This window comes from Coptis chinensis, chromosome 3 (genome assembly GCF_015680905.1).
Source record: "Coptis chinensis isolate HL-2020 chromosome 3, ASM1568090v1, whole genome shotgun sequence".
NCBI classification, from domain to species: Eukaryota; Viridiplantae; Streptophyta; class Magnoliopsida; order Ranunculales; family Ranunculaceae; genus Coptis; species Coptis chinensis.
The window spans coordinates 72,587,530-72,659,618 of record NC_141458.1 but is presented as its reverse complement, the minus strand read 5'-3'; the positions used below and the strand labels follow the sequence as shown (position 1 = coordinate 72,659,618).

Below are 72,089 nucleotides of genomic sequence, written 5' to 3'. Positions count from 1 at the left end.
TCCTCCGGTTAGCGTAAGATGAACCCGGTTTTTACGCCTTCGCCACGAATTTAACTTCAGCCGAAATGATCAAGGTGAATGTGGCCTATAGATCAGAAAGTAACCGATCTTGAATTGCCGCCGATTAGCCATCATCATTCTCTCGAATTGGCCTTGGCGATTTCTCATTTCTTGCCGAATTCATTCCGGGAAGTAATCATCTCTTCCCTGGCGCGAAGAAACATCCTACGATACTAGAATTCATGTTCCTCAAGGCATCCATAGGAGTATTGATTCGCGATGGTATCTTCATTAAAACAGTCCGTGGTGAAAGAGGAGGAGGAGGTAATGCTATCATGCTCAATGTCATCTCTAGCTACCGGGTCCCAATGGTCCAAAACACAAGTCTCAAAAATTCCAAAATTCTCGAAAGCCCTTTGTTTCAATGAAAGGCGAGCGCATCGAACCCTAAATTAAGCATAAGCCGAAAGTAACAAGTACGCCAAAGAGGAGCCGACCGCTTTGACGCTGGGTCGTAAGAATATGGCCCGTGAAATGGACCATACAGAAAGTGTGCTTCCTCTCCCCGTAGGATCCACAAAGCAGGTGCAAGAAAGTCTTGTTCACGCCGAGGTCTTTGAAGTTCCAATGACATTGGCGCCAACCATCGAGTGACGGGCTAATTGGTTACGCCCGAATTTTAATGCCGGTACACGCAGCTCGAGCCGCTGTTGTACTCTCCCTCGAGAAGCGTGTCAAACATCAAATCCCTCGGGTCGGATACTCGACAATAACAGTGGTCGGGCTATCCGAAAGTTAATCGAATCTAAGCGCTATTATTCAAAATCAACTCCAGCCAAGAGTTCACGCTCCATCCCATCCGCCGTAATCCAAAATTCACACCCCGAAACCTCCATTGTTATAAAATTTCAACACCAAATCTTCGAATATTGAGCTGATTCGATGCAAAAGATATTCCCACTCTCTACTTTCAATTTCCTCATCAAAAAATGGGTGAAACATCCCTAATTATATAGATTTTCAAATTTCTCTCGATCGTAATTCGCCTTCGCTGCCATAGCATAGCGGTTTAAATTGAATTTTGATAGTGCAAATAGTAAGAGGAGGTGGAGGAGGTGCTGCTGGAGGAAGGGGGTGGAGTTTGGTGGAGGTTGACCAGCGGCGCTGCGTCGATTTTCGATGGTGGGAAGGTCGCTACCAGGTGTATGTCAGGGGACCAAGATCCGGTTTTGTGGGAGAAGAAAATAGAGGGGGGAACGCTGGGGTGCCCCGCCAAGGGCTTTGTAAAATCGATCTTGGGTTTTGGTCGGGTCAAAATTTTGGCCCAAGTACAAATGAATTACAGAAATTCCTCTTATGTCCCGAAAAGTTCAAATTTCAAACGTGGAAATTCGATTCGCTTTCAACTCCGAATTTAACGGATGAGATATCAAACGATCAAGATTAAAATGTCATCCACTAGAATATGAAAAATCACATTCAAACATAAATTTTTTTTTTTTTTTTTTTTTTTTTTTTGGTTTTATTTATTTATCCTTTATATACAAATGTACAAGTCGAGAAGAACGCGGTCAACAACACCGAAATCCAAATAAAACAACACATCACAAACAAAACTTAACTCAGTAACTTTCATGTCGGCTCTGGTGAACCTAATCCAGCCGATGATCGGGCTTATCCTTTATGTTTTGGGGGCCTGGGTTTAGGATCGCACCATCCTTGACCAATGTGCAATGGTCTAATAATAATATTACCCTTAGTACATATGGTATAGCCTCAAACCGCCCAAAAACAATCACATAGAAAACTGAATCGGGTTGGCCTGGGGAATCCATTGCCCGCATTTAACTATGAAATGTCCGATGGTGCATATCACGACTCTCTTTGGGCACCATGCTGGGTGCTAATAAAACAAAACGTGTATATATACATGTTGAGTCTTTTAACGTCAGATCCTCAAGACGAATGTGAGTCTTTTAACGCCAGATCCTCAAGACGAATGTGAGTCTTTTAACGCCGATCCTCAAGACGAATGTGAGTCTTTTAACGCCGATCCTCAAGACGAATCCCAAACGCCGATCCTCAGCAATCCCAACGACGACAAAGTTTATCCCGGCTGAGCTGGTGTCGATAATAATATACCTTATACCGCTCATCTCGATAAAAGATCAAGACCTGACGAAGGAGTTTGATAGTTCATACACCACCCCATCCTTTTCGCCGCCGCTTTCGAGCAAAAGTACTACTGACCATTACCAATTCGAGATGGGTGAGATTTGGACCAAATGATGAGTTGGAGTTCGCGAGGAAGAGAATAGAAAAAAGGGAAGAGAAAGAAGGAGTTGAAATTTTGGTACCCATTGTTTTCCCCGAGGCACGCTTTGCTCGATTATCGTAAGACATTTATACTCACCAATTAGAGTTTTTGTGGACTAAGGTTCCGCGCTTTGCAACCACACACTCTATGGAATTTTAGAAAAGAAAATAGAAGAGGGCCCGGCTACCCTAATGGCATACTTTTCCTGTTTAAATACATGGAAAGAAGTACACCAAATAATCTATTAGTCCGTGTAGATCGGATCATTGAGAAGAGTCTCTTCGACATCCGGAGAGCGCAACTCATGATAATGTTTAAGGCGCTACCGCCATTTACTTGGAATTCGCTACCATCATTTACGCTTTTCACGAGATAGCCCCATAAGGGTGACAAAGAGAGACAGAAAAAGGACCGCACCATCGAAGTTTTTAATTTTCCCGAAAAATATGTAATCTTGAGTTGTACATCAAAACTTTTGACCGATTTTGAACTCTTTTCGCAATATGTGCTTGTCATGCACTCTTTTCATGTTGGCTTTATAGGATTTCGAGATCATAGGCATCAATTCTCGAATTTCCTCAAGCTCATTTAACTGCAATTTTTCTTTTCACCGCCACGCTAGTGTTATAATTGAGGCTTTTGATGGCCCATAGGCACGGTGCTCAAGTTCAACCGCAGATGACAAGGTTTTCCAAAAACGAGGCGATACGGAGACATCCCTATAGGTGTCTTAAAAGTCGCTCAGATGCCCACAAGGCATCGATAATCGTAGAGACCAGTCTTTCCTAGATGGATTGACAGCTTTTTCCAAAATGGATTTTATTTCTCGATTAGAGACTTCTACTTGACCAATCGGTTTTAAGGATGATACGGAGTTGCCACTTTGTCGCGACTCCATATTTCTTTACTAATGATTCAAAATTTTTATTGCGTAAATGTTTTCCCCATCACTAATTATAGCTTTTGGAACACCAAATCGAGAGAAAATATTTTCTTTTACAAACAAAACTACCGCTTTTATGATCGTTAGCACGACATGCCAATGCCTCAATCCATTTTGACACATAGTCAACTGCTACAAGTATGTATAGGAAGCCATGAGAATTTGAAATGGACCCATGAAGTCGATGCCCCATACATCAAAGATTTCCACAATTAGAATGGGATTTAAGGGCATCATATTGCGTTGAGTAATGCGACCTAATCTGCGGGCAACGATTGCATGCTTTGCAATGCTCATGTGCATCTCTAAACAGTGTTGGCCAATAAAACCACATTGTAGAACCTTGGCCGCAGTTTTCTTACCACTAAAATGACCACCACAAGATTGTTCATGGCGAAGGATAACACATCGCTGTGTTCCCACCGGGAATGCAACGGCGGATTAGTTGGTCCGAACAATACTTGAAGAGGTAGGGATCATCCCGTAAATAGAATTTCACAGTGATAAAAACTTTTTCCGGTCATTACGAGACCAAGATAAAGGAACTTCCTCGGTAACTAAGTAATTTACTATGTCCGCGTACCAAAGGGGACGAAAAAATAGAGTACAAGTGTTCATCCGAAAGGAATCACGATAGGATCGGTATCGATCAACATCACTTACAAGTCTTGATAAATGGTCCGCAACCACATTTTCGCTACCTTTTTATCTCTAATTTCGAGAGTAAACTCTTGCAAAAGGAGAATCCATCGGATCAACCTTTGTTTTGCATCTTTTTTCGCTAATAGATAACGGCGTGCGCATGGTCGGTGTAGACAATAGTTGGAGAACCCACTAGGTAAGGATCGAAACTTATCTAACGCTGTTATACAACAAATGAAACTCTTTCTCGGTGGTGGTATAGTTACGTTGAGCTTCATTAAGGGTTTTACTCGTATAGTAAATGACAACCGGCTTTATCTTCTCTACAGCTTCTAGTACATGTTCCAATAGCATAGTCGCCATGCGTCACACATTAATTCAAAAGGTTTAGACCAATCGTGGTTTGAATTATAGGAGCGTAGTTAATGTGGTTTTAATACCTCAAAGGCTTGTTTGCAACTGAAATTGAAATCAAAAGCGCATCTTTAAGCAGAGATTGGTTAAAGGTCTAGCAACCTTTGAGAAATCTTGAATAAATCTCCTATAGAAACCAAATGTCCTAAGAATGCGCCAATGTCTCGAACAGTTTTTGGTATAGGAAGTGAAGCAATTTTTTCTATCTTAGCTTTGTCTACTTCGATTCCGTCCTTTGAAACGATATGTCCTAAAACTATTCCTTTAGTAACCATGAAATGACATTTTTCCCAATTAAGAACAAGGTTTTTCTCTTCACAACGTAAAGACCTTTTCAAGATTTGATAGACAGCTATCGAAAAGATCTCCATAAATTGAGAAATCGTCCATGAATACTTCCATAAACCGCTCAACCATATCACTGAAAATATGAAGCATGCAAATTGGAAGTACTGTGCATTGCAAAGGCCGAAAGGCATTCGCCTATATGCAAATGTACCAAATGGACAGATGAACGTTGTTTTTCTTGATCGCCAGGATCTATGACTATCCGAAAATAACCTCAATAACCATCAAGAAAACAAGAATAGGCATGACCGCTAAACGCTCGAAAGCATCCGATCGATGAATGGAAGTGGAAAGTGATCCTTACGAGTGACGGCATTAAGTTTGGCGATAGTCAATGCATATTCGCCATTTTATCGATACGAGCGAAAAATGCATTCATCTTTATCATTTCTCACAACCGTAATGCCGATTTCTTTGAACTACGCGGTACAGACTCACCCAAACACTATCGAGAGATAGGGTAAATAATACCTGCATCTAGTAATTTTAACACTTCTTCTCGTACCACATCTTTCATGGTAGGGTTTAGGCGACGCTGTGGTTCACGCGACGTCTTAGCATTTTCTTCCAGGTGTATGCGATGGGTGCACACATTAGGTTCAATGCCTTTAATGTCATCGAGGGACCATCCAATAGCAGAACGATGTTGTTGAATGACATTAATTAAACGAGTTTCCTGATCGTCAGTTAATTTTGAAGAAATAATAACTAGGTGACGACCATCAAAGATCAAGTCAGACGTATTTTAATTCGAAGGAAGTGGTTTTAATTCAAAGGGGGCGGAGGGGTATTAAAGATTCTTGAGGAAGGTCATCATCCATGTAGTATACGAGGGATGATCATCCAAGTTACTAGACATCACCGCTTGTAGGGTCAATTAATGGTAATCGACTCTAATAACTCATTTACTTCGCTTGTATAATCATCGCCCTCAAACTCGAGTCGCTAAAGGAAAGAAATTGGTACACTTCATCCTCGTGAAAAGAGTTTGAGAAATACTCTTGAATGTGTCATTCAATCCCGCTGACTTCACCATCAATGTCGCTCGAATTTGTTTCATTAACTTGAACACATTCACCTCGACCGAAAGATTTCGAAGGACATGGTCATGGAACCATCTCGACAGCTTAATAAGAGCATTAGCAAAGTGGCAAGGAACGGACGTCCTAAGATGATAGGAATGGAATCACAAGCAACTTCAGATCCAAAATAACAAAGTCTACGTGGATAGAAGAAATCTTGGACTTTTACAAGGACGCTTTCCACAATTCCTTTTGGATACTTTATGGAACGATCCGCTAACCGTAGAGTCATGGTGGTAGGTTTGAGTTCATGAAGACCTAATTGTTTAAATAAATAATATGGAAGTAAGTTCACGCTAGCTCCTAGGTCTAATAATAAGCCAGAGAGCCGTGTATTTGTCACCTAAGGTGCATGGAACCGCTTGGTCGACCGTGGTCCTTGTATTTTACAATACCATTGTGTTCGGTGATGGAGGGAAACCGTTCTCAAATGAGGAACGCTTTGTTGAGGAACATTAGTTCTCCTTTTGTGGTGCACATATCTTTTAGAAATTTTGCATGTTTTGGTAGTAATTTTAAGGCATCGAGAAAAGGTAAGTTGATTGTTAAATTTTGAAAAGTCTCGAATTTCAAAGAAAATTGTCATCGTTTATTCTTTGCCAAAGTCGCGCGAAACGGTGCCTTAGGTCGAAATTTAGCGAAGGGGTCTACTTGCTTGTTTCCTACATTCGAGGTGTTGACTTTGTTGTATCGGGGAATCTTCCGTAGGTTCATTATTAGAACTAGAATCCTTGAACCTTCTTTTTCTTTTTTGTTGATCATCCGCATACGTGATCCGATTGTCTACAGCTTTTCCAGATCGTAAAGTAGTGATTGCATGCACCTCACCTTGGTTGGTTGTGCTTGTACCAGGGGCATTGGTGAGTTCAAAGGTCGTTTTTTGGGTTTAGGGTTTGAACCGCGGCAGAAACACGCCTTCGACTCTTTTCTTGCGCCCGATTCTTTGAAGTGATTGTTGGATAGACGTTAAAATTTGAGATTTGTTGGTTCATGTAAGCCAAGAAAGTCTCATTTGTTCTATCCGTAATGGTTGGCGCAGTTGTGTGCAAATGTAGTAGTAGTTCTCGATTATTGCTTAGAAGTTGTTGATTATAGTTGGGATTTGGATTAGCTGGAACAAGGCTTCGGTTGGTCTGATAATTAGCATTGGAATTATTTTGAAATTGACCTTGTTGGTATTGTTGATTATTTCCTTGGCGGTATGGAATAAAATTATTGGTAGGTCGAACAGGTGGATTAGCGAAACCAGGAGGAGCCCCCATTTGTTGGTTATTTTGACGCCAAGCGAAATTCGGATGTTGTCTCCATGGTGCATTGGGAATGTTGAATGCACATGCCTCCTCTGCTTGTTGAGTAGGGGAAACATATAACAAGGGACAATATGCATCAGGATGATCAGGACTAAGACAAAGGACACAAGGAGCGGTGTCAACGTTCATGACTGGTTTTGGTAGTTGATCGTTTACTTGAACTGCAAGTGCATCTACTTTTTTAGTTAGGGATTCTATCAAATTTTTTTTATTTCGTGATCGGGTTTTACCTCAAAAATAGATGTGGCTTTTGTAGCAAGATCCTTTGATGATCTAGACGGCTCGTGTTACCCCATTGTGTACCTTTTTTTCGCTTGTTTTTCAAGAAAAGTATAAGCTTCAAGAGCTCCTTTGTCCATGAAGCAACCTCCGCTCATTATATCAAGAGTTTCTTTTGATGATCGCATGCACCATTAAAGAATGAACGAACAAGGACAGCTTTTTCTAGTTGGTGGTGAGGACATTCTAACAGAAGATCAGTAAAACGACTCCATGCTTCCGTAAAGGATTCATGAGGATTTTGACGGAAGAATTGAATTTTCTGAAGCATTTCAGTTGTTTTCTTCTGAGTGTAAAACTGAAGCATGAAAGCTTGAACTAGTTTATTCCATGTGTCTATGGATTGTGATTGTTGTCCTGCTAGCCAGATTGACGCTTTTTCCGCTAAAGTGAATGGAAACAGTCGAAGCAAGAGTTGTTCCTTAGAGACTGCTGGATGATGAAATGTTGTTGCCACTTGTTGAAGTCTACGAAGATGATTGTACGGTTTTTCGTGCTCCAAACCATGATATATTGGTAACAAACTGAAAACGTTTGGTGGGATACGAAAATCACCGACAATGTCCTCAAGTTTGATGCAGGAAGAAGGTCCTTCCTGTAATGCAGTATAGAAATCCGAGAGGGGCTTCTCTGCTGGTGGAGGATCGTCGGCCATAATGACAGAAGGTGATGGCGACGAAGGATTATGATGAAGGTAATTAGCAGAAGGAGAACAATTTTTATGTGAGAACTTACGCAATTGCTTATCGTATTTTTTTCGACGATAGGTTTGTTCAATTTCTTTAGTAGAACCAGACCTTAATCTCATGCAAGCATAAAATTAGATCTAACTTACAGAAGGAATTATGAGGACTCGAATTTTATTATTATCTTAAGCATTAGGGTTGAACAACATATGCCTAAGCTGCTGCTAACGAAAGCATGAAGAAGAAATAGGAATACGTGTGCATAAACCAACAGCCAGGTCACAAGATAGATATGAGGGAGGATTTCCGTGCAAGCACGGTTCTAATTAAGTAACCTCAATCTTTCAAGTTTCCTAGACACCATTGGAATATGATTAAGATTTATGGAATTAAAATTTATGCAAAGGTGGTATTAAATTATTTTTAATTTAATTTAATTTTTTTTTTTTTTTTTTTTTTTAAGATTTATGCAAGGTTTAAAATACAAACATACAAATACGATCTACTCATACAATACTAGGTGCAGTAGCATGTGAAGATACTCTACTCATACGTATAGCTATACGAATAGGCAAGCTTGTGTCATCGATAAATATTTCCATACGTACAGGCAAATATACATCAGTAATACGTATATGTACGCTAATTTGTAAATCGATATTACGTAAATGTATATCAACAGTAATAGGTGAATTTGAATCACTCATACGTATCTAAATACCTTAGCATACGAATACAGTATACATACGCAGAATAGATGACAAAACTAAACATGCAAAGTATTATACCCAAACTAAAATATGACTCTTGTATTGCATAATAAATCGATTTCGACAATACTCATTGAGATTGCGAATGTCCTATAGAGAGCAGCTTTACCCCGTAGGGTTTAGAAACAACTTACCCAACTAAGATTTTAACCCTCGTTGGAATGTTCTCCTCTTTCTTGACAAAATCGACTTAATATACAAGACCGTGTACGTATACGTAGAGAAATATCAAACATGTAACAAGAAACATTTATACGTAGAAAGACATATACCCATGCAAAACAGTACCATTAATATGTAAATATACATTAATATGTAGATCATGTCCAAGTAATCGATATAAATATTTACCGGTATACTGAACTTCGATTCATACATAATTCGAGGCTAAAACTTAAATAATGATCCATAAATATTACCTAATACTATATACATGGCATACATGCAGAAAAACATAAAAAAAATTACAATAATAATACTGAAAATTGAACCTCAGAACTTCCAGCGTTTCCCGCTTCGCCAAAGAATTGAAAAACTAACGTTTCGATCCGTCAACGCTGATTAATCCCAAAGGAATATTGAATGTTTTCGGTCTGGGGCCAAATATTTAGGCCCGAAATGGATCAAGGTGGATCGAGATGATGTTGGTGGCCGAAGATAAGCAATAAAAGAAGAAAATTGACTCATGGACGCTGGTCCCACTCAAGCACGACTCCACCTAATATCCGCATCGCTGGTCAATGTTTTCGAATGACTTCAAATTTTCACGTAAGTCTTATAATTTGCTGAAGTGATGATTCCCATCCCTAACTTTGGGTACCCTGCAAAGTGGAACGAAATTTTTTATCGAACAAGTCAATTGTATTATATAAAAAAAAAATTGAAACGAAAAAAAAACGAATCGACGAAGAAAGGAATGAAGAGAATGGGGTTCCCCCTTGATGCAACTTTCGCTTTGTAGCCCAAGTTCTATGGCTTTAGAACAGCAATGCCGCCCATTTGATATTAGCTTTTACGACCACTTAGAGTTTAGAACTCTCTAAATTGAAGCAAAAGAAATCAAGGTTCCTTACTCACGATCTTCGTTGAGTAGAGTTAGAATAAGGATTCAACTACCTAAAGCATATAGAACAACTACAAATTGGGTGTTACAATAAGGGAACTAAGGAGTAAGGTTATAATACTAGGTTTCTTCCTAACAAACATTAAAGCAAAACATTTAAGTTTGAAATCATGCACTTAAACAAAATACAAATTTCTAAAAAAAAGTGGAGAGAGTTAATCCTCCTCATGTGAAACTATCATTAGTTGTTTATTTGAAAAAGGTTTTGATTCTTCCTAGACTCATAGACAAGTCCCTAATGGAAAAATAGAATTGATCCCTAGCATGCATGGCTCACTTAAGAGCTCATACATGCTAGCAAATGAAACCAAACAATGACTTATCTCTAAGCTCATTGTTTGATTCCTAACTAGACACTACACCAACTATCATTTTGGGATAGGATGTAGTGTTAGTTGTTCATCCTAAAAACCTACCAAACTCACAACCAATGTTTTTCCCTCACATGAGTTGGATTAACTCCCCAAAAGGGAAGTTAGCTCATGATCCTTGGGACAAGGACTTATGAACTAATGAAAACTCAAAAGAGAAAGAGAGAGAGAGAGAGAAGAAAATCCACAACCAACTCACTTCTATTATTTCTTAGAAGAACAAGTGTTCCTCCATTAAAACTATTACAAGCTTTTTGCAAAATAAAAACTAAAACTAACTTCTCATTTTCACTAAGGAACTAAAATAATGCCATGTGAGGAAAATAAGTCAAGGGAGTAAATGGAGTATCCCCCACCTTTGTCTAATTTCTTCTCCATTTGAGAGAAATCTCATTTCCTCCCACGTGAATTATCAAACCACATTGATTCATTTTTATCTACCACATTAAAACAAAGTGACACCTTGCCTTTTTTCTCACTATTAACACCTAATCTAATTTATTACATGCAAGGTGTCAACTTTGCACCAATAATTTGTTATCTTTGTCTTGACATGCTCCATGATTGATGACTCATCCAATCTTGTGGCCCCAAGATAGTGGGTCCATGTATGCGATCCAAATGGCAACCGTATTTTGGGCGCTTTTTACAACTTCCTTTATGCGTAGAGTTCATCACCTGCGATTGTCCGAGCGACTCTCTTTGTCGCGATTCGAGTCCTGGTTCGAGAGGTAGGAGCTTTGGAAGTATGATGCTTCTACGTGGATTTGAGAAAATTCATATATACGCCGTTCCTCGTGCTTTATTGCAGGTTTAACCAATATTTCCATGTTTACTGCAAACACCTGCAAAAGTATGAAAACATATTTATTTCATGATTATTAAACACATAATGAACCAAATTTATATGTCTCAATGGGGTTTCATAATACACTTTTGGGTGCTTATCAAGTAGTTGCTCCTGAATCCTTGTTAAATTGTCTGCACTCAGAAACAATATGTCCAACAATCTTGCAGTGATTGCAAAACTTTGGAAGAGAACCATATTGTATGTCCTACCAGAACTCAATCCCAAGCTCAGGTGCCTCGACAGAAATTTTATTCGGAAGAGGGTTTGTTAAATCTATTTCAAAACACTATCATAGTATCCATTTGTTATTTGCAATGAATTCATATCCACTTGGATTGGACACCCCAGCCCTCTTCCCATACTCATCAATATGTCAACTTCCCAGTATTCAAAAGGCAATCCTGGGAATTTGACCCACACAAACCCTGAAGTTTGTTTGTGAGTTTCACTGTTGAAATTAGGTGTCCATTTGATGAATCTAATCATTTGTCCATGAAGATACCACGGACCACCAAAGAAAATCTTGTTGTAGTCTGTCTCATTGGTAAACCTAAATAAGATGTATCCTTTTCCCAAAGGTGAAATCTTTATTGATTCAGTTAAACCCCACTCAGTGCTGACTACCGATCTAATGCTGTCTAAGTTGATATATTTAGAATCCATTCTAGCAATCAAAGCATACTTGCAATCTTCAATTCCTCTCTCCACCGAAGCTAGTGGAATTTTGATCGCTGGATTGTCTCCTTTTCGTGTTGGTACAGGAAGAGTAGCAACATCCACCATTTGTTTCATTCTCCCTCTAGCTTTGTCAGCATAAGACTATGTATTTGATTCCACAGTATTATTGTTCCTGAGAGTTCCTTGCCTTGATGATTCCGCCTCACCACTAACAGGAAACCTCTATTGGTGTCTACCCGAACCAAACCCAAATGGAACCGAAGCCATTTTTAAATATTGATATAGCCAGAGAATTGATATACTTGTTTGTTTCATCTGTGAACTCACACTGTATACAATGGAGGGTTTTACCAACAGAGGAGAGAAACCTACTTGCTTCCACTATTGAACTCTCACTGTTGTCAATGGAGGATTTTACCAATAGTGGAAATAAAGATGCGATAGAACTAGATAAGAAAACTTGACGAAGGGTTTTGTTTCCTATTTTTGGTAAGAAAAGAGGGCACAGGATCAAAAAGCAACTTAAGTTATCTCACTACCTGTCGTTCCTAAAACTGTCCCCATTACTAGGTGAAATTGACTTTTTGGTTGGGTTTCACTAAGAGTAATTAACCATGTAAAAATTAATGTTTATTTTTTAACTTTTAATCTAACATTCCAAAATTTTTGTGAGCATGTTCTCCATAGTGGGGAGATCATATCTTCGAAAATTCAGCCTATAATTCAACTTTTAAGTCCACAATTTTGTTTGGATTCGTTTAGAATGTGGCTCTATTCCTCCATATATATATATATAACGTTTGTGAACGTTTGTAAGCATGTTCTAAGGTATATATATTTGAATTAAATGTTGAACTCATGGAAAACATGCTCGCAAAAATTTAACTCATTCAAAGAAATCTAACCTTAGAGCATGCTTACAAACGTTCACAAACGTTTTGGACCGGTTAGTTGAAAAGTTCAAAAATAAACACTAATTTTTACATGGTTATATCCAAATATTATGATTTTTTGTGAGAATGATCTTTATGGCATGGAGATCATCTCCACAAAAAACCAGTCCTTAATTCATTTGTATGTCGAAAATATAGCTATAATGTGAGCATAAAAATATGGTTATATAATCTAAGTTAAAAAAATAAATAAATAAACTGCTCATGGATGCAAGTTCCAACCACATCTATATTTTTTTTTTATGTATAGTTATATATTTTCACTCACAATTTTACTATGCTCACCCAACAAACCTGATTTTTTTTTATCATCACTCATTTTTCATGTTTTTTATTATTTACAATTTAAATAGGAATAAAATGTAGATTCTTGAAAATGTAATTGTTAAAATAAAATACAATGACTGAAAATGATAATAATTTGCACGTAATGCGTGCACAAGAGTCAAGACTAGTGTATTAAAATGAATGCGAGCTGCCTAGCTCCTACCATTTTTCTTTTCTTAGACTTATTTCTCGATCTGTGGGATAACTTGTCTGTCCAAGAGGTTTAAACGATAAATCTGTTGAAAACTAAAACTAAAACTTAAACTTAAACTTAAACTTAACAAGTTCAAACTTAACATGCTTAGCTAGTCAAGTTTTTTTCTTGTTTTTTTGGTAAAGGCTAATGAAGTTTTGACCACTTAAGTCGGCAGTTATGTTGAATTTGAAACAAAGTGAAAATAAGTCCAGCTTCAAATTTCAGACTTCATATCGCCAGTCAACATGATTACCCTTAATTCAGAACTGTTGAAACACCAAAAGGGAACCTTGACCATAATTGATGGAACATATAGTATCCTAGCATTCCTATTGAAGCTGAAGTCTATAAATCAACTAAAGATCGTTACAAGGAATTAAATATCAACTTTAAATAAAGCAAACTTTTCTTTGGAAGAAAGAAGGTTATCATCGAACCCAAATGTCAATTTCAAAGATTAAGATGAAAACTTACTTTACATAGTCCACTATCAAAAAGTAAAACATGATTTAATGTGAACTAGCCACTGTGCACGTGGTATCTACGTGGGTTCTATTAAATTTTTTTTAAAAAAATTATAAACATTAAATTAATATTTTATTTTTCAAAAAAAACAAAAAAAAAACTGAGATTTATCAAATTGCCCCTAAAACGTACACTAAAAAACTGTTACTCAATTCCACGTTTTTCTATATATTAAAGATCTAATCAACTCCTGTATTCAAATTATGAAAATTTGACGAAATGTTCTTCAATAACGATTCCAATGATATGATGAAAAAGTTCAAAACGTCACTCTAATTCATTTTTATTATGGGTCAATCATGATATTAGCTTTTCTAGTGTTAAAGTAATCTTATTGAATCTGACAAAAAGTGATATCCATATACGATGTACCCTGAATATCAAGTTGCATTGGATATTTGCATGTGCCATCTATTCCTTGGTGATACTAAAACGTTTTGGACCCGTGAAGAGTCCTCTATATGGGTACATGTAGGCCCACCCAAATAAAAAGTCCGAGTCTACTAACTTTTTCTATTCTCTTATAAGATGTGGCGCAGTGATTTTGAACATTTTTTTGGTTTGTTTTTTGTCTCTTATAAGAGGCATTCTATTAGAAATGTCTTATAAGAGGCTCCAATTCTATAAGTACCAAAATTAGATCTACTTCAATTCTATAAGTCTTATAACTCGAAAAATAACTCAAACACCCCCCCATATACCCCTAAATTTCATTTATCTCTTTCTTCCATTTTCATTATCTTATTTTCCAAATAACTCCATTACCCTAACCACCACCGACTACCACCACCACCACCACCACTGCCGCCACTGCCACCATCACCACCACCACCATCATTACCTCTACCACAACTACCATCGAACTATTAAGACTATCACCACCACCACTGTGCTATTAAAACCACCACCACCACCACTACCACTACCACCGTACTATTAAGACCAATATCATCACCTCCACTACCACCACCACCGTACTATTAAAACTATCACCACCACCACCACCGTGCTATTAAGACATCCACCACTTCTACTACCACCACTATCACCATGCTATTAAAACCAATATCATCACCTCCACTACCACCACCACCGTGTTATTAAGACCACTACCACTACCACCGCCAATTAAGGTAGTTTCCTAAAATTGATATTCTAATTATCAAAATTGGTTTGAAACCGAAAATCAAACTATACGTTTATTTCAAATTAATATATTCAAGTTAAATGTGATGTAAAGTATGATTATATTTGTCAAATAACCATCTATAAAATGTCATGTATTTGTTTTTTCTATTTTTACAAGTGCTTATAAGAGGAACTTAAAATTAAAAACAAACAACTTTATAAGACCATCTTATAAGACCCTCTTATAACACATGGTCTTATAAGACCCTCTTATAACTTAACCCAAAAAAACAAATAGCCCCTGAGTATTGACTCCACTCTGTCCCAGTTTTCGCTTACTGAGTGAAAATCAGGTCTCCTCTCAATGGCTGGACCTAGGGGGTGATAATTTGGCCCTCGTGCCCTCAACCCGCCCCAAAAATGCTTGGCGTCAAAACCCTCAAAAGTTGGCCTCCCTCACAGATTTGGGGATGGCCGGGTCCCCTCATGCTTGTTAGGGGCTGGGCTAGGTCTAGGTTCCCGAGCATAGGCCTACCAAGATTTTAACCTTCCAAGCCCTCACTTGGCCCCTCGGTTTTTTTTCGATAAGATATATTTTATTTTTTTACATTATATATATAAGGTACCACAATTATCCCTATTTGAACTAAATATTTTCACTACAAATAATGTTTAATAATAGTAGTTTACCACATATTATATGAGGTATTTTGTAATTTGAGTAAAAGAGTTCAAATATAAAAAAAAAAAAGTGAATTATGATTATTTTGTGTAAACCCAAAATAGAGGTGATAATTTATGTATTATACTATATATTTGTGTAAACCCTAAAAGAAAACCATATTTTCTTGTTATTTTACATTATATTTATGTATTATACTATAATTATCTAAATTGTATGAAAAAAAAAATTAAATTAGTTTTCAATATGGGATAAATTATAACATAATATAATATATGACTTTTTGTAATTGATTTAATGATATGTATATAAGTCATACATAAAGCAAATCCAACCTAACAACATAGTTAAGATTAAAAATGTAGATATTTTAAGAATATCATCTCTTCCACCATCTCTCTTCTATTTTTTTTTAAAGATATAAGAATTAGTTTTGTATACTTATATACATATCATTAAATCAATTAAAAAAAAAAAAAAAAAAAAAAAAAAAAAAATTACAAAAAAAAAATAGTAAACTAAAGAAGATAATTAGATCGGGCCCGATCCGACCCTCATTTGGCCCTCAAAAATGAGGGCCGGCGGGCGGGGTTAAGGGTTTGAGTTTTCATGCTTGACCCTCTACCTTCGACCCTCAATATCAATATCAAATAGGGACGGGCTGACCCGACACTCAATCATGAGGGCTTTTATGGTTTGAGGGCCGGGCTAACCCGGCCCGGCCCTTTTATCACCCCTAGCTGGACCTCTTTTCCACAAATTCCAAAAAACCCCTTCAGCTTTAAGAATCATCACAAGCTTCAACAAACCCAGCACTATTGTTCCCAACAACCTAACAAACCCTCTGTCGGTTTCTTCAAATACAACAGACAAAGAAACCAACTTATTCTCGCCTTATCCTCGCTATAGGGATTTACTTTTCAATATTTGGATAACGTTGGTTTGCATTGCAATACACCCCGACATGCATTTATATAACACTCATCTCCTTTTGGATATTTCTTAAACCCCAATCAATTAGAGGTAAGGGAAGTTGTCGAGGAGAATGGGCAGATAGCATTAAGAAAAAGAGGAAGAGCAAAATGAACAAACACAAGTTCAAGAAGCTAAGAAAGCGTCTCCGTCTCAAAACTTAGTTTTAAATATTTGTTCTTTTCATATCTTGATTGGCATTTTTATTTTTAAATAATTACTTGGGCTTCAAATCATATAATAATCAGCAAAAATGCATGACAAACATAGCAAGTAATAGCACCTTTGTTTTCTCTTGTTGAGGGTGGTTTAAAATGTAGCTACAACAAAAAGTACTTGGCGGCTTACATATACATTAAACACACCTCTATAGTTATATGAATCCGTTTCAAATTATAACATAAGCTCAATAAAATTTGTGTAATGTTATAAACTGCATCACTTAGAAGCCATCAGAATCAAGAAGGCTCGAATACAGTTACACATTGCAGGAGACTTGTTGATGCCGGAGATGAGTATTATCTTGTTTGGAAGTTGAACATTTTGATTGAGAGGGCAAAGACGGATGCGAAGAGTACTGTAAACCCTATCATGCCTGCAGAAATCCATCCCAAGTTGTCGTAGTCGTAACCAAAGTAATCGTTTAAGAAGACGTTCACTCGAATACCAGATTCCATATTTGTCTCTATGTCTCCAAACTGTGATGCACCTAGTCCATACAAGGTCCATGCAACTGGGCATGCCCAATAGTACCATCTCCACCACACAGGAATTCTCTGTAACAAAAAAAAAAGGCATTCAGTGTTTCCATTTTATTAAGTGGTGGACTCGATTGAAGATATAAACAGATGGGAGTGAAACTTACAGGACGTGTAATGACAAAGCCAGCGAAGAGATTCCATACGGAATAGAAAGCTGCAGAGACTATAGCAGCGAAGGCCTGGTTGGGGGTTAAACCAACAGCCATCATTCCATAGTAGGTGAAGTATAAGAATGTGAAATACATGTAGAACAAGTACCACAAGAACTTAGCTGCTGTCCATTGAAAATCGATCATGGCATAAACTACCACACCATAGATTAGAGTCTGAAGAAAGACATGTGGAATCTCAATGGCAACCTTGAAAAAGAAAAACCAATGAGATCAGGACAGTCAACATGGTGATGTCTTTTCATGAAATATCTTGAAGACATTTTACAGAATAGGAACAATTAGAGCCTAAATATACTTTGTGGCCCTAGAAGCAAAAACAGTCACCAGAAAAGTCCTGATGTGAAAGGGGAAAGAGTTAGAGATTGATAAAAGACGCTCACTTGCGCAAATGCATATGGTAAAGCAGAATACATCCCTGCAGCTCGTTCTCTGTAGAAGACAGTGCGCTCTACAGCCACAACTGGCTGCACAGCTGAAGCATTTTGAATACCAATGAAGAGGACAGCAGCATACATGGAACCCATTGCATTAAATAGATCTTGTCGCCTAAATCTGCAAGTATTCCATGACATATAAGTATGTCCACATGTTTTTGAGTGGATAGTGGATTTTGAGTAATGAAGTAGAGATGAACTTACGTCGTGGAACCTTGCTTCCAGAATATTGACCCAAACATCAAGGCAACAACTGCAGTGAAGAATATCCGAACTGCGGTGTATGCAGGATCTCGCCAGTAAGACAAATGTTGTTTCCACAAGCAGGCTACACACTGGATGATCACACCTTGAGAATACTGTGTGCTGAAGAAGAGATCCTTAGAACCAGGAGGTGGTGTACTTAGTTCCTTGATCAGAAGCCTGTTTCTTCTGCGAAAACAATATTCCAGGATTAATGAGAACTAAATAGCATAGGATTCTATAACTAGCAAGAGGTGTAGTACACAGATACTCAATTTACCGAGAGAGATCTGAATTCTTATATATTTCAACGAAGCTAGCACCGATAGTCTCCTCCTGTGCAGCAGTTGTCACCTCCAACATCCATGTTGCCGGATTGTATCCATCTCGTATCTTTGGGACTCCATTAACACTCTTGAAAAATAAAATCAAGTTGTTCAGTACAGTACAGAAGTCACGAGTGATAAAACCAAGTACTCAACAGGCAAGTTCCATGTGTCCTCACCTCAAAGTACTTAATTAGATGGCAAGAATTGCGCCCCAATGGTCCAACATATATTTCTTCTCCTCCTCGTTTCATTAGGAAGAGCTGCAAGCATGCAGAAAGACTTAATACTTACCCACCTTTAGTTGTACAGATATATATGTCTGTGACTCAACCCTGTGTGCGGGTCGGGATCCAGGAACTCCAGGACAATTGTCTTGGTGTGTCAAATTTGTCAATAATAACTAGTATATGTATGTCAATCTTTTGAGTCCTTGGAACCCCACCCTATACGTCAAAATGTAACTGACACTGCTGTCATTGACAATCTCATACCTCATCAAACGCCTCAAAAATGTCAATGCTAGGCTGGTGAATGGTGCACACCACAGTTCTTCCTGTGTCCACTGTGTTCCTCACGGTCCTCATCACAATAGCAGCTGCTCTGGCATCAAGTCCAGAGGTTGGTTCATCCATGAAAATTATGGAGGGATTGGCAACCAGCTCAACTGCAATAGTGAGCCGCTTGCGCTGTTCTGTTGAGAGCCCATTCACTCCAGGCAACCCTACTAGTGCTCCCCTGAGTGATTTCAGTTCAACAAGTTCCATGACTTCCTCAATAAACATCTGCGACATTAGATTTCCGAGTTAGATAATACCATGTATACCTGAAGAGCATAAGAAAGACACAATGAACTGAGCAACAAACCTTTCTAGTTGCTGAATCAACTTCAGGAGGTAGCCGAAGCCATGCCGAATATACTAAGGACTCGTAAACTGTTACATTCAATTCGGAGAGTGGATATTTGTCTGTTCACAGTAGCCTGAAATACGAGCAAAGGTTTCCTGGTTCTTTGGATAACCAGATATGGTGATTGTTCCATCTATATATCCACCAGTTTTCCTTCCAGCCAACACGTCCATCAATATGGTCTTACCTGCTCCACTGACACCCATTAGTGCTGTAAGGACTCCTGGCCTGAACGCACCACTTATGCCCTTCAGAAGCATAAGTCGATCTTCTTCTATACCTTGGACTTTCATCTCCTGTAGGCTTACTTTTATTAAATTTTTACTTTACAAACACGGAGAATACTGAATGAAGGTTCAGTTACTAAACCATAATTGGTACTTCACTTACCACTGGCATGTCTACAGAATATTTAATATCTTCAAATGTGATGGAATGAGGTGTAAATGGGAGAACCATTCCTTTCTTGCTCTGACTACCTTCACCACTTGTGTCAGTTATAGCAGACCCTGAATGAACACTGCTTGGTGTAATTTCATTACCTGATGGCAATCCAAGAGGTTAGATGAAAATTACGTGGTGGAAATAGCAACAGAAATACCGAAACAGGATTCAACTTACCAGAATTGTTTGATTGCTTCAAAGATCTCTTTCCTTTGGATGATAGTTCAACACCTTCAATTTCACCAGTTCTATTCGCATGCTTCTCTTTCAGCGCCTCCTCAGACAGAACTGCTTGTGATGTCCCAACTATTGACAATTAATCGAGGTAAGAAATCAGTACTGTTCATTGTCAAGAAAGTAAGGTTTCAGGAGTACTTTCACAATACTAGAAGACTACTCACTGTTAAGATATGCAAGGGACAGAGTGAAGATGATGTTAAAGAGTACAACGTATCCAACCAATGCTCTAGCACCAATCCAGTACCAGTTTGAACTTGTAAAGACTCCACGAGACTCCAGAACCAGGACTCCCAAAGTTTTATTTTGACCAGGAAGAATCTATCAAAATCAAGAAAACCTGACTTAGTTACAGCTAGAAAGTAGCTTACATTTAATTCATTTTAGTCCTGAGATTCTTACATGACTCCAACTATGCCCGAGAAACTCATTCACGGCAATTGCATTCTGACCGTACGTCAAAGGTGAGCTCCAGTAGCCCCAAATCCACCATTTCTTTATATCCACTGTTAGACAGAAAGAATATTTATGTCAGACATATTGCTGGTAGACATTGTCTATTAAGATCACACTGGAAACATACAACACAAATATTACGGCACCCTTGAGTGCTTTGGTGCATGTTGAGAACTCTAAGGAGTAAGGGCCAGGTAATAATGAATTGCATTGGCCACAGCTAGTAAGTAGTAACACAGATAACATGTTCATGTAGCAGAGGCAAATATAACATATAGGCATTTACTATGTACAAGAACTTCTGTCGACCTTTTAAACAGAGTGGTTATATGGCCAGACAACACTATGGTGTCTTATCTGACGAAGTGTTGCCGCACAGTTATTTTTAATCACTTGAAAGTTGACTTTAAATTTTACCTCTCGACATAATATATCCACCAAGCGACAATACTACAAGCAGCACAAAAGATCCAAGTGTATTAGCTATAACCATCTCTCTAGACACTCCTGCAACTACCCGGAATAGGCCCGCAGCCATTTGATCAATTAACAGTAGTAGAAAGTAATGTCTCAACAACCTGCAACAAGGCAATCCAGCACGTCATTGAAAGCTAAAAAAGAAGAGAACTCTAACCTCTGATGAAACTTATGTCTCAGAACTCGAAAATGAGACCATATAAAAATTTCATAACTTGAACAAGATGGATGGGTTTCTAAATCAAAGTTATCGAAATCAATAAAGTTGAAATTGAAGACATACAATACAAAATGGCTGGAAGACAACAGTTTCTTTTAAGAATCATAGAAAAACAGAAAAGATGCATCATCAATCTCACCTTTCGACATTAGGATCATAACCAATAACATAGTAAGTCATGCCCACCCAGAGGAGAACTTCACTCAATGAAATGGGTATCTTGAGGAGCCATGTAGGAAATGAATAGGCCCAAGAAGGATAAAAGAGGAGGTCTCTCTGTTTATAGAAAACGGGAAGCTTTGCAATAGTCATTGAGAGTTCAGAAAATCCATTAAATAGAATAGTGACAAGTGCAAAAAACATCGCGCCCATGAAAACTCCTCCATCATCTACTGTGTTACGTTTCATCTCAGTACGCAGGAAGAGGGTCATGGTGATGAATGCGACAATGATAAGCTGAGATAAGAAGGAACATAGAAACTGTTAGGAACACGCTACTATCAAACAATAGATTAATCTCACTATCCTAATTCCAAATTTCACCACAAAGTTCCTCTCCTTATTTGTATCTTCCACAGTACAGATTTCCCTGTCATCACTTTACTTACACTTTTAGGGAAAAATAGACCTTCCATTTTTAGTGCTTAAATACGTAATTAAACATTAGAAAGTTAAGTTGATTCATCTCAACATTTTAAAGACTTCAAGAATTATACTTGTGCAACTCCATCATTTTCACATGGTTTTCAATTTGACATGATGGAAAGTGAAGAACTTAATTAGCTCTACGCTACCAATAGGAAATCGTTTGTGTTTGTATTATGGATTAGAAAACCCTCTGCCGTTCTTCAGTCTTATTTATGCTTCCTTCTTTTATGAACTTTGTCTCATCATATTCAGAAGTTAATCAAGTTTCAAGAAGTATGAGCTAAGCAAGTTTATCTTTAAGAAGGCCAAGTTTTGATTTTAAGCACAGCCAGTTTAAGTTAGTGATGCACAGCAAAATTTGGATTGTTACTCACTTGCATCATTTTGAAGTAGTACACAAACGAATTCCTTTGCATCAGTAACCATTCCCTATCCAAGCAAGCTTTTAGCAACTCTTTTTTGCTGATTCCAAACTGGGTAGTTGTTAAAGCAGCAGGATGGCTCTTCTTCTTGTCAAATGGGGTGCTGAGCTCTTCCCCTACCTTGCGGCCAACATGGAACGATTGAAATGCATCTGCAAATTCCTGGACAGAAATGTAGTAATACGCTTCATCTTTACGGGACCAGTACTGCTGCTGGTCTTTTCTTGATGTAACCTAGTACAAGAAGAACTTCCGATAAGTTTACCAGTAACATCAATCGCAACTGAAAAACTTTGAGACAGATATTTAAGACCATTGAAAAAAAAGGAGAAAATATATGATTTTTTCGAGTCTTACTTCCTGCAAGAAATCTGCAACCCCCTTCCTCTCGGGACATTTGAAACCCATTGATTCAAAGAACTCCAGAACATTCTCACGAGGACCTTGATACACGATATGTCCATCAGAGAGTAGCAATATATCATCAAAGAGGTCATATGTTTCTGGTGCTGGCTGAAGAAGAGCAATTAACGCAGTCCCACCAAGAATGTGGACTGACTGTCTGAGTGAGTTCACAATCTGGAAAGTAGTTGAGCTGTCCAGGCCCGTAGATATCTCATCCATGAACAATGCCTTCGCTGGTCCAACAAGCATTTCGCCTACAAGTGACAACCATAACATAGAACATTGAACTAAATCCAGGATTTTCTCAAGCTTATAGTTCAATTCAAATAGTTTGATTTTTTTTTATTTTACCAGTTGTAACACGCTTCCTTTGTCCACCTGAGATACCCCTTATCATTTCGTCCCCCACCATGGTATCAGCACATATATCTAGTCCCAAAATCTGAATATTTAAATTGAGATTTTCAGTTTATTCAGAACTCTTACTGGTTTTAAACAACCAACTCTAAATATTTATAATCATTGGATAAGGAAATTGTTTCAGCATATACCTTGAGAATGTATTCAGTAACAACATTTTCCTTTTGACCTTCTAGTGCTGATGCCTGCCCATGCAGAAACAGAGTACTTTCACTTAGAAGATTCAAACCAACAAAGTTACAATGAAATTTGATGCAAGGACCGAACAGGGTCTTATATTCATATTCTTCATTGAAAGGAAAGATAAGACTACATCTTCTTATCTTGTAACTACTAATTGGGTCTCCATTAATGATTTAGTCGCAGCTATGCAGAGCTTCAATCCCCTAAAAGGAAAATAAGGAAGTTACCTTCATGTACACATCAATATCTGGGTCTGGTTTGATGTTTTCCGCTACCTCCCTTCTGGACAATTCTGCCAACATATCTGCAAATTGTGGCAATAAAATTAAACAATTATTTCAGAAATTTGAAAATTCAACTGTTTTTGCATCAGTTAAGCTTGAAATAAAACATTTTATCGAACATCAAATTACCATATCTAGTTCCAACCCCTTGGCATCTTGCAGAGAAAGCTAAGGTTTCTCTCACAGTCATTTCTCCAATGTGTAGATCATTCTGACTTATATACGCAGAGGTCCTCCTTGGGACAAATTCATGCATTTCATGTCCATTGTAGGTTATTTTCCCTGACACCTGCAATTTAAAAGAACCATTTTTTTTTTCAGATCTTGAGCTAAGATACTCTACAGTACGTACTCAGTACCCATCAAACTTCAATTTTGTAGGTAATAACTTAGCAGTTCAAGAAATCGATTCGGAGAAACAAATTACAAGTTTGTAATCAATACTGTAAACCCCCCACCCCTAAACCTCAAACTCCCACACCCCTGTTCCCCTCTCGTGCGTACACCAACCCGTTACCAACAAGGAGGCAAGCGCCCGCAAGGATTGAAAGCTTGGCCTGGTTAAATGTATGAGCACCTATATATATGCATAACCAAACTACAAATGACCCTACAACTTCATCCATGAGGAAGGGCAGACACTACTGATTGCACTAAGCATGTGGCATGTAGTACATATCACTTTTATGCAAGCATAAAGAATAAAATTTCCTTAAAGATCCACAACTTTACCTCCAGGTCTGAACCAAGCTTGCCAGACAGAGCTAACAGTAACGTCGTCTTCCCAGAGCCTGGTGGCCCTAACAACAAAGTCATCCTGCAAATCAAGCAAAACATTAGGCCATCGAAACAACTAATTAACCCCCAAATGATCAAAATCCATTCAAAAAATCGATAAGTCATCTTACCTGCCCGGCTTAAGGACTCCACTCACATCATTAAGAATTGATAATTTCGTCTTCCGAGATGGAAGTATACGGAGAGTGTTTAGTATCGCCTTTAAAAACAAAACAAAAACTCAAGTTTTCTTCAAACAGAAGATGAACAAAAATCAATATTCGGAATTCCTTTCTGAATAACTACTGTACTGATCTATGCCTGTTTACCTCTATAACATTGATAGAAACATTGAAAACAGTAGGTAAAGCCCTGCTACCAATATAAGCTTCAGCAGTAATGTTCAGATGCTCAAACCGAACTTCAATAGTCGGATTCTCAATACCAACACTAAACAGCAACAATCAGCAAGTTATATACAGTATCGTAAAATAAAAGAAATGAAACAAGAAAACATAAGCTTACCGATCCATTCTATCCTTAAGTTTGAGCAAAAACCTTTCATTATCTTCTTCAGTAACTCTAATCAACCTTTCGACTAAATTCTTACTCTCTTGAGTACCAAGATTTTTAATATCAATTTCCTTTAGTTCTCCATCTAGTCCACTTAATATACCTTTTCGAATACGATCATAAGTTGGTAGTCTCTCAAGAGAAGCCCATTTCAAGGCTTCTTCATCATCTTCATCACGAGCAGACCTCGAAAAAACTTCCTCAGCTGTATTTCTCCACAGCCCAGAACTATTTTTACTACCGTTTCGACTTCGACGTAGACTAGCTACTCTGTATATATCACTGTTATCCATTCTACTAAGCTACTTCACTCTCAACACTCAAAAGCTACAAAAAACCCAGAATGGAATTCTTGAGAGCTTATCTCAAAACCATTAAAGTTCCCCTACTTATGTTGAGCTATAGAAAAAGTTTAGGAACAGGAATGAGGTAGTGTTAGTTGCTTTCCATTATAGCGAAAGACTTTATTATAGAAGAGAGAGAGAAGAAAAAATGATGGCTGCTGAGAAAATAGATAAGTTAAACAAAGGCGGCTCTGAACGTACAGTGTTTTTAAGATACTGTTAATGATGATGGCGAAATATAATCAGCAGACAAGAAATAATGTGAAATTTGCGAATAGTCATGACTCATGAGTCATGTATTCAGAAAATTCTGTATAATAATAATAAATAAAGACCAACTAGCAACCACTTGTTTGCATTTTTTTTTATGTTGGAAAAATGTGAGTAAAGGTGACAGTTAAATATTTGAATTTCTAGAAGGGGACAGTTTTTACTGCTACTTTTAGACCGTGCGAAAACACTTTCATTTTAGAAGCCCACGTCTATACATTAATGTGTTACCAAATTGGCTGATTTTTATTTAAGAAGATCGATCATGTAAAATTTTATAGATTTGCATTGATCGCTTTCACTAGTCTTCTAACGTTTATTTGCTAGCAATGAGAGACCAGTGCAGATTATTGATTGTGCACTTGTTCACAAGTTGAAACAATATTTTTTTTTGTCTCCATTAATAATCAGTGCATTGGGCTGTCATTGAGATCGGTAATAGTGACCGGTCGACTTAGCATTTAACCTAGAATTACGAAGAAATTAAAGCATTTAGGTGTTCTTTGTATTTTTAGACACTAACGTATTTGGACACTTGTATACAAGGCTCAAAATATCGATATCGATCAATATATCGGTGTATCCAAAAACCAATATATATCGGATATATCCATTATTTTTAAAATATCTGATATATCGGAAATATATTGAAAATATCAAATTTATTAGTCAAAAAATCAACTATTTAAAAATATCGGATATATCGATAAAAATATTGAAAATATCAAATTTATATTAAAAATAGTCAAAAAATCCAATATATATCGGCGATATATCATAAAAAATCGGATATATCGATTATATCGGCTAAGTTTTTATATAAATGATTTTTTATATATATTCCGGAAATTAGGGATGTCCATATATATCCCCCGGAAAAAAACCCGAGTTACTATATCTAAACCCGACCGACCGAACCCGTGATATATATGTTAAAAGCGGAAACCATATCGATGTTGGTGTAAAATCAAAAACCCACCAATATATAATTCCCAACATATATTTTCATTTATATCTATTTATCTTCAACAAACTTTTAATCTTTTGCAAAAGTATAAGTCCAAAGTCCAAACACCTCACAAGTGATCTCTTGAAACTGTTGAAAGCGTACCCGGTTAAGATGGTTAGTTTGGGTTTCATACTTTCAAGCTAAGTTTTTTATAGTTTTATAATGATTTCGAAGCTATATATATATTCTGTTAAGAGGGCTAGTAAGATGGACGTTTGATATGCCAGATGACTTTGATTTTTGACCTAGTAAGTATTATATATTCTCAGTCAACATTGGCATTTTATTCTTCATATTGTCATTTTTAATCACTATTTGTTGCACAGGAAATCCACAAAACTCAATGCAATATCGACTAACATGTTTCATTTTTAACAGAACAACCTTTTTGTCAATAACTCTTTTCAGTAAATTGGACTCTCGTCCAGTTTAAAACACAAATCTTATTTCCCAAAAGACCTTACATTGAGGACGGAATGATATCAAGTTATCAACGACATTTATATTTTTCAAAAAAAGTTTCCTATAGTGAATGTGTATAACCAGAGACCCCAACATTGACTTGAATCATTGAGAATGTACGTGGTTCAATTAGAACTGTACAATTTAATTCTTTGTCCTCGACTCATTGCAATTTAGTATTATTCATGTCTCTATGATAATTGACATGTTTATTTAGCTAGCTTTTCTTAATGGTTTTGGCGTTTAGAGCAAGGATCAAATTATCTACATTGCCCGTGAGTCCAAAAATATGATTGCACACCTAACTTTTTGGTGATTGTTAATGAATACTTTTATTTAGTCATACCACTTTTTTGTTTCGGATATTCAAATAATTTTCACATCAGTTTGTATACCGTATGTTTTCGTAATACTTAGGTAGTTTGCCACTGTCATGGATTTTGTTTTCATTAGTATAATCTGTTTTTGCCACTTGTAGGTGCATTTTTTTTTTTCTTTCCGATGGGCAAATCTATTTTAAATGAGATTAGGATTTTTTTTTCCACTTGACAAGTCTATTTTAAATGAGATCAGTAACTCTTGTATACCGTATGCTTTCGTAATACTTAAGTAGTTCGATCTATTGTCATGGATTTTTGTTTTCATTAGTATAATATGTTTTTACCATTTGTAGGTGCATTTTTTTTTTTGATTGACAAATCTGTTTTAAACGAGATAAGTAATTCTTGTATACCGTATGGTGCATTTTTTTTTTTGATTGGCAGACTTCTAATATTATCACCCAAAATTTTTACTGACCTTGCAGGTGCATTTTCAAAATGCTTTAATCTATTAGTTTATTTCACAGCTGAAATCAAACACTTGCTCTAACATCGGTGTGGGCTCATTCTTGACCCCGTTACCCTCTACGGTGACAGACTGATCTCATAATAAACCTTCCAAGTTCCAACATGTAAGAAATTTACTGAAATAATTGGATTTTAACAATAATCTTACTAGGAACACTTGAAAAATTAGACAGATTGATTAGGTCCTTCCATTACATGAAAAATGATGTTTGATTTACATTTCTCAACATCTGTTTGTTATTACTTTATACTATTTTTACAACCTTTTATGGTCAGGACTCAGGAGAAACAAAAAGTCTTTAACTAATTCTTATAAAATACAATATGAAGGGTCACCGTATACTTTTGTCCAGATCTCCTTGTCACATGCCATTATTGAATTCTTTCTGTACATGTCCATGTTTGTGTTTTAGACTTTTAGTTAAAAAGCTGAGTTTTTTATAATTAAACTTTGATTGAAAATAAAAAAAAAATGATTCAAACTCATATTAATCAATGACTCGATAGATCATCTACTGCTTGATGCAGAGGACTTAGAGCATCATCTCTAGGTGGTAGTATAATCTGGGTCAAAATTTTCAAATTTGAAGAAAAACTTTAAATTTTTTTGGAATTCCATCTCTAGGTGGCCCCAAATTCGGTCGCATCACCTGCTTGTTCACATTCTTGTTCACAAATTTGGCAATTTTAATGCGGATGCGGAGCGACATTGGTAATGTTGCGCGCTATTGCAAATGTCGCCCCAATTTTTTTTTTGACTTTGACCAACATCACGCGCCAGTAGTACTGTCGCGCGCCACTACTAATGTCGCGTATTCCAACGGAAAAAAAAGGGAGCCAAAAACGGTTGGAATTCTACATCCATATATCTACACTCATCTCCTTCTTCATTTTACATACACTCAACTCAAACATTCTTATCAAACAACTCAACCATTTCACACACAATACTCTCAATGTCACAACCAAAACAAGACAGGGGTCCAAATTGGACAAATGAAGAAAATATTGCTCTTACTAGAGCGTAGATTGAGATTGGAGAAGATCCTATAGTAGGGAATGATCAATCAGGACAAGTTTATTGGGAACAAATTATGGCTAGGATGAATGAAATTCAAGGTTTTGACCGCAACCGTAAGTGGAAGGGAGTCTCACAACGTTGGACGATTCTTTTACCGTTCTTCAACAAATATCATGTTATACTAAGAAAGCTTGAAGAACAACCTCCAAGCGGGTGGGGACGTGAAGACATTGTAAGATTTGTTTATACTTCGTTTAATTTATACTTCGTTTATATACTACTTGATATTGATTTTTTATTTTTATTTTATTTTTTAATAAACGTAGCTTACAGACGCGACAACAACTTATGCGGTTACTACTGGAAAACCATGGATATGGCAAGATTGTTATAATCTAGTAAAAAATACGCCAAAGTGGCAAAGAATTCAGTTACGCAACGAAACGCTTGCTCCAAGACCAAAGAAGAAAGCAAGATCTGGAGATCTTGAAGGCTTCGATTCTTCACCCTCAACCCCAACCCCTTCAACGCCTCACTCTAACTCTTCACCTTCAATGTACTTGGAATACGATCCTAGCAGTACCGAAGGTTTTTTGGAGAGGTCGGTTGGTAGGAAGCAGAGCAAAGAAATTGAGAAGAACAAAAAAAATTGCTTCTACTGTCGAGGGTAATGTTGTATCCACTGCTAAAAATATAGATGAATTTTTTCAAGCTTTTAAATAAAGCCGAAGAAATAGAGAAGAAATTCTAAATGGGCAATTTCAAACTATGATGAAATTGAAGCAAGAGAAGACACAAAAAAAGTTATTTTTGAAGCAAGAAAAACTCTGTGTTAGAGAGGAGGAAAATGAGACTAGGATGTTGGCAATGTCACTCAACAAAGTCAATCCTCGTTTGCGAAGGGTTTTAGAGCTAAAACAAGAAGCAATTGTAGCTAAATATGAAAAAAAAAAAAATGCTGGATCAAGTACTACAAATGAAGCTTCCGACGACGAAGGAGTCAATGATGAAGAAAATGATGACTAGCTTGATAACTAGAGTAAACTCTAGTAGTATGTAATAAGGGTGATATAAAATAGTTGTCTTTTATTTATTTATTTTTATTTTATGTTTTTGCAATCATGTATTAGTTGTCGTTCTATTAATAAAAATTGCAATTCATTTGCTAAATCAAATTGATCAAAGGAAGTAAATTAGAGCTTATCAAAATGATCAAATTAACAATTTTAAATCACACAACATAATAATAATCGTCATACAATAAACTTAATATTATAAATCATCAAGTTCTCACTTCCTACATACGCCTCCTCTGCTGTGAACTCCTCCTCGACTGTCCTTCTGCTGAACTCTCTGTTTGTCCATGTGATGAACTCACCCTTGTACGATGAATCTGAGCTTGTAACTCATCAACCTGGCATTGCAAATTGTCATAATCCACATGAGCCTGGGAAAGAAGTCTCCCTCTTTTAACATTGTAGGCGAATACCGAGGAGTGCAAGCCATCATTTACACGAAGGCATGTCTCATATCTCATGCGTAGCTCATCCTGAAATAATCATTCATTAATAATTTATGACATTTTCATAATAAACAAAAATAATAAACCAAAACTAATAAAAATAATTACCAGAGGTAGATGTCCAAGGTCAAGCTCTAACTGTACGACTCGAGTGTCATCAATAGAAGAAATGGGATGGTAAATCGTCTGGCCACTCGGATCACTCAAACTGAAAAACCCAAGGCCACTCTGACTGAAGGGGATCTGGCGCTGGAACAAATGTGTGTACAGGTCCATGCTAAAATGTTGGCTGTGACGGCTGGCCAATCTGAAATTCACGTCTGACACCCATTTTGTTAACCGTATAAATGTTGCATGTACGTCCCATAATTGGGAGCAAATAACCAATAGATACCTTAAACCAATAACGGTAATATTGCTCATAAGTCTGCAATGTAACTAGGTCAGAAGCTACTAGCCAACTCCAATGCACGTTTCTTTCGATGACTTGCTGTAAGGTCATGTCCTTAATCTCTGATACATGGGTAGGCGGATCAAAGGGGAAACCAAAGCATGGTGTGAGCTGTCTATAACATCTATCCCCTAAATACCACTCCATATCACTCCCACAAGTGAATACCATCCTCCTATGAGAAATGAATAATGCGTATCTATAGTCATTTACGTTGATATGCACAGATGTCCACCAAGGCCTCCAAACAATAGAAGCCTGTGTGCTAAGCTCGATCTGGGTTCGGACAGAAGTTATGTTATGACTGATCTCACTGGTCAGACGAGCTCGACGAGGTCTATGCCAAGCCCTGAGCCTAGGCCTCTCATCGATGTACTTTGTGAGGATAGGATTTGCAACACGGAAATACTTATAAAACTATACCTCTAAGAGAATGACAAACCCTCCCATCTGGGGACTACTAACAACACTAGTCTGCCGAGAAGCCCTATCTAAACAATGCAACAAATTACAGTATATGGCTCCACCAAAATCAATACTGCCCAACTCATGCAAGTACTCAAAGTTGGCTAGATACCCTAAGTTAATCGTGGAATGGCCATAAAGAAGAAACAAGACGCCTATCAAATACATACAGAAAGCTCTTACATACTCATCACACATGTGCTTGACCATCATCATAATCAAGTGACAAATAATTTATTAAAAACTGCAACCATCGTCATTAGCCAACGGTGTAATGTATGCAGCCTTGATACCAAAAATCCTAACACCAACACTGCCATATGACTCCTCGGTCAGACAAGGGAAGAAAGTCATCATTTGGGCACAACTCTGGAATTCAATGCTACATCTCAACGGCTGACCTAATCCTATAGTCAAACTAGATATCATACAAAAATCTAGTGGAGTGAAGCCCAACTCTCCCTAAGGGAAGTGAAAAGTATGTGTAATATCCCACCATCTCTCAACTAAACCATTGATAACTCCCTAAATGTCAGTCTTATTGTAAGGTCAACTAGATGACCAAAGGGAGTTGCTAGAATTGCATCTCTAACATGGTCAAGTGCACCAACTTTTTTAATATCCTACCACATCTTAAGCGCACATGGAGTGCACCAAACCCGATACATAACACATCTCTGATGTACTCAAAATGAAACTAAAATTAAAAAAATAAAAATAAAAATGTAAGTATTTAACTACTAAAATTAACTACTATTACTGCTAATATATGAAATTAAAATACATACATGTTGTCCAAGAACAACTCTTGACACATGCATATCATGAAATCTCATAGACACCGGTCTAAGATGGCTGAAATTCATAGCTTCAGTAGGAAATTCAAAATCGACTTGCTGATACTGAAGCAACAAAGGATCATCACGCTCAACTCCCTGATTTCCAGCTCCAGAAGTGCTTGGTTCACCATCTAGATCACCTATGGGATTGCTCCAAACCAGTGCACTATTACCATTGTTTTCATCTTCCTCACCGTCACCAATCCATATTGTTTGGTTATTATAGACGTATTTGTCGTCGGAATCTATTTTTTTGTTAGAACAAGAGAAACTAGGTTGAAAAAAAAAAAGGTGTAAAATGACAAAAGTCTGTCTGTCGCGCGACATTTAAATAGGCATAGCACGCGACATTAGTACTGGCGCGCGTTAGTACCAATGGCGTGCGATATTACTAATGGCATGCGTAGTGGGGTCTACAATCAATTTTGCAGTCGATATTTGTGATCACCTAAAGTTGGTCAAAATTTGCGACCAGATTCTCCAAAAAATTTCTTCAAATTTGAAGAGTATACTACCACCACCTAGAGATGCTCTTAGACGTAATTTCTATTTCTTTTCTTTCTTTTTTTAATTCTTCTATAATTTTGAATTCTAACTATAATGTTGAGGTCAAAAGGTTTAAAGCCCAATTTCAAGTTTATGAGCCCATGGATGACAAGTTGACAAGTAAGTGGGACAAAATAGAAATAAAGAAGAAGCAAGAGTGAGCAGATTTAATTCTGCGCTATTGGTCCGATTGTTCTTCAATGAAAGTTACTAATGATCTCTATTGTAAGCTTCAAAGTTAATAGTCTCTCATCTCATTTGTTTTGATCCCAGCATAGCGGAACCAGCTGCCAAAGTATGAGCAGCAACCTTGTCTACTACTCGTTCAAACTTCGAAGTGGTTAGACCTCCCAAACATTTGCCCATCATGATTCTTGAAGACAACAGCCAAAAGAGTAATTTATGTTTCTTATCGCAGCAACCTAAACCAGCACCCAGTCATCCATTCTTCCCATATGATGTATGCTGGTTCGGTAGCAGGGGTGGACATAGGACCTAGGAGTGGGCTAACATAAATACATACTACCATTTAGTGAAAAATTTAGTATGTGGGGATTTTAGTATATGGGTATATGGGTTCAATAGTGTATTAATAGTGTATTGTCTTGTGTCCATTGTGTGTACCCTACATCATATTTCCGATCTAAAATGGATTCGCACCATGGATTGGGTGTGGGACCAGAGAACCCTACGTCATATTTCTGGTCTATAGTGTATTCGGACCATGGACCAGGTGTGGGCCCAGCAGCGGACCAGCTTGGTAGCTATTAAAAACATTATGGATCATCCGGTTCTTTAATCTGTCAAAGTTTACAATAAGTCCAGGGCCCATCCGGACTGCCCAAGTTCATGGACCCAATCCGTCCTGATCACTCGGATCCAGCAATACGATTCGCGGAAGCAAGAGACCCTAGTGCAATCCGATAAGATCTTGCATAAGGATAGAATGAAATCTTAGGGAACGATCCTATTTGAGAAGTAGGATTATACTAGGATTCATCAAGGAAGCCAATCTCCGAGAATCACTTTCTTGGCCGCCAAGGCAGGAGGTTGCTATATATATGGAGGCTTCTGCAGCCTCCAGAACTACGTTTTAAGAGACTTGATCCCGAATTCCTTACTAGGTACGTAGGCAACCAGAATCTTGGTGCAGTCTCTCTTCTTCTAAAATACCTAATCCCATCTCTTTCGAGCTTTCGGAAGTACTATTACATCAGGAGTATCGTGGTTTCGCCCAAGCTATTCGAGGAAGAACAACTGTAAGATTTTCCCAACCACCAACCTGACTCCGTTGAAGCAAATCTCACTTGAGGCGAGGTGTGGGTTGTGCATACCAATGGTTCAAGTAATAGGAAGGGGTCCAGGATTGGTTGTGTGATAGTCGACCCAAATGGTAGCTTAATCAAAAGGTCCGTCCAACTTTGCTTTCCTGCTTCCAACAATGAAGCCGAATATGAAGCCGCAATATTTGGAATGAGAGCGGCGCTCGAAATGGGGGCAAAGGAAATCAATATGCATGGTAACGGATTCTAAGCTAGTTGTTTGTCAGTTTGGAGGGTTATATCAAGTACGAGATGAACAAATGACGGCTTATTTAGATATTATACGCGATCTCGCTGCAAAATTTGAGTGCATCTCAATTTTGCAAAGACCAAGGAATGATGTTCGGCACGCCGATGCATTGGCCTACCTTTCAGCAGCAGTTGATTCAATTGAACCTCAAAATATCAGGGTAGAGGTCCAGTTAATGCCTAGCATCAACCTTTCCTTGCCAGATATGGCTGACGTCTACGCTGCCGAATGCAAGGCATTCACGCAAATTTATGCAATTATGACGCGCAGCAAAGCACGAGACAAGCACCAAGAGCATCCCACTCAGGATTCTCCTCGCAACCATGAGCAGGACATTGAAATCTCCCCAACGATGGCTACTGACTCTGCAGCGGCGGACAATGAGGTTGTATAGGAGGACTCTGCAACTGACCCAGATCTTGCTGACAATACTCCTAAAATACCGGACGATCAGCTTTCCGATTTCTAGTCAATGGAACTTCTTCTTCCCGATTGGCGTCGGAATCTGGTTGAATTCTTACAGACTGGAGAACTCCCCGTAGACAAGGCTTTATCTGACAAAGTCAAACGGGATGTGTGGCAGTTTGTATTGTTACTTACCTCGGAGGGGGGATCTCACCTTTACAGAAAACCCATAAGTTCAGGTCCACTCCTCCGGTTCCTTACTCCTGAATAGGGACAATGGATCTTATAAGAAATTCACGAAGGCATCTGTGGAAATCATTCAGGTGGTAGGCGTCTTGCTCACAAAGCTCTCACCCAAGGGTACTGGTGGCCATATATGCAAAAAGATGGCAAATGGTTTGTCCAGATCTGTGTACCATGCCAGAAACATGCTCAGATCGTTAAGCTTCCTGCAAATGAGCTTCATCCCATACTTAGCCCTTAGCCATTTGCTAAGTGGGGACTCGACATTGTGGGTCCTTTACCTAAGGCACCAGGTAACATAAGTGGGTTGAAGCTGTATCCTTGAGTCAGATTCAGTCTTCAGATGTCAAACAATTCATCTGGCACGATATTGTGTGTCGATTCGGCATCCCAACTAAAATGGTATCGGACAATGGACGACAGTTTGATTCTATTGAGATCCACATCTTCTGCAAATCCCTAAAGATACGGCATAACTTCTCTGCGCCCTATTGTCCCCAGGGAAATGGACAGGCGGAAGCAACGAACCGTGTTATTCTTGACACGTTGAAGAAAAGGCTTGAATCAGCTAAAGGAAACTGGGCAAAACAATTACTAGGGGTGCTTTGGGCTTATAGGACAACCCCCCGTCGTTCAACAGGAATGTCACCCTTTTCATTGGCATATGGAACGAAAGCGTACTCCCAACTGAAATAATCGCTCCAACAGTGCGCACACAAGCCATCTCCACCGAGACGAGTGTTGACATCTTGGCTCGTGACAAAGCCATGGTGGATGGGCTTAGGGATGAAGCCCTGCAGAATCTCATGACTTACTAGGACTCTATAAAGCACAGTTATGACAAGAAGTTGCGCGCACGAGCATTCAAACCAGGCGATTGGGTCTTACATACAAGGCAAATGAGCAACGAAGAACCCAAAAGCGGGAAACTCGGTGAAAACCGGGAGGGCCCTTTTATCATTGAAAGGCTCGCATCCAAAGGTTCTTATTTTCTTAAGAACTTGACTGGCGATGTTCTAACCAAACCCTAGAACACGTCTCATTTGCGTTTATTTCACAAGTTATTTACTTATCATTAGTTCCACCAATAAATTTCACATACATTGTACTTTCCTTCCATTTGTCATCAATAAATTTCATTTCCATTTACGTTGCATTTTAATTTCAAATTGGTCACTTAGTTTTACACTTATTAAACTCGGGTGGCGAAGGCCATCCTGCACTTCAATTTCGGCTTGCGTGGTGCAGTGGGCTTACGCCTGGTATCATGGTTCGACAATGTAAACCCAAGAACAATAATGTATTGTTTTTGGTTTGGGTGCGATTGTTTAGATTACATCAAGCGTATACCTTTGGTGGCGAAGTCTAAGCAACACTCAGATTTAAACCCAACTAATGAGGCACTTCTTGGTTATCCGTTGGTCTCCACAAGGATCATCTATTGGAGAATTTTTGCACTGTAACAACGCTTATTCTTCAAGTGACTTAGTTGCATTCATATAGTCGTGGCAACGATAGACCACCGTCTAATATTTTATGAAGATGGTTAGTTATTACACATATCCTATCCGTGTTACGTCTGCTTTCGAAGGCTCTATGAAGAGAATCTTGCAAATATTTCTTCCGGTGCCAATTCGGTTGGAGATGTTGTCCCAATTCAAAAAATTCCGATTCTATTTCTCCTAGTCTGGCTTCCATACTTTCATCTGCTACTGCAACAATTGTCATTACCTTTTGATGTGGCACAAACACATTGGTCCAGTCGTGACTTTGTTTTTCACACGACACGGTTGAAGCTTTCGGTTCATTAGATACTATGTTATTTTGATGTTATTCCACGTCACAAAGCCCATATTATTTCTGATATGGCCGAGCTATGTAACATGGGCTTGTAACCCAAGTGGGGGCATTAAAGCGGATGAATTGTTGCAAAAGGGGTTCTGACAATATTGGTCGGGTGCGTCCTAAATGTTGTCCAAGGGACTGCTGATAACAGCAGTAGAACCTTTAAGCTAGAAGTCTTAAAGGCGAGACGACGAGAAGACTCAGCCTTGTTGGTTCGTTTCGCTGCCTGGAACACAAAAAGCCCAGCCATTCAAGACAAAGGCCCATCCAAAAAAACCAACAGTACCAAAAACCAACGAAGTTCACCGAAATTCAACAGTGAACTTCCATTCCTGGCCCATGCCGATAAAAACAAAACAAAAATTTAAAAAAAACAAGCGGCCCATCCAAGAGGCCCACAAGTCTTATTCACTAATCACTATGCTGACCCTCTGCCACCGGCATCGGCACCGGCGACTGGCACCAGCATTTTTCCAACCGGTTTAGGCATTTTTTTTGCCAGTTTAGGTGCTTTTTCACTCGGTTCAGGCGATTTCCAGCCGGTTCAAGTGGTTTTCATGCCTATTTAGGTGTTTGGCAAGCTTTTCCATGCGTTTTCAGGCCGGGTCAGTAGTTTTCTCGCCGGTTCTGCATGTTTTCTTATCAGGTTAGGTCGGTTTCTTTTTTTTTTTTTCGGTTGTTTTTAGGCCGGGTTAGCCTCTTCCATGACCATATCACTTATCCCCACCCAATTATTAAACATTTTTCACCAGCCCACCAACCCTTTTTACTTTTATCTTTTTAACTTAGTCCCTCATTATCACACTTTTTCACATAACTCCCTTTTTCACGTTTTCTTAATTCTTCAACATACTACCTTCATCTTCGTTTGCTCCTCTATTGAAGAGGGGGCAATGTGTGTACCCTACATCATATTTCTGGTCTAAAGTGGACTCGCACCATGGATCGGGTGTGGGACCAGCGAACCCAACGTCATATTTCTAGTTTAGAGTGTTTTCGGACGATGGACCAGGTGTGGGCCCGGCAACAGACCAGCCTGGTAGCTGTTAAAAACGTTGTGGATCATCCGGTTCTTTAATCCGTCAAAGCTTACAATAGGTCCAGGGCCCATCTGGACTACCCAAGTTCATGAACCCAATCCGTCCTGATCACTCGGATCCAGTAATACGATCTGTAGAAGCAAGAGACCCTAGTGCAATCCGATAAGATCTTGCACAAGGATAGAATGAAATCTTGGGGAATGATCCTATTTAAGAGGTAGGATCATACTAGGATTCATCAAGGAAGGCAATCTCCAAGAATCACTTTCTTGGCCGCCCAGGCAAGAGATTACTATATATACGGAGGCTTCTGCAGCCTCCAAAACTACGTTTTAAGAGACTTGATCCCAGATTCCTCATTGGGTACGTAGGCAGCCAGAACGTTGGTGCAGTCTCTCTTCTTCCAAAATATCTAATCCCATCTCTTTCGAGCTTTCGGAAGTACCATTACATCGGGAGTGCCGGGTTAACTTTTTTCCCCGACATCCATAATCATTAACTATTATTTAGCCATAGTTAGTGAGAGATTTAGTTACAATGGAAAAGTAAATAAGGTGAGTTTTAAATTCAAGATTAGGGATATCCAAACCGAAAAAAAGGAGTACGTGATATTTAGTATTGGCGCCCTTATTTTTCATCCTCACTCGTCATCTTTTTCATCAATATTCTTGACACAGGCAAGGAACAAAAATCTCACTCCTTTTACGTTTCATATTAGTTGTTTCATATTAGTTAAGATGGATAGAAAAATTGAGAAAAACTATAATAATGTACCAATCATTGGCATGAGATTTGACTCAAAAGATGAAGCTTATAACTTCTACAACCAAGGTGGTACTGTAAATTGGAAAAAACAAGGCGATATCGAGAAGAACATTGTGATGTACTCTACATTTAGGCTATGTGAGAGAAAGATTTCTTCCTTTCAAAAACATTTCCTAACCCCCGTTTGGTAGTATATAATGGTCATACATTCATTCCTATGCCACTAGATATTATATAGTATTGCAAATTGGATATATTACCATTTTACGGACTCTTTATTGGCCAATTGAGGAAAAAAAAGAAGAATCATTCGCCAAGTATAGAATGTTGCACTTTGTGTAGTTAACCTCTCAAGTCTCAACACCGAATCAAACCATAGGGCCTTGTCCGATAATGGACCCGGTCCATTCATTCCGTAATCTTTTTTTTCCCCCAATAGAAACATGTCTTATATTCATCAAAGCATAAGAGGTACAATGCTACTGTCCAAAAGAAAAAAAGGGCAGAGAGTTCACATCCTGGTTATGGGAAGCCCACCTAGCCAGTTCGTGAGCTTCACCATTAAACTGTCTACTAAACCAACTAAACCGACAAAAAACTAAAGTCTGACATAAACCTTGAATTATACATCTAATGGGTTCTAACTTCCAATTCTTCGAGTGCTGATCTCTCAAGTTCTGTACATCCAAAATTACTTGACGACAGTCTCCTTCAAACAAACAAGGCAAACTCCCCATGGTCCTAGCTAGTTTGGCAGCCACTTCTAGTGCCACCATCTCTGCCTCTTCTACACTTCCAGCTTCAAAACGTCGAGTAGCTTCTCCCACCAACCTTCCTTCCCCATCCTAAGCCAAGGCTCCTACTGCTGCATCCCTCGTATCCCTACAAAAGGCAGCATCAAAACGAATTAATATAGTGTTAGCTTCCACTATAGGGAAAATAGAATTGTTATTTGTATCAAGCCATATCTTAGAGATGGGTAAGCTAGAAGAAACTACTCCCTGATTCTCACTGTAAGCTTTGAGACTCCCGTTCCACTTAGCATATGCTCTCCTCAATAGGCTATTTCTGTTGGGCCTTTTGCCCTAAAACTTAGCTTTATTTCTCATATCCCAAATCTCATGCAAGATTTGAGCTGCTAGTAGTCCCTTTTTAGCAAGTCTAGGGTCTGGTGTCTGAGTCCAGTCAAAGAAGACATACAGCCAATCCCTTATGGACTTATCAGCATGCTCTTCAACTCGAGCCCCTAACTCAAAGGCAAACTAGACCACCTTTATCCATTCACATTGGAAGAAGAGGTGCATGGAGTCTGTAAGCACAAAAATGTGTACCTAAGTCTATGCAATTGCTTTTAGAGTCGCCACTAACTTTATTAAGGAAAAGTTGAGTAAAACCTATGTGAAGGACTAGCCCTCGAAACTAGATGATTATTGGGTTCGGGAGTCAAGGTACGATGTGGGAAGGTGTTAGGCACCCACAATCGCCTGGTAAAAACCAGCCTTACTTCTATTGAGGTGTAACGTGTTAAGATAAGCAAACGAAGAAAGCTTGAAAAATTAGTCTATCAAGTTGGATGATCCTCACTAAATTATAAAAAAACTAATAACTATATGCTATAATAAAACTAAAAAAAAATAACCTAATATGCAATGCTAAAGGAAATAAAAGAAAAAAGGAAAGATGTCACCCGGTTTGGAATGTTGCCTCATACTTGATTGTAGATTGATTGATTGATTGATGATAAACTTGATCTTGAATTGACAACCTGTGATTTTGGATTGAAACAGGTGATTTGAGGAAAAAACAACTTTTGGTGAAAAGAAGTTTCACTCAAGATCGACGAGAAGAAAAGAAGGCTAAAAATGAAGAACTAGAAAGAAAAAAATGAAGAACAACAAGAAAAGAAGCTATTAGCTCAATAACTAGGTCCGTTATTAACTCCGAATTCCTAGCTCTAGCTTGCTTGCTAGATTGATTTTTATGGGTGAATGAGACCCATATTTATAGCTTTTGGGATGGATTTCAATATGGTAATGGAGTTTGATCCAATGGCTGAGTATTGATGAAGAAAAATCCAATGGCTTGATCTCTTTCTGGTTGCACCTCCTAAATCTGGCCCTTGATTCAAGAGGTGGGATAAGGGGTGCGATCTTGGCCCTTGATCTTTGGTTTTTTCAGATGGATTAGGGCAAAAAATCAAGCCCTACACGTCCTTAATGAGCCCATAATCCATGGTTTCCAAACTTGGCTCCAAAATGGCATATTCTCTAGAATATTCTTGATTTTTGGGATCAAATCAAATCAAACAAATAAGGAAGGTTATCTAGGTTTTTGGAGGCTTGAAAATGGGCTAGAAACCCTAATGAAAAGGTCCAACTCGAGCTGGATCCACAGCCCATAAGCACAAGTCCAAAATCCACAAAAAAGGCCCATTTTGACCATATTTTCAATGCTGCAAATTCCCTTTGACCGGGTCAAAATTAGGCAAACTCTTCTTCACAAAAATTGTTAATTAATCCATTAGGAAGGTCCATGAACTCTTAAAAATACCCTTGGGTCGAAATCTTACTCCAAAAAAATATTGCACTCAACAAAGTCGCCTGTGGGGCCAAACGGGATATGGCAAGATTAGGGTTTCCAAAATCCAAAAGGAACCTAGGCAAGCTTGTACTCATTTCGAAGGATTTTTCAAGGGTAATTCAAATATGAAATAATCTCATCCAAAGAAAGAGTGGAAAAAACGAGATTTGGGCTCCAAAGGGTTTCTGGGGGCATTTTGGTCATTTTCAACTCAAAACTTCGAAAAGCAACGAAAACTTCAGCCATAGCTAGAACATGATGAGGAGAGTCTAAAAGACGCTTAAAAGAAGATGAAAAGAAAGAAGTTTGATATAGAAATGAAGACTCTAGAAAGCAAATCACCTTATATGATCAAATTTAATTCAAGGCAAAATCATGAATGAATTATGCTTGGGGTGCAAAAATGGGGTGTCTACAGTTGCCCCTCTTTGGCGGAGGTTGCTTGCAACTGAACGGCAAAGCCATGGAGACAAACCATTTTTGCCAAGCTCCAGCCAAAAAGATCTCATGCAATTTTTGAAAATTCATTTGAAAAAATATTTTTGAAAGAGGGCATTTCCCTGGATATTTGAAATCCTCAATTTTTTTCAAGTTGTTTGTGAAAGCACAGTTTAAAATGGTTGTCACTCAAGAGGATGGATGGTATCGTGACTTTACAAATCGTATTTTACGCCTTACAATTTTTCAAGACTCAACCAAAGTATCACACCTTCTAATCGTGTGTTTTTTACGTCTTACATTACATCGATTGTATACTAGGATAATGGCGCTCAGGCCAGGCACTTAGGCCAAAAATGGTGATGGATAAGGATGAACAACTTTTTGAAATCAAGGGACAAAATTTTTTTTTGAAATCTGATATTTTTCAAATTCATTTTGGAAAACTGGTGAAATCAAATGGATAGATCAATTCATTCATGATTTTGACTTGGATTAAAGATTCTCATATAATGGTGATAACCAAACACTGACGAAAGGAAAGACTCACCGGGGAGAGCAAGAAGATCCACTAGGGATGGGAGATTCTAAAGATGAAGGAAGAAGACACAGACGAACACTGCTGGAGAAGATAAGAGATATGCTGGAGATGAAAGATGGATGCTGGGGATGATGATATTCAAGTTCAATCAATCAATCAATCAATCAATTACGTTCAAGTATACTTGGGTTGGAAAAGACTGTCACTATGAGTTCAGGCTGATCCATCCGTGAAGGTCGATAAAAAATCGACATTGTTTCCGCATGAACAATTTTAATGTTGCACGAATGGAGTTACCGAAATGATATTAATGATCAAATGGTTACCAATAGTGCGGTAGAAAACAAAACTTGATGAATATTTTCTCATACTGGAGGGTAAGAACCCCATGGTACTAATATTCATCATTTTTTTATTTTTGAAAAGTTTTTGGAATTTTTTTTTTTTTTTTTTATTCAACTTGGTCAACAGTCAAACAGGTCAAAACCGACTCAACCTAGTCAAAACCGGGTCAACCTGAGTAAACCGGGTCAACCTGGTCAAAACCGGATCAACTGGTGAGAATCGGGTCAAACAGCTCAAACCCGGGTCAAACTGGTCCAACCGGGTTGAACAGGACCGAATGATAAAAAAGGTAAGGGCACCGACTTCCAAATTGCATTTGCACGGACTCAACCTCAAAACAGATCTTCAATTTTCCAAAAAGGTAAAAGGAATCTTTGAAAAGTCAAACTGTTTTGTTTCTAAAAACAATCATTACTTTTTTTGTAAACAAAAATCGAACAGTACCCATTTTGTAAACAAAATCCACCGCACATGCCACTTTCTAATTAAGCCGTCCAAACCAAGCCTATATTAACATGACCAAGGAAAGAAAAAACATACCTTGCCACCGTCCAGTGAATGAGAACATGCAGCAGATGGAGCCAAAGCGCCACACAGGCACACAGGCAAGAACTCCAAACCACACCATGCCGTTTCATGGTAAGTCAAACCAAATCGATTGAACAACTTTTCTACAGACTTAAGCGTATGCACTAACTCCAATGACATGCAACTCTTATACGCATCATGCATCCAAACTACTTAAAATCAGCAAAAGCGCGCTAAGACTTACCTTTCAAATGGGTCATCCAGACAGATATATCGGGCGATGGTGGCTCTACAATGCAGTGGTAAACCAAAATGCCTCTTTACTCCCTTCAATTTATTATTGAAGCTCATCTTGTTCACCAACACTCGTCAATCACATACAGGAATTTGTGGTCTTGGACGGCCTGTGGAACTTGAATTGGGAGAAACTTTCTTGGCAAAGATTAGGCGCAGGCATTATTTCTTTCTGTGACAGGTTAGTGCAATATACATAATATACAGTACATAAAACTATAATGCAACTATGTTATTAGAATATGCATGAGTGGTCATATTATGATGGATGTATAGACCAAATTATTTGAATGCTATGTTAGTACAAAAAGTGCATGGTTCAGTTAGGATATATTGGCTTCAGAATTTTCTACATGCTTGAAATCCTAGATTTTTCATCATAAGCCATCCAAAGCAAACCAAGTTTTCGAAAACAAAACTTTTTTTTTTTTTTGAAAACAATGTAAAACAAAACATTTTTTTTTTTTTATCCACAGAACAAGAAATACCACAAATGATTGAATAATAAGTGAAGGTGTGGGAATGAGTTACCGACAAGAAGATGAGCATGAAGACGACCATAGGATAGAAGTACGATCAAACTTGGCACCTATGAAGTAGATGATATTCTTGTCCTTTTGATTGCTTGACTTTCACAACGTACTGAACGACACCCAAAAACTTTCTTCCAAAACAGATAGAGCATAAAGCATAGGACCAATCTTCTGGAGACAACTTCTTCATATATCGCAATCGCTAGTAGTGAATCCTCCAATGCCTTCCATTTTTTTTTTTTTTTTTTTTTTTTTTTTTTTTTTTTGAGTTTTGCCTTCTCAACTAGGAGATATAGTGGACTTAGAGATCAAGAGTGGACTTTCATAGGACTATAATGTAGGCTTAGGTGATGGGCTCAGAAAGAAGGGATAGGATCAAAAAATTATTTTTGGAGTAGAACTTGTCATATAAAGGGAGGAGTAATTGGAATGATAGTAGTGAGATGATGATACGGATCCCAAATCTCAAATGACGCTGCCCCTTGTTTAGGTTTTCCATTTTGGACCAGTGTCGATCATTTTGTACAACTCTAAGCATTTTGAGCTATAACGGTTTTTTTTTTTTTTTTTTTTTTTAACCCCTTGCACTAGGAGTTTTTTCTTCTTCTTTTTTTTCGACACCTTCTTGGGATAAATACCATGGGGATAATTGTTTCGTGATCAAAGATGGATGGAATGATGCCCCTGGAATATGACAAGTTCTATAAAAATAGGTATGGGTAATCTATGGGTAGGCTAAAGATTTATTAGGCTTCCTAAAAGATATGGGCTTGTATTGTGGGAAATAAAAGAATAGGCTAAGGCTCAAATGGGCTTCTAATGGTAGCATACGACATTAGGTGGGCTTATAAGGCTAAAAACAAAAAGATCAAAGATGGCCTGTTCCATCGTCTCTCCAAGATTTCCACTATACTCTTCGTCTTAAAATAACCAAAGTTGGGTACAAAGTAGTACCTCTTTAATTGGTCGGCATTGGTAGGATTTTCCATGTAGAATCTTCATAGTGAATGGACATTCACTGTTAGGTTCGAACTTTCTGGTTCATTGATTCCACTCTAGTCTGGATTTGCTTGCTCAGCTTTACTTGCAACAATATGTCTCCATTGGTATCTAAGTCCAAGTAGAACATCAATGCCCTCCTTTATATATCTCGGCTCTCAAAAATGTTGATCGTAGATGAACACCTCTTAGCATTCCGCTCGTTGATGTGGTCAGATTCGAGTCAGCTGACTTCTTCGATAGATAGCTCTCATGTCTTCGATGGATGCAAATGGATGCTAATGATGCACTATGGAGTTTACCCTCTCCACGGTAAGGTAACCGATTGGATGATTGGCTAAGTAGCCGTTGATTGATGGAATGCGAGAATATTTCCCTTTTTCGATGGGATAGTTGATCAAATGGATGTTGTGGAGCTTTGTCCTCTCCACAAGGGTAAATGCATAATCTTTGAATCTGATGTTGATGTTGGTGATCTTAGACATTTGAAAAATCTTCTCAAACATAACCGCTGAACTTTCTTCCTCCTCAATTTCTCCTTCTCGGTGAGTGATTCTCTCATCTTCGAACAATGAAAATCATGCACCACCCTAAGATAATAGATTGTCACAGGTATGATCAACACTTCTATGGATTCCTTCAGTAATTTGATCAGGCTTCAACGCTCAAAGGGGATCAAGGTTATACCAATCTGCACATAATGTGGTTCATCTGTGGTGCCAAGGTTGATGGTCTTTGTCTCCACAATGACTAGCGTCTGTCAATCCTCAGATTGCTCATGAGAAAGAATGGACTCAGCAGCTTCATTATCCATTCCTTCTTCATAGTCGGGGGGAGGGGATCATAATAATCTGCACAAGTCATTCAATCATCTTGCACTAAGGCAAGTGGGTAAATTATATTCTGTGGGATTTTGAAAACTTTTTTTTTGATTTTTTTGTATTTTTTGAAAATTTTTAATTTTTTTTTTTGTTTTTTTGAAATATCTGGATTTTTTTTTTTGGATTTTTGAAATATCTAATTTTTTTTTTTAATTTTTTTTCATAAAAGAATAAAACAAACTAATTGAGAGTAGAAAACTTATCTGTGCTAAGCAGCGGACCGGGATCAAATATAGGAGAGAAATTGATTCGGAACCCATCAACCAATGTTGTAGCTCCATGCATGAGTGATGAATTTTCTGAATGATGTGGTTTCTTCATGAGCAACATATCAAACTTCGTGACGTTATGTGATTTGTGCATACACCCCCGAGAAGTCAAGTTTCCATCCCGGGTCTAGTGCATGAATGTCATCAAAACACATGAGTGCCTAGACGCGTGCCCTATCTTGAAAATGATTGTGGTGGTTGAATGGCCATTTCATATGATCATGGTTGGTGGTGTTTCCCAACCTCTCCATTGTCAACTTACTTTGGGTTTGATGGCAGCTAGATCTTGAAGAGACAAACATAGAGTAGTCCCATTCACCAAATACCAATAAGGTCATTAGAAGAATAACCTGCCAGAATATTGCAATGGCAAATGACTTCGATTTTCTTGAGCTCGGCATCTGATCTTCCAAGTGTGAGGAAGATGTAAAGTCTTTGAGACTAGTAGTAAGACGCCCAAAATGCCTATCATTGGAATCCGACTTAGCCATTATAAACTGGTCTTCAGAGACAAGTATTGCAAAAGCATCATTATAGTCCTCTTCCTTGCATTCTAGTGAAGTGACCTTGATAGCAGAAATGGAATCTTTTTCTTCATAGAAAATAGGAGGACAAAACATGTCAAAGAGCTCGATACCATAATCTTCTGCATCATCTATTGGGGAGATGTTTTGAGAATCCTGGTCATCCGATTCGAACATAGACTTGGTAGACTTCTCAAGTACCACTTCTTGGACCTTTTGGTCTTCTAACAAACTTGGCTCACAAACCTTCAACTGTCGTAAAGAATATGGTGAAGTATATACCTTATCTTTGGGCTGATCAAACTCCTTATCTAGAACATGCAACAAAGGTGGAGCCGGTAATGGTGCCTTCTTAGTTGGTGATTCAGCAAATAGAGGTGCCACTTTTTCATCCAACGATATAGCCTTGGCCTTGGGCCTTGCTTGTGTTTGTGCCTTGTAATCTTTAATTGTATCTTGAAAATTGAACGGCTTGAAAAGCGACATGGCATCAACCTTGGATGCTTGCTCGAGTGGGGTAATGAATGAGGCCAGACTTTTCTTGACAGGCTCTAATGTGTGAACTTCTCCATTATAGTACGGTAATGGATTCGTCACAACATTTGGAGCACCGAGATGTGATACATCAATTCTCCCTGATTCGATCAAATCTTGTATCGCATGCTTAAGAGCTCCACACTTTTCTGTAGGATGTCCAATAGACTGATGGAAATCACAATGTTTAGAAGCATCATACCAATATGGTGGTGGATTCGGAGGAGGCCTAGGCTGCAATGGTGTAACTAGGCCTTGCTGGATCAAAGCCTTGAGAATGACCGATAATGGGTACGGTAGCTCTGTGAACTGCCTCTGTGGCTTAGGGAACCCTCTATTTTGATATCTTTGTTGTCTTGGAGGATATTCAATCTGATTGGAAGAAGGATGAGCTGTCACCTCTTCTTGGATTTGTGCGTGTGGTTGAGACTGTACTTGTGTGACAACAGCATTGGCTTCTTTGTTGTTCACCGTTACAGTGGGAGGCTTCTTCTTCTGCGGGTTAGATCCTGTAGACATTGAGCTGATGGGAGAAATATTGCCAGATGATAACCCATCTTCTATTTGTGATCCAGCGGCAACTAAGGCTTGATATGTCGGATGATAACTAGCACTTAGCCTGGTCGCATACTCTTGGTTCAAACTCTTCATAACCATCCTAATTTGCTCCTGTTCCGTGGGCCTATCAATGATTTGGGCCGCTTTTGTCCTCCATCTTGTAATGTACTCTGTAAAACTTTCATTCAGACCTTGCTTCAAAGCTTCAAGTTGCCTTCGGCCCATTTGGATGTCAGTGTTGTAAGAGAAGTGAGCTCTGAAAAGCATTTACCGATTCGAGCCAAGTCTTGATTTTTTGCGTTTTCAAGTATTCATCCACCAAGTAAGGGCTGCACCCTTAAGGCTCCTCCGGAATAGTTGAACCATTAGTTACGGCCCGATTCCCATCGGTTGTAGATAACTTGCATACATCTGAATGTGGGCCTTTGGGACGACCCGTTTCCTTCATATCGCTCCATCTTTGGAAATTCGAATCCATGTGGTACTCTGATCTGTGGATATGGACATAGATTATCAAGGTCCAGGTCTTCACCTTTCATCTTGGTCATTGCTTCTTTCAATTTCTTAATCTCCTCCATTACGGGGTCAACCGGTGGTTGGATTGGGTTTTGCACTTGGTATTGGGGGTTCGTGTAGAACAGTGGTTGTGGAGTTTGTGGAAAATAGGTTGGGGTTGGTAACATAAATGGGTTGGACATCATGGTTGTAGTTGGGATTTGGTTAGGGCTTTGAAAAGTTTGATGAGTGGATGGTTGAGGCATGTAGGTTGTGTTATCCTGAGGAAAAAATTGGGACGGAGTATGGGTTGACATAGGAACATGCAATTGGGTTGATCTATGTGTCGCATATGGAGTGGGTAATGAGGTTGGTAGAATGGTAGGGTTAGGACTAACCATGGGGGGTAGTGTGATACCTGGTTGTTGTGGTTGACCCAGACTTGGAGTTATTGCAAATTTTGACATCATCTTGAGAAACATCTTTTCCATCGCCTTCTCCATCAATTCCTCTCTTGGTAGGGATTGACGATTCACCGTAATTACTTGTATGTGGACCTCGAATGTTCACGATAAAATTTGTCCCTCGGATGGGGTGTCTTTGGTGGAGAACTTCTTTGTGGCACATACATCCGTGATGAAGATATAGGTGGCGCGATAACTCTTGAGAAGAACCGTCCGGTTGATTCTCCATTTGAATCGATGAGTTAATGGTTGCACGAGATAACCTTAACCCTGGTCTTCTATTCCAACTAGCTTCTGGATAAGCCTTCTTCTTTCCTATCTTAACTGAAACACCTCAAAGAAAATGTAAGTCTGACTCTCTAGGGATTTCCCCAAAGCCAGAGTCGCCAAAACTAAAGCACAAAAATGTGTACCTAAGTCTATGCAATTGCTTTTAGAGTCGCCACTAACTTTATTAAGGAAAAGTTGAGTAAAACCTATGTGAAGGACTAGCCCTCGAAACTAGATGATTATTGGGTTCGGGAGTCAAGGTACGATGTGGGAAGGTGTTAGGCACCCACAATCGCCTGGTAAAAACCAGCCTTACTTCTATTGAGGTGTAATGTGTTAAGATAAGCAAACGAAGAAAGCTTGAAAAATTAGTCTATCAAGTTGGATGATCCTCACTAAATTATAAAAAAACTAATAACTATATGCTATAATAAAACTAAAAAAAAATAACCTAATATGCAATGCTAAAGGAAATAAAAGAAAAAGGAAAGATGTCACCTGGTTTGGAATGTTGCCTCATACTTGATTGTAGATTGATTGATTGATTGATGATAAACTTGATCTTGAATTGACAACTGTGATTTTTGGATTGAAACAGGTGATTTGAGGAAAAAAACAACTTTTGGTGAAAAGAAGTTTCGACTCAAGATCGACGAGAAGAAAAGAAGGCTAAAAATGAAGAACTAGAAAGAAAAAAATGAAGAACACTGAAGAAAAGAAGCTATTAGCTCTGAATAACTAGGTCCAGATTATTAACTCCGAATTCCTAGCTCTAGCTTGCTCTAGATTGATTTTTTATGGGTGAATGAGACCCATATTTATAGCTTTTTGGGATGGATTTCAATATGGTAATGAGTTTGATCCAATGGCTGAGTATTGATGAAGAAAAATCCAATGGCTTGATCTCTTTCTGGTTGCACCTCCTAAATCTGGCCCTTGATTCAAGAGGTGGGATAAGGGGTGCGATCTTGGCCCTTGATCTTTGGTTTTTTCAGATGGATTAGGGCAAAAAATCAAGCCCTACACGTCCTTAATGAGCCCATAATCCATGGTTTCCAAACTTGGCTCCAAAATGGCATATTCTCTAGAATATTCTTGATTTTTGGGATCAAATCAAATCAAACAAATAAGGAAGGTTATCTAGGTTTTTGGAGGCTTGAAAATGGGCTAGAAACCCTAATGAAAAGGTCCAACTCGAGCTGGATCCACAGCCCATAAGCACAAGTCCAAAATCCACAAAAAAGACCCATTTTGACCATATTTTCAATCTTTTCAAAATTCCCTTTGACCGGGTCAAAATTAGGCAAACTCTTCTTCACAAAAATTGTTAATTAATCCATTAGGAAGGTCCATGAACTCTTAAAAATACCCTTGGGTCGAAATCTTACTCCAAAAAAATATTGCACTCAACGGTCGCCTGTGAACCAATTTGAAAAGCGGGATATGGCAAGATTAGGGTTTCCAAAATCCAAAAGGAACCTAGGCAAGCTTGTACTCATTTCGAAGGATTTTTCAAGGGTAATTCAAATATGAAATAATCTCATCCAAAGAAAGAGTGGAAAAACGAGATTTGGGCTCCAAAGGGTTCTGAGGGCATTTTGGTCATTTTCAACTCAAAACTCAGAAAGCAACGAAACTTCAGCCATAGCTAGAACATGATGAGGAGAGTCTAAAGACGCTAAAAGAAGATGAAAAGAAAGAAGTTTGATATAGAAATGAAGACTCTAGAAAGCAAATCACCTTATATGATCAAATTTAATTCAAAGCAAAATCATGAATGAATTATGCTTGGGGTGCAAAAATGGGGTGTCTACAGAGTCTTTAGGGGAAGACCAACAAAAAAGGCAAGTATAATCCCCCTTAATGTTTTTACTATCCATCACATCTCCTATAGGGAGTATGTTCATATACATTTTCCATAAGAACAACTGAGTGCTAGTAGTAAGCTGTGCTTTCCAAAGAGTTTTGATGCTCTTGGAATTCAAAGAGGAGGTTCCTCCTTGCCATTCTTCTCTTGTAACAAACTGGTAAGCAGACTTAAGAGTTAAAAGCCCATTTTTTGTGTTCACCCATCTGATATTGTCACTTGCCAAACTAGTGGGTCTGATCACCACTTATTTTATCAGGGCAACTATCTTAGGTGGGAAAAGAGACTCCACCGTTTGATAGTCCCAGCCAGAGCCATCCCCAAGCATCAGATCCCTCACTATAAGATCCTCAAGGTCTGGTCTGTCAGGTATCAGCTCTTCCAAAGTTATAAAGGCATTGTTTAGGAGGAGCCAAGGTTGTTTCATGACTTTCACCTTGTCCCCCTTTCCAATGCTCTATATTAACCCTGGAAGTATATCTCTGGCAATTCTATGCACACCTTTCTAAAACCAAGAGGCCCTAGGAGGAGGTTCCTCTTTACTATCAAACCAATTCTTCCCATAGACAGCCATGAAAGTCTTAGCCCATATAGAGGTATTATCCTTAATAGCTTTCCAAGCCAGTTTAGCAAGCATTGCCTTGTTCATGTCCCCAACTTTTCTCAGCCCTAGGCCTCCCAAGGCCTTAGGTTTACAAATACTATCCCACCCAATAGTGTGGATGCTTTTGCTATCAGCAGTACCATGCCATCAGAAATGTCTGTAAGCTTTATCCAGTTTTTTACATGTAGATTTAGGTAGCTTGTAAGTTGCCATAGCATATAAAAGAGTAGCTTGGGCTACAGCTTGGATGAGAGTGTTTCTACCAGCTTGGCTAAGAACTTTAGCTCTCCAACCTTTTATCTTACCATGTACTTTGTCTACTAACTAGTCAAAGTCCTCTTTCTTGTTATGAGATATGACAATAGGGACCCCCAAATACTTGTCCTTTTTGTCAAAAAAATCTCATTTTCTAGAATCTTTTCAAAATCTTTTTATGCACTCTATGAACATTTTTGCTACAATATATAGTGGACTTATCATAGCTTATCTTTTGTCCCGAAGCTTCACAGTACTCCTCCAAGATGCTCTTAATCTTCCCACTTTCAGCCAAATTGGCTTTAGTGAACAAGATAAGATCATCAACATATAAAAGATGAGTGATAGGAGGGGCATTCCTTCTGATATTAATGCCGTGAATATCCCCATTGCTTTCAGTCTTTGCAATCATCCTAGATAAAGCTTCGGAGACAAGTATAAACAGGTATGGGGAGAGAGGGTCTCCCTGTCTAAGACCTCTATCAGGATTAAAACTCTCAAGAGGAGAGCCATTCAACAGCACTATGTAAGAAACAGTAGAGAGGCATTGGGAGATGAGGAGTCTCCACTTAGCACTGAACCCCAGCTTATTGAAAAGATTATCTATAAAGGACCATTCAACTCTATCATAGGCTTTAGCCATATCCATCTTTAAAGCCACAAAACCTTTTTTTGATTTCATATTTTTCATATTATGAAAGATTTCACTAGCAAGCCCAATATTATCTCCTATACTCCTACCCTTTATGAAGACTCCTTGAAAAAGAGAGATTATCTTATTTATATGTGCCTTAAGCCTATTAGCAAGGATCTTAGCAATAATCTTATAGCATAAATTACATAAACTAATAGGTCTAAACTTAGATATGTGATAAGGATTAGAAACTTTAGGAATTAAAGCAATAAAAGTTTCATTGAAACTAGGGTTCATGCAGCCTTTATCAAAGAAATTTCTAACACAATCAATAATAGAAGGGCTAACAACATCCCAGCATTGTTGGTAGAAAGTACCTTGAAAACCATCAGGTCCAGGGGCTTTCAGAGCCCCTATCTTTTTTACCACATGCCAGATATCCTCCTCAAAAGGACAAGCTATAAGAATCTCATTTTCTCTATCAGTTATGCAAGGAGAGAACAAATTAAAGATACTATCATTACTAGCAGGATTATCAGAAGCATATATATCATCAAAATACTCTTAAACAGCTAACCCCACATCCTGTCTACCTTCCTTCCATAAACCCTCATTATCTCTTATCTTATTTATGTTATTCTTCCTTCTCTTATACACAGCGGACAAATGAAAGAATTTGTATTCCTACCCCCCTCCTTAATCTAATGTTGGCTTGAATTTTGTTTCCAGAAAACTTTCTCTTTGTCATACCAGTCAAACAGCCTGGCTTTAAGTATCTTAGCTTTTTTATGATTCTGAGAAGAGAAAGGTTTCTGGAGAACCCTATCAAGATCTTTTTGGGTCTTTTTGATGTCATGAAAAATATTCCCAAACACTTTTTTATTCCAAATTTTAAGACTGTGCTCAGTATTTTTAAGCCTATGAACCACTTTCCAATCCGGGAGGTCATGTGTGACAGCCTTCCAAGCGTGATCAATAATAGGCTTACATGAAGCATCTCTCAGCCACATGTCATAGAATCTGAAAGGCCTAGCAGCAATATCCATCTTGGGTTTAAGATTAATCTCATCAAAGACAAATCGTCTGAGGTAGCATTGACCACATTCTTAACTATCATAGCAGGAAACAGATCCAACCAGTCAGTAGTGGCTAGAGCACGGTCTAGCCTCTCAAGAATGTTATCTTTAACCTTCCTATTATTATTCCAGGTGTACTTAGGTCCCCTATATCCCAGATCAATCAGGCCCAAATAATTAATAAGATTATTGAAATCAAGCATGCAATTATTGAAAACAGACCTACCCCCTATTTTTTCATCCAAAGATCTTATAGCATTAAAATCCCTAAAAAACATCCAGGGACCAGGTATAAAAGGGGAACTTTCTTTAATCTCATTCCAAAACCTATGTCTAAGATTAGCATTAGGTTCTCCATACATAAAACTGAAAAACCAAGGGTTAATACTGTGGTAGCCAGATAGCTTACCAGTTATTTGGTTTGCCGTAGCTCCCAACACTTCAAGATTGACTCCTGTTCTCCAGAAAAGAGCCAGACCACCTCAAAGCCCAGAAGCAGGAACGCAGAAGAAGTTATCAAACTTTAATTTTTTACTTAAAATGCTTATCCTATTCTCCCCCACTTTTGTTTCAGACAAACAACTGATATCAGGTTGGTGTTGCCTCACAAGATCCATTAGATTTTGAATTGCTTAGAGAACCTATTCCCCGGCAATTCCAGGCGTATATCATTTCTGGAAAGACAACTGTTTGGGGACAGCTACCGCGAACTCTGGAGGAGGACCACACAGACCTCCATTGCTTGCAGACTCACCATTTACACCACTGGAGCTTTCATCACCACAGTAACCACTAGTAGATCCTCTTATCTTATTGGAGCATTGCTCATTACACTTATGCTTTCCCTTAATTTCTTGTCATTTCACTACTGTCGAATCATCAATTGCCAGAGGCTGAGGTTGAGCAAGCTGAGACTGGGAAATACTTTCTTCAGAATCATACCCACCCCCTTCTTGACTTCCTTGAATCAGATCCAAAGGAGCATTGCCCACCGAGACCTCCTCCTGAAGGTCAGCATTATATACCACCATGTTCAAATCCAAATCTTCTGAAGAATCTTCTTCTTCCTCATCAGAGAAGGCATCAGATGGGATCTCCTCCTTCGGTATATCTGGGCCCGATACTTCTGACGAGACACTTGAGTCCAAAGAGTGATTTGATGGAGATGGTTCAACTAATTCCATAGTATCACTGGAAATAGAGATAATCGGTGCTTCTTCCGAAATCAACAAGTGTCCCAGACCTTTAGCCTTCAAATCATCAGCATCTATTTTCGCCTCCTTTGATAGCCTTTCAGCCAGCCTTTAGCTGTGTTTATGCCATCCATCATCATCCATGTTAACAGACTTTTCTTCCACAAAAATTAGCAAATTTCGTTTGATTCCTACACCAAACCCTTGAGTTGTTTGAAAGCTTCGCTTAACACACCCCTTTTTTGATCCCCCTTCCACGTGTAGCCAATGAAACAAAAATTGGGTTTCCCAGCATCAGAAGGTCAAGCGGCGTGATTAATCCCATCAGACTCGTTGCTCTCAAGAAAGGGAATGATTACCTGGGAAATGGGAGTGAAAATATTCGGCGAGGCGTGATCCGCCCTCCACAGCTAAGGTCCCTAGCTCTATTGCTTCACAGCCCATAAGATCCCACTCCTTGTCTCGACCAAATCCAAAAACTTCTTTTTGTATTGGGTCGGGCCCAACCACACTAGGCCTTGGGCTCCAATCTAGGTCCATACTCGCAAGCCCATGCGCTGGGTCCCAAACCACTAGGGCCACCACTTGTGCTTCAGATCCAACAGCCATACCTGATGAAGGGGCTTGGGCCCCTAGGTTTTGGGCTTGGTTCGGACCGTCCATCCTTTGCTCTAGATCTTGTAGCATTGGGCCCCCCAAAGTAGAAATTCCAACGATAACTGGCGCAACCTCCACAGCTTCTGTACTAGCCGTTCTGATCTCTGACCCATAAGACTCTCTTTCCTCTGTACACATAGGCCTGACAGCAGATGTCGTTGCCACCTGAGCAGCTCTCAGTGGTGTAGTCAACAGTCCTAGCCCATGCCAGTGCCTTCTCACCGGTGAACCCCTATTCCTAGTTGGAATTTGATCAAATCTAGGTTTTTGTACAGTTCCTGAGATCATAACTGAGGCAGGGCATGTACTTGCAGCTCCGTTAAAGAAGAAATTGGCTCTCAGCATGAACGAGAAGTTATTCTTGATATCTCTGGGGGATCTTCCATACTTACGCAAGTCCATACTGTATTTCTCTCTCTGGTTGCAGTAGTGGATATCATGGCCTATACATCAACAAAAGTAGCAGAAAATGTCCAAATTTTCATATTTGAAAGTTACTGGGAACACTTCCCCCAGTTCATTTCGTAGGTTTATTCCTTTAAGTAATCTCTCTTTAATGTCCATTTAAACTCTAACCCTGGCTACCGGATTTCTGAACTCCGATGTGCAACAGAGGTTGACATCTTTGACTTTGCCAAGGCTTAAACCCACTCTCTGAACATTCTCAGCATTTATCCAGTCCCTCGGGAGTCCATAAATTTGAACCCAAAAATCCACCAAGTCGAACTTCTGTGCTGCATCCAAATTTTCTAGGTGCATCCCTTTCTTTACTGAAAAAATAAACCCTTGTATCAACCAAGGACCATTCTTCCGGACATGCTCAAATTCATCCACATTTTCAAATCTTTTAGAATCCTTTTGATATTGATTCTTTTTTTTTTTTTTTTTTTTTTTGTTAAAGGTAATTGATTAATTATAAAGAATAAGGCTTACATGATATCAAAGGTAGCAGAATAGAGAAAAAAATAAAATACAAGCCTACACTAAAAATGAAAATCTAGTGAACAAAACGATAATAAGTCGTATGATGGTTCTCCAGATGAATCATGAAAGAAGGTCGAGAAATCCACCATATACTGTCTCCCTGTGTTAACGCAGCCCCCTATCTGGCGCAGCTGTCCGCTCCCAGATTAGTCTCTCTCCAAGATGGAGTGAGATTAATCCATGCTGCTTTTTCTTTCAAAGATTGCCAGATTTCTTTGACTCTCCAATGCGTTATGTTGTTCTGGAAAGCCTAGACAACTGAAGTAGAATCACATTCCACCCATAGTGGATATACCCATCCCACCAGCAGCCGCTCCCAAGAAATCTCCTCTGTAGTTTCTGAAGACATATCCCCACCCTGATCTTCCCGGATTTCCTTTCGAACATCCGTCAGTGTTTATCTTGAGTATACCCGGAGGAGGAGGTAGCCAATGGCACTCAAAGATTTTTGGGGACCTGCGAATTTTGAGCTGTAGCTGAAAATGCTTTAGAATCTTGAGGTCATACATCGAGTTTTCCATAATCCCCGAGGACTTATGGTGCGCTCTTGTAATCGCTCTCCTAACCAAGAAGCAAACTTGTGTGTAGCTTGGAACTTTGTCGTCATAGAGGGCTTTGTTCCTGGTTTTCCAAAGACTGACCATGATCGTCAAGGAGCAAGCTTTCCACATATCCAAGATGAGTGAGCTGTAATGCTTGCTCTGCTGCCTCACATCAGAGAAGGACTCCAGTTCTCGCTGAATTTGAAAGATTTACTGTGCAAACTTCCAAATCTTCCTAGCAAAGCGCAATGGAATAGGGCGTGCTCGAGTTTCCTCCCCGATTTGACAAATACAACATCTAGATGCAAGGTGAAACTTCCTTTTTTGTAGCTGATCATCCGTTCTAGCAGCACCGTGCGCTAGTTTCCAAGCAATACCCTGTGTTCTCGGCAGAATTTTGGCGCTCCAAATGAACTTACTCCATGCTGATTTCGGAGCTTTTTTCCTGATACCTTCATATGCCGATGCCACTGTAAAGTGCCCATTTGTAGAAGCGATCCACACTCTTGAATCTTCTTTGGAACTGTCTGGTTGAGGTAGCTTAGAGATGTCGATGCCCAGCTGATGGAGTACTTGTGTCATCTCGTTGGAGAAGGACCATCTATCCTCGTGTATGTAATCACAGAGTCTAGCTTGGAATTTAACAATTTCTTTCCTTTCCTCCTGAAAAAAGTCACATATGGGCCTCTGCAACAGCCAATTCTCCCTCCAAATGTTAATCGCCTCACCGTTACCGATGTTCCAACCATGTACATTGAGAGCCCATTTGATGCCAGGCCAAACTGTTGAGGTTTTGTAGTTTGACCATCCACCAACTCTGTTGGTATATTTCCCCTTCATGAAATCTGCCCAGTCTCCATCTCCGAACAGCAGCGTCCAAGCTTGTTTCATTAACATAGCAAGATTAATATATTTGAGCCTCCTTATTCCTAACCCTCCCTCCTCTGTTGGTTTGCATGATTTCTCCCAAGAAACCGTTATAGCTTTCCTTTCCGCTGGGTTGCCACTCCAGATAAAGTTCCTGATGATGTTTTCACATTCCTTTATCACCGATTTTGGCCATTTGTAGATAGCCATATTGTGAACCGGGATACTATTGAGGACATGCTTTGCTAGCACCACCCTTCCTTGGAAGGATAGCATTTTGCCCGCCCAACCTGCCGCTCTCTTTATAATCTTATCCACTAAAGGAGCAAGAGTCGCTTTCGTAACTTTTCCCTTGAAAAGAGGAACACCCAGGTAGTTTTTCGGCAGAAGACCCTCATTGATGTTCAGCACCCCCTGTATACGGGCCTTTCTTCTATTGGGCATAGGGCTAAGAAATATCTTGCATTTTTCCTTATTGATAATCTGCCCTGAGGAGTCCTGGTATCGATTCATAAGTTTCACCAGATTCTTGACACCTTTCATACTAGCATTGCTTAATAGAAACACATCATCGGCAAACATCAAGTGTGAGGGGCTACAGTATTTTGTATTGACCACCATATGTGAGAGCTCTTTATTCTGAATCAGTTTGCTGATGGACCTGCTTAAACAATCCTCCGCCAGGGCAAAAAGCATGGGAGAGAGAGAGTCGCCCTGTTTAAGGCCTCTTTCTGCAGTAAAGTGACCTTGTGGACCCCTATTGAGCAAAATAGATAACGTATTCCTTGCGAATGCTCCCTTCAACCATTGAATCCATTTGTCACCGAATCCCACCTGTTGTAGCACCGCCCAAAGAAAGTTCCAATCCATAGTGTCGAAAGCCTGCGAGATATCTATCTTTATGGCGATGTTACCTCCATGTCTAGGAGTATGAAGCTCATTAATCAATTCGGAAGCTAGTCCAATGGCCTGCTGGGAATTCCTGTTTGGGATGAACCCATATTGCTCCTTCGATGATCGTTTACGCAAAACGGGAGATAATCTCATGGCAAGAATCTTAGTGATCACTTTATAAATGAAATTAGAGAGGCAGATAGGTCTGAATTTGTTCACCTGGTTTGCATTTTTCTCTTTCGGGATTAGCACTATGAAGTTAGCGTTAAAATCCATAGGCAGTCGCGCTTTGATGAAGAAGTATTGTATAGCTCTGACAAGGTCATGTTGCACAATGTCCCAACAGTGATGGTAGAAGCACCCACCGAAACCATCAGGTCCTGGAGAGCTATCTGCATTCAGTTGGAAAACAGCGGATTTTACTTCTTTTGCTGAAGGTTGGGTGGAGAGAGAAGCGTTGTCAGCCTCCGTGATAATCTAGGGCATGGAGCCAATAAGATCCCAATCGATATCATGCTCCACCTTTTTAAATTTCTCTGAGTAATGCGCCACTAGGAAAGAACCAATTTCTTCTTGAGAGTCCATAGCGACCCCCACATAATTCTTCATATCAGTGATCGTAGTTCTGCATCTATTTAGATTTGCTTGGGCATGAAAGAATTTGGTGCTTCTGTCGTTGTCATTATCCCATTTTGCTCGAGCTTTCTGTCTCCAGAATTTCTGTTCTTGCTCCAATAACATCTCCACCTTATTTTCTTGGTCCACCATGAGAGCAGTGAGTCCCTCCGACATGTTTCCTTGGTCAAACTGCTCCTGCATCTGTTCAAGGATTTTGGTTTCTTCCTCAACCTTCACCTTAATATTGCCAAAGACTTCCCTGTTCCATGTTTTCAGAGCCCTTTTCAATCTCTTCAACTTTTGAGTCGAAATATATCGAAAGTGTCCCATGATGGGAGTTTCCGGCTTTGTTGCACCAGTTCTCGAAGGAGGGATGATCACACCACATATTAAAGAACTTGAAAGGGATATTCTTCGGTTTGGGGATGTCTATACTTCTCCCCACCGAGGAGAAATGGTCGAACATTGTCATTAGCCATTTTGTCTTTGCCGGCTGGATATTTAGATCCCCAAAGGACGTTGCAGAAAATCATATCCAATTTACCCAAGATTTTGAAGCTTCCCACTTGTTTATTCCACCAGGTGTGGCGAAAACCTTGGTACGGTACTTCCATCAGAAGAGAGTAGCTGATACACTCTCGGAAGTCATTCATGGCCGCTGATGAGGGTCTGTTACCGCCTTTTTTATCCCCGTAGCTCAGATAGGCATTGAAATCCCCCATGACCATCCATGGCAGGTTGGAGGAGCTGATGAGTTGCAATTCAACCCATAGATGTCTCCTTTGTACATATATACAATGGGCATGTACTATTGTAATAAGAGTCCCTTCTACCTCTACTGTGAGCTGTTGCTGAGAGCAGTGAAAGATAGTAGGAGTAGCAAGAGAGACTTTCCAAAATAGCCAAAGATTGGGTACCTAAAGATGTCTTGAATTACAGTGGAAAGATGTGTTCAGCCCTAGAGACTGAAGAAAGGTTTTAGACATGTCCTCTGCCTTTATCATAGGTTCAGCAATACCTATTATATCCGGATCCCATTTGCGAATCAACTTAGAAAGTCGATTTTGTGACTTATCATTTGCGATACCTCGTATATTCCAATATATGCATCTCATTGTGAATATTAGAGATTTATTGATGAAAAGTCGGAAACCGCTTAAGAATCCCTTCTGTCAGACCTAGTTCGTGATCTAGATCTGGTGGAGGGGGGAGTTGTCTGCTGAATCTGCCATTGTGGCTTATAAACACCTCTGCTAGGATGTGCTTGATCATCATGAGAAGTCTCTTGGTTCGCATCTATGAAGGTATCTCCATCCAGTTCTGGGTCATCATTCTCTTCGGCATCTCCTGAGTCAGCCCACCTGAGTGGTGGAGTAGTATTAGGATCCGGAGGTCTCTCCTCAAAATTGGAATCCTTGTTTGTTCCTTTTAACATATTGAGGACCTTATCTGCCTCAGAATCCGCTAGTCTTTTTCCTGGGGAGATTTCTGAGCTATTGGAACTAGGACTGCCACCTCCTACTGAAGTGTTCAGAGTTGTAGTCAGCCAAATGTTACTTTCAGTGTTCCTCTCTACTGAATTTATCTATTGCACATTCATATTATAGTTGGTTTCCACTGTTGCTGCCTCTAACTGTGTATTGCCCTCCGTAGCATTCTTATCAACAACCTCATGTTGCTGTTGAGGTCCACTAGCTCTCTCCGCTGCTGTTTCCCCAGCTTGCATAGGTAGAGCCTCATGTCCATCCTCATATACCCCATTCTCCACAGATGGTGTTATGACATTCTCGTCGACAATGTTAAGTACCTCTTTGACATCCAAGCCCTCAAATCTGTTCTGTACCGTGAGCTCTTTTGGTGTCTCTGAAGGCTTAGCTCTCCATTCTCCTTGTTTGTTCATATCTGCCTGATAATGAGACTTCCCCTTATTTTTCCTAGTTCTATGGCCAGCCTTATCACCTCGGCTTGCTTGATCCCTCACAACCTCCTTATCTCGTTTCTCATTTCCAATATTAATTTGCAAATATCCCTTTAGCTTTCTACATTCTGTGACAAGATGTCCAACAATTTTGCAATGATTGCAGAATTTTGGCAGTTTCCCAACCTCAACCGTTTGCCAGAACTGAAAATTCTTCGTTCGAATATAAATTTGGTCAGGGATTGGTTCTGAAAGATCCACGTCCACCAAAATATTTGCATAATATCCATACTCTCTGTTAAGAGTTTTGTCGTCAATCTGCATAGGGTATCCCACCCCCCTAGCAATTGACCTTAGCACCTCGGGCTCCCAATATTCCTGTCCAAGACCAGGAAATCTAATCCATACCAAAGCATGAGTCTGTCTTTGAGTATCCGGACAGAAATTTGGAGTCCATTTATTTAACCTCATCGGAATGTGATCAAACTCCCATGAACCTTTTGCCCACACTCGCTTAAGGTCCTCAGCATTGGAGAATCGCAGAAAAAGATACCCTTTACCAATGGGCGTGATTAGCCAATCCCCTGTGGGCTGCCAGAGTTGTTTTGCGAGGGTACGCACTTTGTCAATGGATATTTTTTGTAAGTCAATCCTACCAACGAGGCAATGTTTACAAAATAGTAGACCCTTTTCAAGTGCTCTCTCTGGGATGGTTATCACAGGATAATCCCCCATCTTCTCAGGTTCCGGCAGATTTTCCAAATCATCTTGTTGGGGTATGGCTTTTTTTGTCGCCTCTGCATAAGATAGGAGTTGTCTACCTCTTAACCCAGCCCCCGATTCTTTATCCTTTGTAGTATTCACTTCAAGAGTCTCCCGCGAACCAGCGTTCATCGGTGCCAGCTCCCTTGGCAATTCGAACTCCGATAGATCCATACTTGAATACTCCCTGTTTCAAAACTAACACTGTACTCAATGTAGGATTTTACCCAAACAGGAAGAGGGCATGGAACTATCCAGGAAAGAGATTCCAACTTCAGAACTCAACTGTGTACAGTAGAGGATTTAACCTGAAGTGAAAAAAGCTTAACCGCCCTCAAAGGAGAGAGTGTAGATCCCTTTTCCGATCTCGCACTGTATCTCAGTGCAGGAATATACCAGAAAGCAAGGATAAGCAAAAGATGCCAACTTTTCTGATAGAAAACGGAACACTCACTGTTGGTCAGTGAGGGATTTTACCCGACTACAAGAGGGAAATAGAAATGAGAAAATGAACCTACTTCCTTGCACTATCCAAAACTTTCACTGTTAGGCAGTGATGGATTTTACCTGAATAGGAAAGGGAAATAGGATGTAGAAGATAAGAAAGCTATCCTAAGAACTTTTTAACTTAAAGCGGCAAAGTTTTTGAGCACATGATCATAAGCATGACTTATGTTATATCGCACCCACTCGCCCAACCCATGGTCCCCATTTTTTGATATTGATTCCACCTTTGTAGTGCCCCTAGTTTGCCAGCACTTGTGCAACTTATCCGCAAGATCCTGTAGAGATATAAGTTTTCCTCCATACAACTTGCCCAACAAGGTTGTATGCTCTAGAGTGCTTTCTTCCATATTCTTGCACTCAATATCCACCACCCTTTTTTCTTTAGAGCAAAAAAGGTTTTGCATTTCAGCCTAAAGTTGATCTATCTTCGCCCTTGTTGCAATTGAACCACCTTGCTCATCAGGACTCGCAATGTCCACCTGTAGAGAAACCATTGGAACAAGAAAAAACAAAAAACGAAAAACAAAAGGAAAGACCACGAGAGAGGGGGGGGTAGCGTTCGGACAAGCAAACCAAAACCACTATCAAGATCTCTTTTTCAAAGGGTTAATGTGGTTTAGCCAAACTCCTCAACTAAGCCCAAATTGCATACCAAACTCAATTAAGGAACTTCCAAACAAGCTGTGAGAAGAGTTGTACTTGAGAAACAAACCTAGCCACTAATAAAAAAGCTTTATCACAATTTGAAATTTGAATAAGAATTTGAATAAGAATAAGGGGAAAGAGAGGGGAGAGATCTGCTTTCAGCCGAGGAGAGCTTTTTTGTGGAAAAGGAGGTAGATTACCATATTCATTCCGTAATCCCTTGTGTACGTATCAACTGGACAATTTTTCTAACCGGTTGAAATAATCTCCATTATTAAGTGGATTTTTGTAAAATGACGACTGATGATAGGACACCTACTCCAGATATTTTGGATCATAAGAAGACTCATGTCTTGACTCTTGACTGAAATGAAAGTGTAGCTTCCATGACAGTAGCAAACCGCCAAATTCTTTATCTTACTTGGGCACCTCTGAGGCTCTGAGCACATGTTTGTTCTCTAAAGGCTGCTCGGCTTATTTCTTTATTCATTTGGAACAACTAAAGTTTAGCCCCGTGTGTGCCTTGAGTAGTGGGTGCTAAAGAGAAGACAGTAAGACGCTGCGAATAGGTATAAATAAGAGCATCTTTACGAGAGAAACTAAGAAAACACAAAATTTTTGAACCAAACAAAAAAAACACCAACCAACTTTAGGAGAAACATCAAATATTCGATATCAAATGACACAGTTTTAGATAAACCGCGCCATATAGCCCACGCGATTTTCTCAAAACCGCGCCACTGAAGCCTACCTTAAAAGCCCAAGCCCACGCGGTTTTCCAGAAACGAGCGATGTGTCGCACATCAACTTTCTTCTTTTTTCTCTTTCTAAATCTCTCGCACGGTTTTCGCAATACTGCGTGATGAAGCCCACACTCTAGCCCAAGCCCATGCGGTGTTCAAAAAACCGCGCGGTTTTTCCAAAACTGTGAGAGAGATTTGATACAGCACCAAAGCTGGAACCAAATTTTGGCCGATTTGGTGTTTGGTTTGGTGCTTTCATCAACATGTGTCTCTCCTGAAGATGAAAAAACACCAAATTATTGGTAATTTGGTGTTTGATGCTAGGATAGTATCTCACCTAAAGATGCTCTAATGACCCATAAAAACAAGTCCCAGAGATTAATGTCATATACTCATATCATATGGCATTCACTAGCTATGAAATCGTGGTTGACCAACTCAATCTTTAGGTATCAGAGAAATATATTCCATCATATTAGTATGCTAAAATAATTGTTATTTTAATATATAAGTTTATGGGGTTCCGGCAGAGTCCCACTTGCTTCATTGAATCAGCGTTATTACATACCTTCCATTAGTGGATTCAGAAAACGGGCCCGTAGGACAAAATTGTGTTTTAATTTTGCTTCTAGTTTGTTTTTGCAAATAATTAAGGCTCCAGGACAAACCGGGTTGACCACTGCTGAAAGACGATATTACCCTTATTTAAGTTTTAATCAATTAAATCAAAATCAAAATGTTGTGGCTATTGGGAAAAACTCCCATGTGACTTTTCAAGCACACTCACATTTTATGTTAGGACTAACATGAAAATTTTAATTTATTTCATGTTGTACACATGTATAGTGGTGTTTGCATGTTTGTTGAACACATACATATTGGTGTGTGCATGTGTGATAGTAGTGTTTGCATGTTTGTTACACACATGCATAATGGTGTGTGCATGTGTGGTATATACACATGCATAGTAGTGTTTGCATACTTGTTATGCACATGTATACGCATATATATAGTGTTTGCATATGTGTTTATACACATGCATAATGATGTTTGCATGTGTGTTATACACATGCATAATGGTGTGTGCATGTTGGTATACACATACATAGTGGTGTTTGCATGTGTGTTGTACACATCCATAATAATATGTGCATGTGTGTTGTATATATGCATAGTGGTATTTGCATGTGTATCGGACTACTACTCCAAACTTAAAAATATCATCGACGATAACAATATCGAAATCGAGATAAATCACACAATTGATTAACACAAGATTCGAGGATTTGAAAAAGAAATTCAATTGTTGTTCACTTGTTTGTCGAATCGGTGCCGAAATCGACCCAATTATTTTTCAATTATCAATAATCTAGAATTGAAAAATGAGAAAAGTGTTTGTCATAAGAGAATAAGATGTTTTATTATAGCTTAAATCACTAATCACAACACATAAATCAACTAACTCAAAGATGGAAACAACAAAATCTCAAAAAAATTTACAAGTTTCTAATTTAAGTTTTTTTGTTGCTAGATGGAGAAGAAGATAAATGTTTTCTCATATCTTAAATCATTAATCACAAGTTCACAACACACAAATCAATTAGCTCAAAGATGGAAACAAATAGATCTCAAAAGTATTTTACAAGTTTCTAGTTTGAGTTTTTTTTGCTAGATGGAGAAAAAGGTCATAATTGGTATTAATAAAAAATAACTTGCTGACGTCAGTCCGAAAATGTCCTTATAGCGAAATTATTATTGATAGATGCTGATGTCAGCTCGTTTTTATCCTAAAACCGTAATTATTGGTCAACCATGCCTAAAACCTAAATTATTGGTCAATTTATGTGTTTGGGCCTAAATTTGTGTAGTGGATTTAGTGGAGGCCCAATGTTCCATCTTTATATATATATAATAGCAGTCCCTTTTCGGGCTCATTGGGGCTATCCACGTAAGCAGGGGGATTAAGAAAAAATAGGAGAAAAAAAATAGTAAGTAAGAGCCCCAATTAATTATGTTTCCTTTATATACTAAATCTCTTTTCAAGAGTCCTAATTAATTATATTTCCTTTATATACTAAATCTCTTTTTTAGAGTCCTAATTAATTATGTTTCCTATTTCCTAATCTATACACATCCAAACAAAGAATAATAAGGATTACAGGAGAGACTCTCTTCTTCAAGAATCCTAATTAATTATGTTTCATGTTCCTAATCTATACACATCCAAACAAAGAATAATAAAGATTATAGGAGAGACTCTATTCAAATAAGGAGAAAAAAATTGCTGATAAAAAAGCTAGAGAACAACCTGCGAGAAAAAAACTAAATAGGAACTAAAAGTCCCAATTTTTGAACTTCTAAGTATCCCATATTCTTGAGTTCTTCAATTTACAACTATTGTGTTGATTTCAAAAGTCTTCTTTCTCTACCTCCCCAGTATGTACTGATTTCAAAAGTCTTCTTTCTCTACCTCCCCAGTATGTGCTGATTTCAAAAGTCTTCTTTCTTTTGATTTGTGTTTACCATAAAGTTTGGAGTGTTAAGAGAGAAGGTAATGCAGGTCTAACATTAGTACGTTTGACTGTGATTTCCGAGATTGACAAACCATACATTTTACGTATATATACCAACTCTAACTATTTATCAACTCAATCTAATTCCTCATCTAGGGAAAAGGTTAAGTTATTTATTTTAGTCGTTACTATCTATATACTATCCACATATTTTAGTATGTTCCATAAGAACATTAGTAAGTGGATCTAAAGCTTTAAACCTTACATGTATAGTTTTGAAGCTTTGAACTTCTCTTTCATATGAGCAATTATTTATCAATAAAATTTTTCAAGTAACTATTTTCACTCCCCTAATCCTCATCTACTAGCTGTATTTTATATAATGTGTTTAAGACTTATATTTCCTTTTTCTGTAGTTATTAGCATGCCCCATCAATGCTAACGGATAAACTTCTTTTGACATAATAATAAGATTTCAGTGCATCCTAAAGATGTAAATGTAGTTACTTATTGATGGATCTGATAACCAAGTGTTTTTTTCCCCATATTTTATATTGTTTTTATTTGTTTCAATATGTGGTTGTTATTTTTTATTCTTCACTCTTAATTTCCTAAGAGCATTTCTAGACCAATTCGTGCATGGGTAGACATCAATGATTCTATCCATAATATCTTTAGAAGTTGACTCCACTTACTTGGTTGTTATTTGGTTATATTTGCATAATCTGATAAGTTCATGGTCGTTGTTTAAATTTTGAATAGGGTTCTTGGTGTTAGTAGTGTACTCAGGTGGGAATGAATTACTTTGTACATGTTTAAGGTTTGTGTGCTAGTAGTTTGCATGCCGATGGTATTTTGGAGTAGGTAAATTTCTCAGGGAGTGTCAGTGGCGCTGCCATAAATAGGAGATTCTTACATGGAAACACAAATAGGAGATTCTTCAACAGGAGGTGAGTTAGTAGACTAAATGAGGTTTTTTATTTTTATTTTTTAGGATATGTTTTGTTATATATATATATATATATATATATATATATATATATATATATATATATATATATATATATGGGGCTAGGTAGACAATAGAAAAAAAGATCCAAACAAAAGAATTCAAGCCGTTGGATCATAACTGACCAGATCAAGATGAAAATGTGATATTTCAGAATTTGTTTCACAAAATACGATATTTTACCTCACAAAATACGAAGGGTTTGGGTTTCCAAATTTCCTCCCATCAAACAACAAACTACGATCACGAGGGTTTTGAAAATTCATAAAAACAACAAATCATCAACAAAATCAAAACCACCAAAATCAAACCCAAAATTCATAACCCAAAAACCCAAAAATCCAAATTTCATGGGCGATCCAATTCATCATCATAAACACACTGTGTTGAAGACTACAACCCTTTTCTAAATATGTCAATTTTTTGTTTTTTTCTACCCATGAATGGTTTTTTTGTGGTAGTTCACTTTCTATGTTGGTGTTTGATCAAGTTTTGTTGTTGGTGCAGGGAAGTCTCTGATGTCTATAAAAGCTTCATTTAGTAATGTAGTAAACGCCCCACGGATCGGGATGATGTGCACAATGGATATCACTATTCATGGCGTGGTGTTTCTTGTGATAACCACATCTTCTCTGTTGTTTCACTATAAGATTTGTTTTATCCATTCTTATTAACTTCTGTACTTGTTTCTGGCTCTAGGTCTTTTTTTGTCCCTTGGTGTAAGAAGAATGTTGGTTATTTTTTCTCCGTGTAGGAATCACAAATTTGAATTTGGGTGGCTAAATTTCTCCTTCCATTGGTGATCTCGAGGAACTTACATTCCATGTATGTAACCCCTAACCTTGTATCATTTTAAAGTTGTAGCAAAGTGTGAAGTTTGATTATTGTTGTTTTTGGTGTGCGAGTGATTTGAAGGGGAATCACTTGACCGGGCAAATTCCTCGATGAAATAGGCAACCGTGGTGATCTAAGAACTCAGTAATCCTTCAACACCACGGGTGGTTTGAAAATTTTAAATTCGCAATAAAAAAAGGAAAATTAGAATTTTGTATTCATTAGATTTGCCTAACGCCTTCTATTACTTGGGATCCCTATATGTGGGGGTTAATCGGGGGATTTATCCGGGAATTTGCTCTATGGAGATATTCCCTTTTGATATCCAAGCTTAAACAAATTGAGGAAGTGTAAGTTACCATCCACCCTGTCCCATATTTAATGTAGCTTTTTAGTGTGTTTATGATGATGTTATACATGGATTTTGTTATCGTTATCGTTATCGTTATCGTTATCGTTATTATTATTTTTGTTATTATTGGTATTGTTATTATTCTTATTGCTATTTTCTGTGTTGTTGGCAGGTAGGAATGATGATGAATTGGGGATAAAGGTGCTTAGTTTTGTTGGGGTAACTGTATTGTTTTTAGTGGTTGGATAAAGGTGCTTGGCATGGAAAGGCTAAAAGCAAAGTTAGTGATTGGGTCATTAAATGGTCGCTCAAGACTACTCCTTTAGAGATGTTGTACTAAGAAGCCGTTTGTTTAGTTCAATTAGTTATTACTTTGTGATTGGTCGTGGATGAAGTTTAGATTTTTCAATTTTCTTATATGTTAGAAAGATGGATGGTCCGTACAAAACCGTGGTTGCTTCATAGATGGATGGTCCGTACAAAATTGTGATTGGTCAGTACTAAAGATGGATGGTCTTTTGATATCTTCAATTTTCTCATTTTTCAATTTTCTTATATGTTAGGCCCTAGCTTAGTTTTTGGTTTCTTCAACTTTGATGGACTTGGCGGTCTTCTTGGCTAGGCTTCCAAAAGGAATTGTCCCGCTCTTTAAAGACTAGCTTAAATCCTTATGCCCATTCAAAACTCTACAAATTGTTAAAGGCCCAGTTCAAAGTGGGTCATCGAGTTTTGTATGATGTGTTTGTATCTTTGCAAGTTTTGGTGCAAGTTTTGTATCTCTGCATACATAATTATTTTTAGTGCAGATATAGGTCCAAGCCCAAATTCATTTCATTTCAATAAGCTAAAACCGATCAAATGGAGTTCTCGAGGAGAATATAGAGACTAGAACCTCGACGTAACAAGTTCTCGCTCGAACATAGCATATTGGTTTCGAACTGCATATGAGAAGCTATTGGTTTTTGCATATTGGTACTAGAAACTGATCATAACAAGTTCTGTGAGAGAAAACTTCGAACTGCCCATATTGGTTTTTGTTGTTTATCGAATTTTGGTTATTTCTGTCAGAGTTTATTTCAAACTTCAATGAATCTGTGATGGCTCTAAGCACCTATTTCTCACGCCTTACATTGTTGGGTTTAAGTTTGTCTCAAATCTAGTAATCCAAGATTTAGCTGCAGCCTGACACAAATCAATCCACCATCAAAGCAATTCAAACTGGGAATACACATTAACAGATTGGCAATCCACGATTTGAACAAAAGAAAATGGTACACTAAAGCAAGAAAAGAAACAGAAATGCCAGAAAAAAAAATCCTCTACATTAACAACCAATCTGCTGAAAGTTTACAAGAACGATACTCCAAAATTCACCAATGCAAGAAATCCCACACTCCAAAATTCACCAATGCAAAAAAATGAGTGAAACAACAAAGAATTATTTGACAATCATCTTCAAGATCAACAAGGAATCTGATCAATGAACCATCTGATTATACTAATTGGTAGCTTAATAAGAGACACCGCGAAATTCGCCAATCCAGCACAACAGCAACAACATGGGCACAAGCAACTAATGAATCTGTGATGGCTCTAAGCACCAAAGAGAATACTCAAGGGTACGGCTGTTTACTTGATTAATAGATTACCCTCGCCTACTTAGCACACTTGTCTCCACTAGAAAAGTGATTTGGCACCAAACCAGACTACCATCTCGCTACCCATCTTTGCCGCCGCTACATCTATGCCATCGCCCGACCGCGGTTCTTCATCCGCTATTGATCCCGCTCCTTCTATAGCGGGTGCACTACCGATCTCACCACCTGCCACTGTTTTCTCTGATTGAGATACCTTTACTCCGTCTTTCTTCTTGGGGGCAGTCTTCCTTGAGGTGTCCCGCTCTACCACATCCGAGACATAGATTTCTGATATGCAAAAGTACAACCATACAGCTCCCCATACTGACTTTCGATATACAAACACTCAAGGTCTCTAAGCGAGAATGTATTCATGCCAAATACAGTTATGATGTTGTCTTTAATGGAGCTGCTTCCTTGTGTTCGGCACCACGATTTTTGCGTTCTTTCCAGTTGTGTTGTTACAAACTAATCGAACTCCTTTGGCAATAAGGGCATACCAAATATAACAAGGTCAAAAACCAAACTACAATCCCACAGTTTCAAGATGAGTAAAGAAATTAGCTAAGCACTCACATTCAATAAAGAAATTAGCTTTGCATACTCCTTTCGGATATTCCCAAGTGCACACAGGGAACTTAATGCCTCCCCTCGAAATCCAAACGTCACCAAAGACTGGAGATCAGGAAAATCTGATATTTTTGATGTATGATGCTTCTCAAGTACAAGAACCCGCCAACAAATTATAACCGGGTTAAACTAACTCTGGGAAAAAAATCATGAAATGTCAAGTGAAATGAAACAAATTACCTTGAAATTATTTGGCAAGCCAGATCTACATCGATTTTAAACTAAACCATCCGAATATCATGTAGATCTACATCAAATGCATATAATAAATACAGTTTAAAAAAAAAAAAAATAACAAGAAGCAGAAATAGTGTGTCACAAGATCGAACTAAAAACGATAAATTCTTACCAGATAAATTAAGAATCAAGCATGAGATGATTTGTTTTTGGGTTTGAATTTTGGGTTTTTGGGTGGTTTTGATTTTGTTGATGATTTTTGGGTTTGATTTTGGGTTTTTCGGTGGTTTGATTTTGTTGTTGATGATTTCGGTGGTTTTGATTTTGAATTTGTTGTTTGTTGATGATCGTAGTTTGTTGTTTGGTGTTTAGAAATTTCGAAACCCAAACCCTTCGTAAAAGAAGAATGAAACCCAAATTCTAAAATATCGCATTTTCATCTTGATCTGATCAGCTATGATCTAACAAAATTTGAATTCTCATTGTTTGGATGTCGTTTTGAATTCTCATTGCCTACCTAGCCTGCCCCTATATATATATATAATAATAATAATAATAATAATAATAATAATAATAATAATAAGTAAACCTCGCAAATCTAATACGATATAACTGAGTTAGGTTATGTTTTGTGAAGTTGTTAAACTATATATTCAAAACTTGAAACTGTACTTCTAAATTTTTTGGTCGCACTAATTATATTATGTACATATGTTTATGTTGGAACATTTGTGCCGTTCAGACTACCATTTTTCAAATGCATATTTAAAGTAAAATGATGTAAACCTACATGATAATATAGATACTTGAGGGAAACCAAAAGGTTCCATGATCATGTACCATAATAGTTGAGTAATATGCTCATATGGATTTATTTTCTTAAAATTGAAGTTCAGGCACATAACATAATTCATATTTGATATTTCTTAAATTTTGTGAGAGTCGGTTTCCCCGATTTTTCGGTTTACAAGTTAATGTTTAATGTATCTTAAAGTTAAAGCAATCGGTACTGCGTTTTTCAACCCAGTTGGGTACGTTTGATTGATTTTCTAACCTGATTGTTTTGTATGTTCTTAGATTAAGGTGTGCTATTAATCTAATATAATGCTGATTTTCTTTCACATGCGTTGCTTTACTATATTTTTGTTAGCATTAAGCTACTTCATTAGTACTTTTGTCCCACTTAAAATTACAAAAGGAAGGATTTCTTAGCACTTGGTTTCTTTTGCAAGAAATCGAAGACGAAGAATCTAAAAAAGCATTACATTTTGGGTATGAATTTG

General features: G+C 38.4%; 1 long non-coding RNA gene and 1 pseudogene across 2 annotated transcripts; one reads left to right on the top strand and one right to left on the bottom strand.

Moving 5' to 3' along the window:
• Positions 1-16,863: 16,863 nt before the first annotated feature.
• LOC147510711 (pleiotropic drug resistance protein TUR2-like) lies at positions 16,864-25,427 on the bottom strand (annotated as a pseudogene). Its single transcript, XR_015218998.1, has 24 exons — positions 24,941-25,427; positions 24,745-24,865; positions 24,547-24,635; positions 24,371-24,455; positions 23,768-23,927; positions 23,582-23,658; positions 23,303-23,356; positions 23,103-23,193; positions 22,704-23,005; positions 22,299-22,580; positions 21,416-21,732; positions 20,997-21,157; positions 20,526-20,629; positions 20,288-20,444; positions 20,064-20,192; positions 19,833-19,984; positions 19,401-19,738; positions 19,028-19,318; positions 18,713-18,796; positions 18,488-18,621; positions 18,169-18,396; positions 17,911-18,082; positions 17,462-17,716; positions 16,864-17,372 (listed from the first exon to the last, which is right to left on the bottom strand). The product of XR_015218998.1 is annotated as a pleiotropic drug resistance protein TUR2-like (transcript).
• Positions 25,428-42,565: 17,138 nt separating this feature from the next.
• Positions 42,566-50,126, top strand: LOC147510710 (uncharacterized). The gene is made up of 3 exons (XR_015216853.1): positions 42,566-43,369; positions 43,451-43,542; positions 49,487-50,126. It is a non-coding gene; the product is annotated as an uncharacterized LOC147510710 (long non-coding RNA).
• Positions 50,127-72,089: the final 21,963 nt, after the last annotated feature.